The 60,948-nt window shown below is 64.6% G+C and overlaps 7 protein-coding genes across 10 annotated transcripts; 1 reads left to right on the forward strand and 6 right to left on the reverse strand.

Moving 5' to 3' along the window:
* The first annotated feature begins 2,146 nt into the window (after positions 1–2,146).
* Positions 2,147–5,812, forward strand: EDF1 (endothelial differentiation related factor 1). Of its 2 annotated transcripts, none has more exons than XM_060153719.1 (5): positions 2,147–2,335; positions 3,836–3,887; positions 4,258–4,418; positions 4,707–4,800; positions 5,362–5,812. In XM_060153719.1, exons 1-5 carry the CDS (start codon positions 2,258–2,260, stop codon positions 5,421–5,423), a joined length of 447 nt encoding a protein of 148 aa, XP_060009702.1. In that variant the 5' UTR covers positions 2,147–2,257; the 3' UTR covers positions 5,424–5,812. The 2 variants fall into 2 exon arrangements, with proteins under 2 accessions (XP_060009702.1, XP_060009703.1); XM_060153720.1 differs by having other exon boundaries at positions 2,159–2,281.
* A 1,075-nt stretch (positions 5,813–6,887) lies between these two features.
* On the reverse strand, positions 6,888–14,889 carry MAMDC4 (MAM domain containing 4). Its single transcript, XM_060153662.1, has 27 exons — positions 14,844–14,889; positions 14,070–14,177; positions 13,823–13,996; positions 13,618–13,743; positions 13,300–13,430; positions 13,132–13,216; positions 12,856–12,981; positions 12,546–12,683; positions 12,367–12,455; positions 12,108–12,281; positions 11,764–11,848; positions 11,499–11,678; positions 11,270–11,395; positions 10,978–11,109; positions 10,312–10,428; positions 10,011–10,145; positions 9,755–9,891; positions 9,465–9,684; positions 9,226–9,363; positions 9,000–9,118; positions 8,824–8,914; positions 8,524–8,670; positions 8,211–8,345; positions 7,984–8,111; positions 7,770–7,878; positions 7,057–7,247; positions 6,888–6,929 (listed from the first exon to the last, which is right to left on the reverse strand). The coding sequence occupies exons 1-27, from the start codon at positions 14,887–14,889 to the stop codon at positions 6,888–6,890; spliced, it is 3,429 nt and encodes a 1,142-aa protein (XP_060009645.1).
* Positions 14,890–16,482: 1,593 nt separating this feature from the next.
* Positions 16,483–18,033, reverse strand: PHPT1 (phosphohistidine phosphatase 1). Its single transcript, XM_060153721.1, has 3 exons — positions 17,798–18,033; positions 17,302–17,426; positions 16,483–16,750 (listed from the first exon to the last, which is right to left on the reverse strand). Exons 1-3 carry the CDS (start codon positions 17,955–17,957, stop codon positions 16,658–16,660), a joined length of 378 nt encoding a protein of 125 aa, XP_060009704.1. The 5' UTR covers positions 17,958–18,033; the 3' UTR covers positions 16,483–16,657.
* A 1,436-nt stretch (positions 18,034–19,469) lies between these two features.
* Positions 19,470–24,069, reverse strand: AJM1 (apical junction component 1 homolog). Its single transcript, XM_060153722.1, has 2 exons — positions 23,396–24,069; positions 19,470–23,320 (listed from the first exon to the last, which is right to left on the reverse strand). Exon 2 carries the CDS (start codon positions 23,266–23,268, stop codon positions 20,338–20,340), a length of 2,931 nt encoding a protein of 976 aa, XP_060009705.1. The 5' UTR covers positions 23,269–23,320; positions 23,396–24,069; the 3' UTR covers positions 19,470–20,337.
* A 2,472-nt stretch (positions 24,070–26,541) lies between these two features.
* RABL6 (RAB, member RAS oncogene family like 6) lies at positions 26,542–46,436 on the reverse strand. Of its 3 annotated transcripts, XM_060153723.1 has the most exons (15): positions 46,075–46,436; positions 39,988–40,122; positions 38,715–38,762; positions 36,392–36,444; positions 35,361–35,452; positions 35,092–35,232; positions 34,452–34,557; positions 32,877–32,980; positions 30,463–30,782; positions 30,085–30,235; positions 28,987–29,199; positions 28,683–28,905; positions 28,155–28,326; positions 27,310–27,368; positions 26,542–27,198 (listed from the first exon to the last, which is right to left on the reverse strand). In XM_060153723.1, the coding sequence occupies exons 1-15, from the start codon at positions 46,202–46,204 to the stop codon at positions 27,007–27,009; spliced, it is 2,139 nt and encodes a 712-aa protein (XP_060009706.1). In that variant the 5' UTR covers positions 46,205–46,436; the 3' UTR covers positions 26,542–27,006. The 3 variants fall into 3 exon arrangements, with proteins under 3 accessions (XP_060009706.1, XP_060009709.1, XP_060009707.1); XM_060153724.1 differs by lacking the exons at positions 26,542–27,198; positions 27,310–27,368 and adding an exon at positions 27,375–27,908; XM_060153726.1 differs by lacking the exons at positions 38,715–38,762; positions 39,988–40,122; positions 46,075–46,436 and having other exon boundaries at positions 35,361–35,553; positions 36,392–36,429.
* A 363-nt stretch (positions 46,437–46,799) lies between these two features.
* Positions 46,800–55,712, reverse strand: CCDC183 (coiled-coil domain containing 183). The gene is given in 17 exon segments (XM_060153727.1): positions 46,800–46,987; positions 47,646–47,742; positions 47,813–47,923; positions 48,009–48,088; positions 48,091–48,176; positions 48,370–48,509; positions 49,118–49,218; positions 49,725–49,791; positions 49,870–49,980; positions 49,983–50,000; positions 51,162–51,284; positions 53,770–53,874; positions 54,073–54,240; positions 54,446–54,523; positions 54,984–55,105; positions 55,645–55,682; positions 55,684–55,712. Coding segments are annotated over 17 exon segments (1,587 nt in total). The 3' UTR covers positions 46,800–46,874.
* A 552-nt stretch (positions 55,713–56,264) lies between these two features.
* On the reverse strand, positions 56,265–59,803 carry TMEM141 (transmembrane protein 141). Its single transcript, XM_060153258.1, has 5 exons — positions 59,696–59,803; positions 59,352–59,418; positions 59,064–59,147; positions 58,696–58,803; positions 56,265–58,297 (listed from the first exon to the last, which is right to left on the reverse strand). Exons 1-5 carry the CDS (start codon positions 59,747–59,749, stop codon positions 58,284–58,286), a joined length of 327 nt encoding a protein of 108 aa, XP_060009241.1. The 5' UTR covers positions 59,750–59,803; the 3' UTR covers positions 56,265–58,283.
* Between the last annotated feature and the right edge of the window lie 1,145 nt (positions 59,804–60,948).

Below are 60,948 nucleotides of genomic sequence, written 5' to 3' on the forward strand. Positions count from 1 at the left end.
GCCTGTCCTGGGGCAGGTACATCTTCTACATCTGCCAACCACTACCCGCACAGCGCCCGGAACTGGAAGTACGTGGAGCAAAGGAGAAACAAGGTTTGTCGTATGAACCAAAAGGGAGTCTATGCAAAATTGTTAGCAGAGGACTCGGCTGTCCTGACTCCTGGATAGAATGTGTGGATTTAATTACAGAAAACTCAGCCAAAGTTGGAGTCGGCTCGGGACTGGCCTGTACGGTGTGCCCTCATGCCTGCCATGCATGTCAATTACCCCAAACAGGAAGAGATCTCTGCCTACATCTTGGGCAGGAAGGTGCCTCTACTTACCGTCAGGCAGGAGGAAGGAAACTTCCCTCCACCCTCCAACAGCCCAGCCAATCAGAGACTGCAGCAGTCCAGCCAACAAGAAGCCTCCATTGGAGCCCCCAGCTCCCCAAACTCTTTGGTTATCACAGCCCGTCCCAACTCCCCCTTCTCCCTATAAAAGCAAGTTCTTCCTGTTCTCCCAATTTGCCTATGGTCTGCCACAGTTTTAATATTCTGAACTGTAATTCCTAAATATACTTGCTTTTGCTGGTAAGATAACTGGATGTTATATTATTAAAGTGTACACATTTATCAGAATTCCTGTGTTGTGGAGCATAAACCTGTAAGAATGCTACAAAGAGTGAGCACATCTGTGCGAAGCGCAAGTATTACCCAAACCGAGGTCAGCGCTAACAATCAGAGACAAATTTGATCACACAGGTTAGAAAAATGTCTGAATTGTCTTCCTGTTCTTTCCGTAAAACAATTCTGCAAAGTCATGATGTGGCATTCAATGAGGATACAGCCAAAAATGTAAGCAAAAGCATTAGAGATGCATTCATTAATTCATACAAACGTTATTTTTCTGAATTTTGTGATGTGTGGAGTTTGTCAGTTTTTTTAAATTTATAATTTATTGACTTATTTTCTCATTATACAAGATTATCATAGGGCTTCCCTGGTGGCGCAGTGGTTGAGAGTCCGCCTGCAGATGCAGGGGACGCGGGTTCGTGTCCCCATCCGGGAAGATCCCACATGCCGCGGAGCGGCTGGGCCCGTGAGCCATGGCCGCTGGGCCTGCACGTCCGGAGCCTGTGCTCCGCAACGGGAGAGGCCACAACAGTGCGAGGCCCGCGTACCGGGGAAAAAAAAAAAAAAAAAAAAAAAAAAGATTATCATAAAATAACTATAAAATATTACAAAGTTATTGTAAAATAACTTATTCACGTCATATTATGTATACATATATTACATATTGTAAAATTATGTATATATTATATTATTCAAAATATACATGTTATACAAAAACATTCTCTTTTGTAACTAATTTTTTTTATAATTTTATATATTTCCTTGGAGTCCTCCCACAAAATATATTTGCTTCAGGCCCCACCTAACCCGCACTCTGGCCCCCATCATCTTTGCATCACGTGAGCAGAACTCCAGAGAAACAGAACTTCCATTTGCGTGCCAGGTGACCAAAAAAGGCATGAAACAGAAACTAACCTCAACTACAGGAAAATCGATGAGGCTACCTTTCCCTTGCATCCAGTCTGCTCGCCCACCTTGCCCGCGAGGGGCCAGGCCAGGCCGGGGCTGCTCGATCCCCATCCCCAAAGCTGCGACCAGGAAGCCAGGTGTGGACCCCAGTCTCCCTCCCCCTACCTGCTCCTCCCCCGAGTCCCCTCTTCTCCCCTTCTCGCCCCGGCGCACAGCACCCGCTACTCGCATTTCCCCTTCCCCTCCCAGTACCCCTCTTCACGTCCTGCGCCCCGACCCCGTTCCAGAGCCACCCTGCGCCGCCTCCCCAAGCCGGGTTCCCCTTCCTCCCACCCCCTCATCCTCTCGCCTCCCCGCCCACAGCCCCTGTACCTCTCATTGCCCCACATGCCCCTCATCACCCCCCAGCGCTCCCAAGCGCCCCTCCAGCTGCCCCTGGCGCCCCCCCCCCCCGGCCACCCCCACACACAACTCCCCCCAGCGGCCGCACGCCCCGGCCGCGACTTCTCCCGCCCCACGTCACGCACCTCTGGCGTTTCCACAGACGAGCCGGGCACGGATTGGCCCCGAGCCGCGGGAAGTGCCCGCCCCCAGAGCCGCCGGCCAATGGGAGGAGGGGGCGGGCCCGAGGCGGGCGCCGGAAGCGCTCGAGCGACTAGGGGTCGTCGCGTCGCCGGGTTTCGAGCAGCTGCCGCGGAGCCGCCGGACGGACCGCCAGCGCCGCCTGCCCCGCCATGGCTGAGAGTGACTGGGACACGGTAACGGTGCTGCGCAAAAAGGGCCCCACGGCCGCCCAGGCCAAGTCCAAGCAGGTGCGGGCTCAGCGCGGGCCTCGGGGCCCAGGAGCGGCCGGGCGGGCGGGGCGGACGCGGGGCCGGGGGCGGGGAGGACGCGGGGCTGGGGGCGGGGAGTGGGGACTGGAGCAGGGACCGGGTGGGAGCGGAGCGGGGACAGGGGGCGGCGACGGGGCGGGGGCCGGGGGCAGGAGTGGGAGACAGGGGCGGGGTGGGGGTGGAAGGGTCCGGATGATCTTAGGGCAGTGACACAGGCCTGCGGGCGAGGCGCTGGACCTCTTGGTGGGGACAGGTACATAGGGACTGGAGGGGAGCGGGGCGAGGTTAGCGGGGTGGACCTCGGGGCGCAGATGGGGGATGGAGCGCAGATAGGTGGTGGGTCGAGGGAAGGGATGGGACAGGGGCACGGTTGCCTGGCACCCCCGCCCCAGGGTCTCCTTCCCGCTTCTGCGGGCTGCCGGGTGCCTGGCCAGTCCGCTGCCGCCTGTGGAGCCCACTGAAGCACATTGCCGGTCATAGGGAGTCCCTGGCCCCAGGCTGAGGTGGCCTAGGACCCTGCGTCCCCAACTTGCAAGGGTAGCCGTCATGCCCTGAGGGGTACTTGGGGCAGAAGGTTCCCTGGCTAGTCCGTCCGGGGTTCATCTGTGAGTCGATGTGAGGGAAAAGGGGAAGGGCAGTTTAGTCCCCACCCCTGCTTGATTCTGCTCTCAGGCCGCCTTGGGCCAGCCTTAGACACGCAGTGCCAGGTCTGGGCCAGGACTAGCTTTGGCACTGGTGATCAGCATTCATTGACCTGCCCAGGACTTCTCAGTTAGTCAAAACCAAACTCACCCTTTTTTTTTTTTTCCAAAGGAAACTTAATAGCCACAAGCTAGGAATCATGTGAACAGCTCTAGAAAGCATCTGTGCACCTGTCACACTGAGAATGTCGCACAGTCATGTCTCTGAGGTGTCAGAAGCTTCAAGAAATACACTACATTAATACTCGGGGACTGTAGATCAGGGGATGTCGCTGTCTTTGCTGATGTTGGGGACGGGGGCTGCAGGCTTTGTGCGACGTACTGTCTTTTATCAGGAGCCGGATTGGCTGAGGAAGGCCAGACCAGGTCCTCACTTGATGTTCCTTCCTGCTTTTGCAGGAGAGTGTACTAGAGAGGTAAATCTATTTCAAGTGTGGGTTTCCGAAAGGAATCCATTAGCACGTTGTTTTCAGCAGCCAAGACGTGAGCTCTTTCTGTTTTCCTTAGCAGGAGTTTATTGAGAGTTGCCTGGATATTTGGTTGTAGAGGGATTTGTATAACGGGCTTTGGTTTAAACCCAGCATTTGCTTGTCAGTGCTTGGAAAAGCATCAGGTACTAAGCACGTAGCACGGCGCTTAGGGGCATGAGCTCGGAGCTCACGGGCTCAAAAAGCGCCAGGCGTTAGCAGTGCACTGACTGGCTGACAGCAGCCTAAACCGGTGTTTGCCAAATACTGCAAAGCTAATTTTGACCGAAAAACACTTGCTAATTTTCCAGGCCATCTTAGCAGCTCAGAGACGAGGAGAAGATGTGGAGACTTCCAAGAAATGTAGGTACTCGTGTGTCCACTCGCAAGACCGGGGGGGGGGTGCTCTTGGGGTTCGTACCTGCAGACGCGTGAGTGCTGCCCCCGGGCTGTCGGGTGGCTGCTGGCAGCTGAAGCCGCCGCAGAGCTGGGCGACGTCAGGGATCTTGTGAGAGCAGCTGTGGTTGGCGTAGGTCAGGAGGGATTGTTCTCCTCCTTAGTTCACAGATTCTGGACTTGTCCTTTGCGTGCTCTTGTCCCCACTTTGGGTGGCCTGGCCTAGCACGTCACCCTGGGCACAGGGCGCCTCTTGGGCCTGGTTCCCGTTCTGAAACGGCTCTCCTTCGGCTTCATTGCAAACCCTCTCCTCTGCTCTTGCCTCGTGCCGGTCCAGGGGCCGCCGGCCAGAACAAACAGCATTCGATCACCAAGAACACAGCCAAGCTGGACCGGGAGACCGAGGAGCTGCACCACGACCGGGTGACCCTGGAGGTGGGCAAGGTGATCCAGCAGGGCCGGCAGGGCAAAGGACTGACGCAGAAGGACCTGGCGACGGTGAGCGCGGCGGGTCCCCTCCTCCCGGGCCGTGGTCGGGCAGGCGGGAGGCGTGGGCTCCGCTCGCCTGGTGACTTGAGGGCTTCAGTTCGCTCTTGCCCCGGGAACCCTGAGCCCTCTCGGGGGGGCCACACGAGTCAGCTGTAACTTCCTGAGCTGCTATCCGCTCAGACCCTCGGCCTGCACAGTGCCCCGGGGGTCGGTGCCTGAGGCGCCTCACCTGGATGTGTTCTAGTCTCCCAGCATCTCCTTCTGGAACTGACGTGTGCAAATACACGTTCTCTTTAGAAAATCAACGAAAAGCCACAGGTCATCGCGGACTATGAGAGTGGCCGGGCCATTCCTAACAACCAGGTTCTGGGCAAGATCGAGAGAGCCATCGGTGAGTGTCCCGCCATCCTTCAGTGGGTCTCGGCTGCCGCTGCCTGACCGCGCACGGTACGGCCGCCCCTCCTGGGTGGGCTTGGTGAGGAGGGGCGCAGGAAGGCCCCTGGGGCCCCGGAATTCTCCGGCGCCTGAAGAAAATTGCCACGAGCATGTAGTGTCTGGGCGCCTCCCCCTTTGGCATCTCCCCGAGCCCCCTGTGCTGTGGGCCTCGCTCTCCCTGCCCCGCCCCCAGCATTGGCGGCAGCGTGGCTCCCAGAGCGAGGAGGCCTAGTTTTGGGGAGGGGCGTCCTCTGTCCCCACGAAGACGGGCAGGCACGTGCTCTTCAGAGTCAGGCGTGGAAGCTAGCGTGGTGGGCGTGGTGCTCATCGGTTTCCCGCCCCTCCACACACGCGCCCACTGCCCCCCGCCTCCAGTGGAGCCTGGGAGCCGCGCTCAAGGGTCGGTGCTGGTGCCGCTGCCCCCTCCGGGGCAGTGGGTAGTGGTCCTGTGGAGCTGCCCTGTGCCTTGAAGACCCAGGGGCGAGCTGCAGTGGTCATGGGCCGGTGGCTCTTTCAGGCCTCAAGCTCCGGGGGAGAGACATTGGGAAGCCGATCGAGAAGGGGCCGAGGGCGAAATGAGCGCAAAGCCTCGAAATCAGTGCGTTCCGGCTGATCTCGTCTGGCTGGTTCCCCTTGACCACCAGCGCCAGCGCGGGTCTCCTCACCGGCCGTGCGGAACACAGGGCGGTAGCCCTGCCCGGGAACCCCCTCTACCCGTACCTGCTGTCAAACTAACAAAACCTTGCAGCGTGTTTGCTTCTCCTGATTGTTTTCCTTCCTGTCCCCGTCCCTCACGTGGGGTGCAGAGCGCTGCCTTCCTCTCCCCCGGGGTCTGCCCTGTCACGGCTGTGGCTCCAGGGAGCTCGGAGGGGGGACCGCCTCGCACACGGTGGGCAGCCACCGTCTGGGAGAGGAGCTGCGTGTCCGGCCCGGCTCGTAGAGAAGCTAATAAACGTTTGTCGCCCTTCCTGCCGGTGCTGAATCCTTGCTGTCCGGCCTCGCCTCTTGTGCCTGCAGCTCCCCCTCCCTCTGGCCCCCAGTGTGGCGAAGGGCTGTTTGCATGCAGCACTGTGGGGGAGTCTGCGGGCCAGGAGGGTCGCTCTGCAGGCTGTTGCTCGTCACCTCTGCTGGGACGGTTAGTGGGCGTCCATCAGCTTCTTGGCGCCAAACCCTGGCCCTCCCCGGCACTGAGTCCCTGGTCACATCGTTCCGTGCAGGGCCCAGTGGGCCGGGGTGGCAAGGTGGAGCCACCTGGGCTGGAGTCCAGGGTACCTGGCCATGCAGGTGTGGCCGTCACCCCCTCCCCTAGGACAGCCATGCCCGGGGGGCCTTCCAGACCTGGCGGGTGGTGTCTGAATCTCCCTCGTGGAAGACCAGAGCCTGGGACTGTCCCTAGGTCAGAAAGACTCAGCTCCATTTTATTAGATGAGGGTGGCGTGTGGGCGGGGACCTTGACCATGGGAGGGTGGACACGGTGACCTTTATTTGGGACAGGGGACACATCAGGGCATTCCTCCTACAAGTCCAGCTCCATGCCACCTTGGACCCAGTTAAGTGTCTGCTCCTAAGTCTGTCACCGGCAGCTCTGGGGATTTCTCTGTCTTAAATCAGATGCAGAATCGCCCGGTGAGGTGGGGCCCCTGATGGGCCTGGGTCGGACCACTAGGCTGGCCGGAGGCTCGCTCGGCCTGGGGCAGGGGCTTCTCAGGTCCCGCTGCGCCTCCCTCCTGGTGCCCCTAGCCCCTGGCGCCGTCTCCGGGGCTTGCCTGTTTCCAGTCTCCTGAGCCACTGAGGCACGTGGGAGGGGCCCCCGGGCACATCCTCTTGGGCAGGTCGGGTTGGGTCTGGGGAGCCCGGGGAGCCCCCGCTTCCTGCTGGCCTCAACCTTGGCTGGCCAGCGGGGGGGTCCCTTGTGGGCCGGGCCACTTATGGCTGGGGTATGTAGCTGCGGCCCCTGTGAGGGTGGGGGATGCAGGGGCTCGACGCGTCCTGGGGGGTGGGGAAGGTGTTGGTCCCTGGGCCACGGGGTCTTCTCTGCGTCATCTACTGGTCGCTGGTGACCGATGCTGGCAGGGTGACATGGCCCTAGGAGGAAGGAGGAGATCTGCGGCCACCGGGCAGCGGTGGCCCCGCGTGTGGGAGGGTCCTGTTCACCGTCCAGCCGAGTGCAGGGCTCGGGGGCTGCTGCCCGCCGCCCCCCCAGGGCTCCTACCGCGTTGAAGAGAATGTTGTCAAAGCTGGGGCCCACGGTGTCCGTCTCCCCCCAGAAGGGGCAGCCCGCCCTGTTCTGCAGCCAGCGCCGTCCCGCCAGCCCAAGCGACACCAGCAGCAGCAGCAGGAGGAGGAGGAGGAGGAGGGTGCCGCCAACCACCGCTGGCACCGACGCGGCCACTGCCGTGTCTCCTGTGGGCGCGGGGCGCGGGGCGCGGGGCCCGAGCCCTCCCTGTCAGCCCCACGCCCGGGCACGGCCGTCCCCACAGCCCTGAGGACTTCTGCGCCCCCCGCTAGAGGAGGGGCGCCGGTCGTGCCCACGCAAGGCTCCCAGCTGAGGCCGGGCCCTGGTGGGCAGGCGGCTGCCAGCTGCGGAGCTGGGGGAGTCGTGGCCCCAGGCTAGGACCCCACCCCGCCTTTGTCACAGAACACCAGCAACCGCAGGTGCTGCAGCAAGAGGCTGGCTGTGGCCTCTGGCCTGACCGGAAGTGGGGGCGCGGAGTGCAGAGGCCGGGGAGGGGCGCCCCAGTCCTGAGCGAACAGGGGCCAGGGGCGGCCCAGCCCGGCATGGGGCACAGCGGGCGAGCGAGGGGACGGTGCAGGGCCCGGCCCGGTGGCTCTCCTGGTCTCTTGAGCCAGGAGCAGGCCGCTGGCAGCCACGTGGGCCGTGAACCACCGAAGGTGGTGGAGGCCCAGACCCGGGGCAGGGCTTACCCTGGCTGGGTGTAGGCAGCTGGCAACGTTGCCCGGCCAGGTACTCAACGTCATCCAGGGCAATGGGCCCCAGGGCTGGCTGGCCGCCCAGAGTGGCTTCAAACACGATCTGACCGGGAGGGAGAAGAGGCTGGGTGGGCCCGAGGAGGAGGATGGCCCCTCCTGAGCTCCTGAGCCCCCTGAGGTCCCCCGGCTCTGGGCGGTCCGGCCTCACCTGGAACTCCTCGGCGCTGGCCACTTCCACCTGGCCTTCCAGCCACTGGTGCCGCAGGCGCCCGCCCGCGCCCCACACGGCCAGCTGACCCCGGGCGCTGCTCAGGAGCACCCTCAGCTCACCCTTGTCTGAGAGCAGGGGGCCAGGCGTCAGACCCCCGACCCGGCGGGAGGCGGGGCTGCCCCCGTGCCCGGTGCCCCCACCACCTCGCTGCCGGCCCGACTCACAGAAATGCTCAGGAAAGCCCATGTGGTACCAGAAGCGGAGGCAGGAGGCCTCGGTGGCGGGCAGTGGCTGGCTGCGCAGCCAGGCCGCTCGGCCCCCCGGGCCCAGCACGCCCGTTTCGAAGAGAGCAAAGTGGCCTGGCAACGAGAGAGGGCACGGTGCCCCGTGGACCGGATGGAGCCAGGCCCCCCTGACCTTTGGCTCTGACCCTGGCGGGAGCCTGGCTGGGCTGGCCGGTTGGCCCGGACTGGGGTGAGTGAGGTGTGTGGCCGGGGGTGTGTATGGCGCTGGGGTCCCTTCCCGACTCAGACCCACCTGCCTCTGTGCCCAGGGTGTGGTCCACAGGCGGCTGGGGGTAGCGGGAGGGCGTGGCTCCACTGCTCCAGTCCCAGCTGTACCCGCCCAGGCCAGGCCAGGGCAGATGGTTCCAGCCACACAGACCAGCCTCAAAGTCACAGGAAGCTGCAAGGGACTTGGGCAATAAGCGGTGCTGCCCCCGTCCCCGGGGCACCACCGCTGCGGGGGGTAGAGGTCAGGCCAGGCGTCTCGGGGGAGGCACGGAGCTGGTACCACCAGGAGCCAGGCAGGTCCCAGGGCCAGGCCGCGGGCTCCCACCTGGCCGAGGGCAGGGCCCGTCCTGGAGGAGCAGGTCGTCCAGCGCGATGTAGGAGCGCTCCACGCCGGCAGCCACGGCCTCAAACACCACCTGGGCGGGCACAGGGCGGGGGGGCTCGCTTCCGGTCGGCACTGGATGGCCCTTGGGGGTGAGGAAGGCCCTCCACCCCGCTCACCCTCCAGGCCCGCTCGGCCTGCAAGTCCACGCTGCCCAGGCGCCAGGCAAACCCTCCATCGGTGCCGATGCTGAGCACCTGCCTCCTCTCAGCCTCCTCCACGTGGACCCTCAGCGTGCCTGCCGCCCGAGCAGCCACAGCCCCGTCAGCGGCAGGGGCGGCTCCCGAGCGGCCTCCAGCAGGGGCCTGAGGGCACCCACGGGCCCCGCTCCCGGCAGCCCCTCACCTGGGTTGCGGAGGCTCAGGTGGTACCAGAAGGTCAGGCAGGCGGCCTGGGCCAGGGGCCTGTGCTCCTCTGAGATCAGGGAAGCCACGTGGCCACGGGGCAGGGCCTGCGGGCTCGTGTCCACCACCATGTAGTGCCCTGGGGGGTGCCAGCGTCAGCCTGCCGGCCCCCCCCGCCCCGCCCCTGCCCCCCAGCTCCCCACCCCCACCCCACGCCTCTGCCCCACCCCCTGCCGGCACCCTGAGCCGTCTCTGTGGTGTGGTCTGCAGGGGGGCCCTGGGCCGCCTGGCCCGTGGCATTGGCCTGGCGTGTCCAGAGGCCCCGGCCCCCCGTGGAGAAGCCGCAGGCCGAGTCCTCGAAGGAGCAGCGCTTGGGGGCCCAGCAGGGCCCGGGCCGCACAGTCATGTCGTCCAGCGCCATGGTGCCGTGGTACCCGTCCCGGAGGCCCTCGAACAGCAGCTGGGGGACAGCGGGGGGTCAGCTGTCTGGGGCCTTGCCCTGCCCACCTCTGCCGGGCACCGGGCCTCACTTGGTACTTGGCGCTGGAGTCCTGCGGGTGGCGGAGGGTGGCCCAGGCCTCATGCCAGCGGTTGCCGTGGGTGCCGGACCGCGACCACAGGTGCCTTCCTCCCTCCCCTTCTCGCCTCACTGCCAGGCGCAGAGTCCCTGGGGGAGGCAGCGTTTGGAGGGGACAAGACCTCCTCCTGAGAGCCCCGACGGGCCCAGAGACAGAGCTCGAGCCCCCGCGGGCCTCCCCCGCGGCCCCGCCCAGCACGGGGTCTCACCGATCTGGGGCCCATAGAGGTGGTACCAGAAGGAGAGGCACTCCTGAGCGGCCGCGGGTGACTGGGGCCAGGTGAGCAGGTGAGCACCGGGGCCCTGGGCTGGGGGTTCCGTGGGGTCTAGGAGCATGAAGTGGCCTGCAGGCGGGCCGTGGGGCTGAGCCGCAGAGACGCCAGGCTGGGGACACTCAGCCCAGAGCTCCCCTCTGCCCCCTGGGAGTCCGGTCTGGGAGGCCCCCGGGGTGGGTATGGGAGGCCGCCCCGAGTCTGAGAGCTGCCCCCAGGTCGGGGCGCCCCGCCTCACCTTGGCCTGTGGTGTGGTCGTACCCAGGGCCGCGGCTCTCGACTCGGCGCCAGTGGGCATCGGTGAGGTGGCCGGTGTACCAGCCGCAGGTGCCCCGCTCAAAGTTGCAGGAGATCTCTGGGGGTAAGGCACCGGGGGTCAGCAGCCCCCGCAGCCCTCCTGAGCCCCGAGAGGGTGGGGGAGACTTGCTCCCGGACTGGGGACTCCCGGGGGCTCCTCGAGGAGGCCTGGGTGGGAGGCCCCTGGGTGGGGACCGGGCCACGGTGGTCACCTTTCTCGGTGACCGCCGCAGGGCTGCAGTCCTTCAGGGTCACGCCGTCCACCGCGGCGCCCTGCTGGCCAGGGCCATCCAGGTCCAGCAGCCCAACGAACTCCAGCTTTACGGGGGCGCGGGGGACGGGCCGGTAAGTCAGGGCCGGCTCCGCGTGCCCCTCGCCCCCCGCCCCAGGCTGCCCGCCTCACCCGGAAGGGCCGGTGGCGAGCCCCGAGAAGGACTGTGTCCACTTTCCAGCCCCCGGAGCTGCTGCCCGCGGCCTGCCACACCAGCTCACGGCTGCTGCCTTCCACCACGACCAGCTCCAGGAAGCCTGGTAAGGGGTCACTGTGGGCTGGCCCGCCCCACCTCCGCCCCAGGGCTGGGCAGAGGGCCTGGAGGGACAGCGGTACCTTGGGGGTGACTCTGAAAATAGTAAGCCATGTGGAGTTCACAGCGGGGGCCAGAGGGGCCCAGGGTGGGTGTGAGGACGCGGGCCTGCTCTGCCAGCTGCCCCCAGGCCCTCTGCACGGACAGGAAGTGCCCTGGGGAAGAGCAGGCGTCTCAGAGCTGATTCCTGAGAATGGGGGACACCCCCCAATTCAGAGACCCTCCCCGGTGAAAAGAAGCAGAGCGGGGACCCTTGTGCGGGTGCAGTTGGAAGGCAGGCTGCAGGCTGCCCTGGGCGGGGCACTCGGGCCTCACCAGCGGCCCCGCTGGCGTCCATGCCAGGGCTCCCGCTGTCCTGGGCCGGGAGACGCACCCACTGCAGCCGCCCCACACTGGCATCCTCCCAGCCCCCGGCCGAGGGGGACTCGAAGTCCGTGGTGCCTGCAATGGCAGCCGGTGTGAACGGTCCCGCCCACCACCGCGAGCGGGGCTGGTCTGGGGGAGGGGAGGTGAGGGCTCCCCCGCACCCAGCTCCGCCTCTTACCGCATTCCTGCTCGTCCTCGCCCCCAGGGCACTGCTGCCGGAAGTCACACAGCTGCTCCGGGGGGACACACAGCTCCCCACACAAGAGATGTCCGGGCTCGCAGAAATTCCAGGGCTGCAGGCTGGACAGCTGGGACCGGGGACCTGGAGCCCAGAGCCCAGGAGGTGGGCCAGCCACCTCTGTGGGGGCAGAGCAGGGATCAGGCAGGTGGGTGGGGGCTGTGCCTCTCCTCACGGGGGGCGGGGGGGTGCCCAGCAGGCTCACCTGGGACTGGTTTGCAGTGGTCAGACAGGATGAGGTCATCCAGGCCCACGACGCCCCCCGGGCCCGTCTGCCCGGCCAGGAGGATCTGAGGGCGGAGGCGGCTCTGTCATCCCTGGGTCTGCTCCCTCGAGCCCTCTCCCCACGACCCACACCTCGTACCTGTCTATCGCTGGACGCTCCCTCCCGTCACCACCCCAGCCCTGCAGGAGGGGCCTCGGCGGGCAGCCCCTCCTCCCCTCTGGCTTGCCTTCCTGCTGAGACAGCGGAGGGGCCCAGACCGGACTCCCTGAGGGGCCCCTGGACCTCCCCACGTCCCTGCATGGTGCTGCCCTCGCCAGCCTCACCCGAAAGGGGTGCTTGCTCTGGATGTCAACGCGGTCTCGGACCCAGGCGGCCCCCAGTTCCCCGTGGCGCCTGCGCAGCAGGACAGCGGCCTGGGGGGCGCCAGCGCTCCGCGTCTGCAGGAACACCTGGAGGCAGCCGGCCTCGGACCCGTGCAGGTAGTGATAGAAGGTGAGCTGGAAGGGGAGTGAGCATGTCAGGGGAGGCTCTCCAGGGCCTGGGCGATCAGGGTGGCCACCCTGTGTCCTCCACCCGCCTCACCGAGCACTTCTCGGGGGCCGAGGCCTGGAACTCGGGGCTGGAGAGGATGGCTGGGGCGCTGGGCTCTGCCACGGCCACCAGGAAGGAGCCTGGGGAGACAGCAGGCGTGAGCCGGGCTGGCAGGGGCGCTGTGGCCGAGCGTGGCCCGGGTGGCGGCCGGGGTCCCCGGGGGGCCTCACCCTGCGCGCTGTTCCGGCTGTGGTCACGGTGCGGCCAGGCGGGGTGCTGCGGGCCGCCCGCGCTGTGGTTCCGGGCCCAGCCCTCTGAGCGGTTCCACAGGCCCAGGCCCCTCTCAAAATCGGTGGCCGTGTGGTGGTCTAGGGCGGGAAGCGGGGCTCCGGCTACCACGCGGGGCCTCCTCCCTGGGCCCCCCGCCTCCCCGGGCCTGTGCTGATGGCCCCAGCTCCAGGTGGACAGGAGCTGCCTCACCCCCAGAAGGACCGTGCCAAGGGACAACCCCCGCCCGTGGCCCCGCCAGCCCCGGCTCACTGCAGGTGGGCGTGTCTTCATCTGAACCGTCGCCGCAGTTGTCCTCCCCGTCGCACAGCTGGTGGGGCTCCACGCAGGCCTTGTTCTGGCAATGGTGATGCCCAAGGGGGCAGTGCGCCTGCGGGGCTAGGGTGGGGGAGGGTTAACCCACCCCCCCACCCCAAGGCTCCGGGTCAGGGCAGCTTGGGGAGAGGCTCAAGGCCGGAATGAGGGGACCACGGGCTCCTGCTAACCCCTCCCCCACCCAGGGGCGTGTTCACGGCCTGGGGACCTTACTGGGCAACCCACAGCTCCAGAAGGCCACGTCGTCCAAGGCCACAGCACCCCTGCGGGTGGCGTTTCGGGTGGCAGAGAAGGTCACCTGAAGAGAGCGAGGTCCCTGGGATCTCAGGCAGAGCTCAGACCCTCCTCGCTGCCCCCACCATGCGACCGTCCCCGTCTCACCCTGAAGTCACCCTGGATGCGGCCGGTGGGCACCACCAGCTCCTGCCAGCCTGGGACCCAGGGCCCCGAGCTCCGCCACAGGGTCAGTGTCTCCACACCGTGGGTCAGCTCCAGCCGCAGCTCGGCCACACCTGCAGTGGGGCGCCCCAGGCACCTCAGGCCCCGGGACCCCTCCCCCCGCCCGGGGGCTGCTGTGCCCCGCCCCAGGACCCCTGCCCGTCCCGTCCTGGGGCGCCCTCCCGTCTCTGCGGCAGCTCCCCTTCCTTTCCCGGTCCCTCCCCTCGGGACCCGCACGCGGGCGCACGGTCCGGCCCGCACCTCCAGAGGCCACGTGGTACCAGAGGCTCAGCTCACAGGAGGGGGCTGCCTCACGCAGGGCTGGGGAGCGCAGGGCTGCGGTGGCCGCCTCTCTCCCGCCGTGTGTACCAGCAGCCGCGTACCAGCCTGGCCGGGCCGAGAGGTCAGGAGGCCGCGCGGGAAGCACAGAGGGGAGGGCTAGTGTGGAGACCCGCCCAGGCCTCACCGAGGTCAGTGCCCAGAGTGTGGTCCGAGCGCGGCCCTGGACCCTCCGGCGTGGCCCCTGCCCGGTCTCGGAGCCAGCTGTAGCCCGAGGTGCTCATGTCCCGCCAGCCACAGGAGTCCTGCTCGAAGTCGCAGGCGAAGGGGGCGCCCAGGGTGGGTGAGGCGCCGTGGTAACCTGCAGGGCAGGTGGTCAGCTGGGGTGCCTGCAGGCGCCGGCCCTACCCGCTCCCCGCCCGGCCCTGGCTCACCGCACTGGGCCTCGTCGGGGCAGCCCCTGCAGTCACACACGAAGTTGCACACGGCCTCGCGGGGGGCTCTGCAGCGGCTGGGGCCCCAGGCCCAGCCCGGGGACCTTGCTGCCAGCAGAGAGACAGCCAGGTGGCCTGGGGTAGGGAGACACCACATCCCAGTTTGCCTGGGACTGTTCCATGGCCCAGAAACTGCTCAGACTCGGGCGTCCCGGGACATAGGTCACACTGCTTTGGGGTCCAGGCCAGGAAGTCATGCAGGGAGGGGGCTGGGTCTGTGTCTGGGGGCCTGGAACCCAGAGAACTGCCACCTGGGGGGTCCCTGTCAGGGCCAAGCAGAGAATGACTGGACCTGGGGAGGCTGCCTGCGTGTCAGGATGGGGGGTGCATGGGCGAGCGAGGGACCAAGGACCCCTGATGTGGGACACTCCGTGGGGAAGAGAACAGGAGCCCAGCAAGAAACCGGAGGGGCTGCCAGCAGGGGGCCCCCTCAAGGGGCTGCATCAACGGGTGGCCCAGGCCCCCCAAAGCTCTGTCCAGGTCAAGAGTGGCTGACCACCATCTGCTCTCAGGGCCCTCTCACCTGGGAGCCCAGGTGGAGATGGAGGCCAGGGAGAGCAGCTCCCTTCCCCGGCGGGGCCATCCCCAGGACCCCACGGGCTCGCCTGCGTCCCCCACTGCAGGCCGTCCAGGGCCTGAACCCCTCCTTCTCTGTAGGCCCAGCACCCGAGCCCCCGGACACTCCTGCTTCGGGAGCCAGACCCGACGACTCACCCAGGAGCAGGACCAAGACGGGCAGGAGGTGGCCGGGCAGAGACATGGTCAGGCCAGAGGGAGGGAGACCAAGGGGCAGTGTGTGCACCGGCCAGCCTGGTGGGCACTTTTCCTGGTCATCAGCCCGAGGCCCCACCGGCTGACTCTGCTCTAATCGGAGAGTGGGGCTCAGCCCCATCTGTACCTGCGGCCCCTCGCCGGGCCCCGCCCTGTGCTGACAAGGACGGGCACCCGGCTGTAAAAGCATCCAGGAGAGGGGCCCCTGGCCTAGGTGGGCTCCCACCTGCCTGGCTCCTTCAGGCCAAAGGTCAGGCTCCGACCATCATGCCCACTGCTGCCCAGCCCTGCCGGGTGGAGGCCCCACTGGAGACAGCACCGAGTGACACCGGCCTCGGCCGCTTCTCCCGGGGTCTCTGACCCCACACCTGCTGGGAATTCAGCTCAGCCTGGCCCGGGTCGCCAGTAGGAAACCAGCTTGTGCAAACCCCACACCCAGCCCCTGAGTTCCCTGCACGGGTTGGGGCAGCCCTAGCAACCCGGGACGTTGGCCTCCATAGCTCAGCCTGTGGGTTCCTCTTCGCTTGCTCTTACAAACGATGGACAGACTATTCGTCAGCAAGTGTCCTGAACGGTGTGGGCTGGACGCTGCCAGGCACAGGGTCCAGAGGAACCTAGAGACTCTGGGGCTTGTGGCACCGACCCCCCTGGAGGATTTGGAGCCAGGCTCCACCTGCAGTTTACTACCGTGCGGCCTGGGGAGCTTGTCTCACCTGAGCCTCAGTTTCCTCATCTTTGTTTTAAAATTTATTTATTTATTGGCTGCGTCAGGTCTTAGTTGCTGCACGTGGGATCTTTTGTTATGGCGCACGGGCTCAGTAGTTGCGGTGCGTGGGCTTAGCTGCCCTGCAGCACGTGGGATCTTAGCTCCCCGACCAGGGGTCGAACCCACCTTCCCTGCATTGCAAGACGGATTCTTAACCACTGGACCACCGGGGAAGCCTTTCCTCGTTTTCAAACGCGGTCACAATGGTGCCTGCCTGGACAGGCTCCCGTGAGGGCCCTGGAGGCTCACAGGAGGCTGTCACGGCAGGGTCACAGCCTCGGCAAGGGGCACCTCCGCTCCCCACAGCCCTGCGCCAAGAGAAGGGTCTTGGGAGAGGGGCTCCCGGCTCCAGGTCTGAAGCCCTGCCTGTTTACTTGGAGCAGAGCCTGTGGCTGCGGCGCAGGGCCGTGGGACCTGACCTTGGAGTCGAGGGGTCGTAGACTGCCTGACTCATGACCTCAGTTGGCGGCTGGCCAGGAGGGTGGTTGCTGGCGCCTGCCCTCCCCGCACACTGGGATGGGTCCCCGCCTCGGCAGGCGAGGGACTCAGCCCTAGCTCCTTGCGTAAGGGCTCGTCAGGCCTCCTCCCAGATGTCCTTGGGGATAGCAGGTGCGTGGAGAAGCAATCAGGCCATAAACGGGGGCAGCAGCCCAGGGGCCCCCTTATCAGGCCCCAAAGGGCTGAGTGTGCACTGCCACTCCCGGGGCCCCCAGGGGTGGAGCGGGGTGAGGGGCAGCCAGGAGTGACCCGCTGCCCCCACTCTAGTCAGGGGTACAGAGAGGTGACCTAGGAACAGAGAAGCCAAGACACACAGCATTCAGGGACCAGCAGAGGTGACGATGCTTTTAATTCTCCCCAGAGAGGTAACCCCGGGCACTGAGGCCTGGCCAGGGTGGCAAAGTGCCAGGGGGTGCAGCCCAGCCTCTTGGGAGGTGGCCTTGAGAACAGAGTTCCAAGTGGGTCGCTGGAGGTGGCTGGTCTCAGGTGGGCCTCAGTAGCCGTCGTCGGCCCAGGTGACCTCGTAGTCAGGGTACCTGGCTTTGATCTTCTCAGTGGAGACGGAGTGCTGGGCGCGACCGTAACCCTGAAGGGAGAAGGCAGCTCTCACAGCCCTGTCCTGGCTCCGGGCGCCCGGTCAGCAGGGACACCAGGGGCCAGCTCAGGAGGGGGCTGTCATCCCCTCCGACCACACCAGGGCGCTCTCCTGTGGAAGCGTGGCCACCAGGGTGAGCAGATCTTGAGGGAGGTTCCTTTAGCTGGAGGCCCAGACCCCTCTAGGTGCCCCCGTGTATCTGCTGGTAGCTTGGTGAAGGGAGGGACAGGGGCCTCTTAGTTTCACCCCAGCACTGATGGCCTCAAAGCACTAAAGGATGACGGCCAGTCAGGCTTTTGGACCAGGAACAGCACGCAGACCGTCAGAGCAGAGGGGCAGGGGGCGGCTCCCTCCCACCCCGTGTGCTTCCTGTGTCATGCCACGTGAGAAATGGGGAGCCTACAGGCCCCGGATGGGGGGGGTTCTGCCGCCGAGAAGGACCGGAAAACTGAGCACCCCAGGTCAGGCAGCTTGGAGGGCCAGGTCTCCCCAAGCCAGGACTGGGGCCCTCGGCCCACCCAGGCCCGAGGCTGTGGGCTCACCATGGAGTAGCCGTACACATGGATCTTCTTGTCCTGGCTCTGGTGGGAGATGCGCCCGCCCCCCAGGCACACGCAGTCATAGCCTTTCTTCTGCATCTCGCCTGATACCTTGTCATAGATGTCCGCTGGGATAGGAAGGGGGGCTCAGCACGCGCCCTGGCTGCCCTTGAAGGCTGAAGGGGTCTGAAGCCCCGCTCTGAGCAGCTCCCTCCCCAGGAGAGGAGACCCTCTGGGAAGGGATGAAATGGAGGAGGGGGTGCACCCGGGCAGGGGCGCTGGGACTAGGAGGGAGGAGTCGGGCCATGGCAGCCCCTCGTCTCCAGGACCATCTGGGTACTCCAGACTCTGGGTACTCCACGCTCCTCTGGGCCAGCCAGGGATGAAACCGGGTACAGGATCACCTCCCACTACGCCCCTCGGCCCCGCCCGCAGCCGTGGCTAGTCCCGCCCACAGACGCCGGAGACCCCGCCCCCTGGCCCTCCGCCCCGCCCTCACCGTGGTACTCGGCCCACTTGTAGCCGCGAACGATCTCTTTGCTCTCCCCCGCCGGGGCCCCGGAGGGCGGCACCGCGTGGACTCGAATCAGCACATACTTGAAGACGCCGTCGGAGTCGATGTCCACGTCGGGGATCTGGGAGAGGTCCGCCGCCGTCATGTTCCCGGAGCGCACTCACCCCCTGCGGCCCGCGGCCCTTCCCCCACGCGACCCGGGGCTGCGCCGACAGTGCGGGAGGCGGGGCCTGGGAGCCCATGACCAATCCTGCGGGGTCATGCTGCCCGAGCCCAGTGCCTCAGCCAACCACGCGGCAACCCGCGGCACAGACTGGCCAATCGCGATCCAGCTCCTTGCAGCCCAGACACCACGCCGGCTCCACTTAAAGAGGAACTTGGGACCGGGAGTAGGTGGTGACTCAATCCAGCCCCCGTAAAAGTTCGTTTCCAGGGAGCTTGCGGGGAGGAGGGGGGTGTGACAGGCCCCTTTGGTGGGGGTTAGGAGGCCCATGAGGCCCAAGGGACGCGCGCCGGCCCTGGCGCCGTCCCCCACGTGACCGAAGGCCTCCCTTCCCCTACACCGATCCTGCTGTCCGCTCCCGCTGTCCCTTGGCTTCCCTCCGGGTTCCCCCCACCCCGTGCCCGAGGGCCTCCCTCCCCAGTCCCCCACCGAGGCCGAGGGCCTCTCTCTCCTGCTTCCCACTCCGCGTTGCTCCATGGTGTCCCTCCCAGGTTTCCGAAGGCCCCCCCCCCCACGCCTCCGAAAGTCTCCGTCCCGCGTGCCACCCACTCCCCCGCACAAAGAATGAGGCAGCAATGGCTACATTCGAGTTTTATTTTCCTTGGTTCGAAAGCGCTCGCCCTCTGGAAATAATCCCGGCCCAGGGTCCTTCCTGGAGGGCCGGCCCTCAGGCGCGGGGCAGAAGGCGGAGGCACCCACGCCGGGGGGTGCGGCGGCCAGTTTGGGAGGCCGCGAAGGCGGGTGGGGCAAGCGGGGCGCGTGGCCGGTGCAAATGCGCGGAGCCGAGGTGGGCGCACAGGCATTTAGGGGAGGGAGATGGGCGCGGGTGCACGGTCAGGGGCGAGGGCCGGGAACAGAGGCGGGGTTTTGGGGGGGAGGTCCACAATTTAATTCAGTCGATGCCCCACCTGGCCCCAATGGGGGACTGGGGGCTACAGGAGGGCCCTTCCGGGCTCCCGGCCTTGCCCCCTCTCTAGGTTGCTCGCCATCCTTGGAGCCCGGGCCAGGGCCAGCGGGCACCCCGGGGTAGGGCGGGGAAGGACGGACACTCGAGCGTGCGCTCCCGAGGGCCGGAGCCGGGCCCCCTGGCCGCACCACAGGGCACGGCTAGAGCGAGCGTTCGGGGGCGTTTGTTTAATCGCGCCCCCACCCCTCCGGTGGACCACCGCCCTGGCGAACCTGCTCCCATCCACGCTTTCCCCGCCCTGCTCCAAACTGGGAACGCCCCTCTTCTTTGGTCCTCCCTGTGCCTAGGAATAGGGTCCCTGCTGGACGGCCTCCTCGGCAAATCCATCCTGTGCACCTGCTTCCTGCCTCCCTGTATACCTGCTTCCTGCCTCCCTGTGTGGTTAGGGCCTGCGCTGCCGTTTGCACCCCAGGTCTGCCCTGGCACACGCCTAGGGCCATCCTGTCCTAGGGCCATCCTGTCCTAGGGCCATCCTGTCGGGTGAGGGCAGGCAGCCCGACTCACGCCCAGCCAGGTCTCAGGTCTGGCCAGCGCCCCTACCCATACGTCCGCTCTGCTTCCCCCACCCAGGACTCCCTTCCCTCTGGCTGGGTGTCTTGCACCTTGGCTGAGGACCCCCGAGTACCCCTTCACTGCTGCTTGCCCAACCCCTGCAGCAGGGCGGGCAGCGCCGTCAGTTTGCCATGGTCCGGCACAGCAGGGATGGGGGCCAGCGGAGACACCACGCGCAGGTCCCCGCCGGCCCTGCCCATCAGGCCAGGACGTGCTTGGGATGCGGACACACCGAGGCCAATCAGGGTGTCCTCTAGAGGGGAAAGGCCTCTGAGCAGGACGCATCCCAGACCACAGGAGGCGGGTGGGGAGTGTGTTTAAAGGGACGGGACTAGGCTTTGGTCGACTCGGGATCCTGGACCAGGGCGAGCCGGGGTTGGAGAGGTTCCAGGGAGGCCCTGCAGACGGACAGGGGTCGGACGAACCGATTATGCGCGGTGGGATCTGCAGCAGTGACCCCTCCGCGTAAAGGCAGGGCGGGCTGGTCCTCAGACCCACCCCGCCTCCCAGCGGGGAGCACCAAGCGGCCGAGGACCGGCCCTTGGGGAGGCCCGAAGGCGAGCTGGGGTAGAGGGAGCCGGGCGGGACTGGTCTGGGGGTTGGGGGGGAAGGGGGTTCGCAGGAAGGCGGAGGGAAAGGCGGAGCCTGTGGAGAACGCGATGGGCCGGAGCTTTTGGCGAGCTGGGCGGGGCCTGAGTGGACTGGGCAGGGCTCGGGTGGACTGGATGGGGTTCAGGGTGGGCCCTGGGTGGACTGGGCGGGCCCCGGGCGCGCCCTCGCGGCTCACATAATGTCATCCAACAGGTTGGCACTGGCCACCCAGTCTAGCGCGCGTGGCTCGGAGGCGGCCATGATCATGCACATGAAGGGACGGCCTGTGCGCCGGTCCGTGGGGTAGATGGTGGTGGGTGTGAAGCGCCGGTTGGCTTCGACGAACTCGCAGAGCTGCTGGTAGACGCGCGGGAACTCGTGGCGTAGTAAGACGCCGCGGAGCCGCAGCTCTCGCTGGATGTGGATGAAGGCCACCTCGCGTGCTCGCCGGCCCGCCTCGCCGTCCTGGTCCAGGCCCGCAGTGCCGGGCGGCGGCGTCAGGATCAACGTCTCCATGTCGGGTTCGCGGCCCCGCGCCGGGGGCGGCCGTGCTGGGCTGCCGGCCGCCAGCGCCACTTTGGCGAACTTGCGCACCGTGGGTCCGGGGCTGCGCGGCGCGGGAGCTGGCCGGGCAGGGGCGCCGGGTGGCACAGCGCCGGGGCCCACGGCCACGGACACGCTGAGCAGGAAGCACTCCGCCGGCTCGTAGAGGCGGCCGGCGGCCGCCAGCTCCCGAGCATAGCTGCCCAGTGGCGCCGCGTGCATGGCCAGCTCGCGCAGCGACAGGTAGGTGGGCGACAGCAGCAGCCCCTCGAGGCCGAAGCGCAGGAAGTTGTCTGCGGAGCCGGGACTCGGGAAGCCCAGGAAGAGAACGCCGCGGCCGCGCGACAAGAAGCCGACGCGCGCGATGCGCGAGAAGGCGCGGTGCACTGGGCCGCTGTCGCGGCAGAATTGCAACACGTGGCGGCACACGCTGCCCACGCGGCCGTACACGCAGCGCGCCTTGTGCGCGTCCCAGTCCTCGCGGCGGCAGAGGCGCGAGCAGTAGTAGGTGTAGCAGCTGTGGCAGGACTTGAAGTAGAGGCAGGCGTTGAACATGGTCTCGGTGCGCCCGCAGCGCGCATTGGAGCAGGTCATCAGGTCGTCCTCGTCGGCGCTGGGCTCCGGGGACGCGTCGGCCGCCTGACCCGGGCCCGCGGGCTCCTCAGCGCTGCCGGCAGACAGGGGTGGCGAGCGCGGTGCCCGCGTCGGGACCCCGGCGCCCGAGGGTCGCGAGTCTAGCAGGCGCCGCAGCTGGCGGCCCAGGCCGTCGGACGCGGGCTCGGGCGCTTGGCCGGCTGGGGGCCGCGAGTCGATGACCAGGTCGGTGATGAGCTCGTCCAGCTGTTCGAGGCTGCGCTGGCGGCCAGGGGCGGGGCCATCGGGGACGGCGGGCGGAGGCGGCCGCGGGCGACTCCCCAGCAGCTCCCAGCTCCTGGCGCTCGGGCGCTCAGCCGCGCGCAGGTCGTTGTCGGTGATGGTGATCTCCGGCGTGACGTACCAGTTTCGGGCCAGGCCCTCGCCCATACGGCCCTTCTCCGACAGCGACGTCTCGGACAGCGACAGCGCCGCGTAGCGTCTGGGCGAGGTGGACAGGTTCACTATGACGGGCGGGCGCCGGCCTTCGGGGGATGTGCCCCGCGGCTCCCGTGCCTCGCGCCCCAGCAGGTTCTCGTAGCTGCGGCCGCGGCCCAGTGGGTCTTCGCGGCGCGGCGCGGGCGCCAGGATGTTGTCCCAGGAGCGCGAGTAGTGGCGGCTGTCGGTCGCTAGCCGGGGTGGGCTGGTGCCGGTGCCGCCGTGCCACGAGGCGAGCAACGGGCCGGGGTCCGGGGGAGGAGGCGCCACCTGCAGGGTGCGGTAAGGCCTCGGGCCCCAGTCGCCCCAGGCCGGGCTGCTGCGCGGGTGTGGGTAAGTCCGCGTCAGGGCCTCTCGATTGCGGTACCGCCCGAAGTCCTCGGTGTAAAAGGGGCGGGCGGCGGGGTGAGCCCGGGGCTCTTCGGGGGCGTAGCGGGGGCCGCAGGGCGGGCCGTAGGCTCGGGGGGCCTCCCCGTAGTAGGAACGGGAGGGTGGTTCTTGGACGGGGAAGGTGCGAACTTCCCCCGCATAGTAGATGCCCCCGTGTCTTGGACTGGGCCCGGGTGGCTCTTCGGACAGAAAGGGCCTGGGGTAGTAGCTGTCGAAGGGCGGTCCAGGGCTGGCCATGAAGCCACCGGGGTGGCCCTCGGGTTCCTCGGTGTAGAAGAATTGGGTGGGGCCCGGCGGGGTGGTGAAGGGCAGACTCCGGCGCTCCGCGTAGTCTCGGGGCCCGAGAAGGGGCCCATCGCAGTACAGCGCCCGGGGGTCGGCGCAGTATGAGTCACTGGGGGTGGGGGTGAGCGAAAGCCCCACGTGGCGAGGCCCGGGCACCGTGAGGCCGTGGAGCTGCGGGGCGGCGCGGGGCCAGGGCGCGGTCTCGGTGGGCCCGCAGGGCCTCGAGCTCCGGGCGGCATGCTGCAGCACCGCGTCGTCGGGCTTGACGTCCAGGCGGCAGCGGACGTGGGGGGCCGACCCCGCGGGTGGCTCGGCCGGCGCACAGCGGTTGGCGGCGGCGCACAGGGGCGCCATGCGGCCCGGGCCGCCCCGCTGAGGCTGCAGCTTGATGGGGTGCAGCTCGTTGGCGAGCGCGCGCAGCGCGGGGTACGCGGGCTCCCGGCGGGGCGATGCGTCGGCCGGCGCCGCCCGCTGGGCCTCCCGGCCTCGGCGCGGCGGCACAGGCGGCGAGGCGGGTGCGGGCGCCAGGCCCGGGGCCGCACGGGGTGCGCTCTTGGAGCGGGCGCGGCGCCGTGGCTCGCCGTCGTGGGATCGGGCGCGCGGCGCGGCGGGCTCCGGAGGCGGCGGCTCCGGACGGGCCTCCATGGCCTCCCGGTCCAGTGCCTCCAGGAAATCGAAACTGCGGCAGTGGCGCTTGTTGAAAGGCGCGGGCGCAGCAGGCCGGGCCATTGGGCGCTCACATGGCGGGGGCCTCGACACGGGCCCCGGGGCCGCCACCTTGATGTCCTGGTACACGGTCGACACCAGCAGGTCCGGCGGGTCCGTGCGGGTCATCTTAAAAGAGGCCTCCAGGCTGCAGCTCACTCGGCCTTTTGGGGCTTTCGCCCTGAGGGGAGACGCGGGTCAGGGCGGCCCCTCTGTAGCCCAGGCCCCGCTAACCCCCAGCGCTGGCCCGGCTTACCTGGGGCACAGTGGGCGGGGCAGCCCTGGCCACGGGCCTTGGCCGAGGCCGCAGGGACTTGCTCCATGCTGGCGTCAGAAGCACCTGCAGGAGGAAGCCAGCTGTCCGGCCACTCAGGTCCCGCCCCCTCATCCAGACCATCCTTTCTGTGCCACTTTCTGTTGGGATGAGGCGGGTCAGCCAGAACAGGGATGTCATTGCAGTGGTTCCCGAACTTCTGCGCCCACTAGTGACCACTGGGCAGGCTTGGGTAGACCCCCTTTCCTGGGACAGGCCAGCAGCGGGGTAGGAAGAGTGGGGGTGTGATCCCAGGACCACCACCGTGGTGCCCACTGCTGGAGCAACTGGGTACTCCTTTGGGGCCTTCACAGACTTCTTCACAGAGCAGGTGGCTGAAGCCCCCTCCTTAAGACCCAGTGCAGAGCGAGCCCTCCACTGCTGCAGTGTGAGGTCCCGGCCCCGGCCTTCAGCAGCTCCACTCAGTCACCTGATCGTCCCGCCCCACCTGCTGGCTAGGCTGGACAGGCAGTCCTCCCCCAGCGCTGTCAGGCCCCAGGTCCTGAAGCGGCCCCACCGGGTCCAGGCATCTCGGCTCGTGGACTTGCCGGCCCCACCCTCAACTCTCCGTGTGGCCCAGGCCAGAGTAATGCTTCCAAAGGTCACAGTGGACCCTAAAGCTCCCTTTCCTTTGCAGAAACATCCTTTGACTCTCCCTCATCTTGGGGTGGCGAAACCCACTAAGATCTTTGGGGCTGTCATGAAAAGCCCGGGAGAGCGACCCCCCATCTTTGCAGTGAGTACACTGCAGCCGGCGACCGGGCCCTGGTTGCAGGACCACGTGGGGGCTTGTGAGCCAGGAGCTCGAGGCTGCCCCTGGGTCCCTGAGCAAAGCACCAGGCCAGGAGGCTGCCAGCCGGGAAGCAGGGCGGTGGGTGGGTGAAGCCCCCGCCGCCCCCGGTTCTCAGGCAGGCCCTCCCCACAGCCGCTCGGGAAGGCGCCATGGAAACCTGAGGTTCCGTGCCCCCGCATGCAGGCTGAGCTGGGGTCCAGCCCTCCGTACCAGGCTCACGTTCAGACCTGAGCCACCGGCTTCACTGGGTACCCAGAGCCTGGACAGGCTGGGAGGAGCTCAGGCAGCGGTACAGGTCCCCACTTCCTCACACAGGCTGGGGGAGCGTGCTCCAGGGTGAGCTGGGTCCTCACCTGGTAGGACCTCTGGTCTGGTTGACCCTCTGTGTCCCGGGTGTGCCAGGGGCTTCCTGCCGGCAGGGCTGCCCTCCTGGGTCAAGGCCACCCAGGCCCAGTGCCTGCCCCCAGCTCGGCCTCAGGCGCACCCCAACTGCCCCTGGTTTGCAGGACCACCCCCTCCCACTCCCTTCCATCTTAAAGCTAGGCCGGAATTGGGGGCTGGATGACGGGGTGTGAGGCTCCGCCCCAGGGAGGTGACAGCCAGGCCTTGGTGCTGCTGTGATGAGGAGCTAGACCGGGCGACACCCCTGCCCGTGGGGATGGGACAGTCCGCCCTCGCCGGGGTCCTAGGCCTAATGAGCCCGGCGGGTGGCCTCCCCGCCAAGCAGCCCGGCCCCTGCCCCGAGCGCCCGGGTGGGGGCCGGCGTCCTCCAGGGGCGGCACCCCCATCCTTGCAGGTGCCGCACCTGCGAAAGACCCGCGGGGCAGCGGCCTCGACCCCTTACCTGGGCGGTGCTCCCCCACCTTGCCCGGTGGGCTGCGCAGGCCCGGCGAGCTCTGCCGTCCCCCGCGCTGCCGCCGCGTCCCCGGCACCAGCAGAAGCTTCCAGGCAGCGGCGCGAGGCCGCCGGGCCGCTCAGTGCTGCCCCCAATGGCGACTGGCAGGACTGCACTTAAAGGGGCCGCGCCGTGGGCCTGGGACGCGTGTGCCCCGCAGGCTCCAGGTTGGGGCTGTGGCTGGGCGCGAGGTGACGGGCTCTCTGCAGCCTCAAGGGCAGGCCTGGGGTCTAACGAGGGGACCCGGGTCCAGGGGGCACCTGGCCGGTCCTGCCAGCCCCCATCTCCAGGACACCTGCCCAAGGGCAGCTGGTGGCCTGGCAGGCCTTGGAGCTGAAGCCTGGAGAAAGCCCAAGCCCTGGCCCGCACAGCAGACAGCTCCCGGAATTCAAGCCTCGGTTCAGCCTGGGCAGGAGCAGATGGGCGGCTCCCCGCCCTGCTGGCCTCTGTGCTGCAGTGCTGGAGGTGCCAAGCCCTCCCCAGGTACCTGGGTCCAGATGGGCACCACCTGAGTGCCTGCAGCCTCCTGTCCCCAGGAGGTCCAGCTTCCCCATGCAAGCGCACGCTCTTGCGCTCCCCACCTCCAATGTCCAGAGGCTGCTGCTGCTGCTCTGGGCAGCTCTGCACACCCATGAACTGTATGGTGACAGCCTCCCTCCAGGCTCCTCCCACACACGATGCCGAGCAGGAAATATTCTAGCTTGGCAGAGGGGCAGGTCACCTGGCAGAGGAGCAGGTCACTGATGCCCTTGGCTCCGAAGGCCGGGACCTGCCACACTGTGGGTCCGTCAGATGAGGGGCCCTGGGCAGTATGGTCAGTATGGTCCCCACGTTAGCAGGTACTACAGGGACAGTCGACCTCACAAACTCTGGGCTAAAGGGAGCCCCTAAGGTATCTGGGGTCCAGCCCCCAACACCTGCCCAGTGACCGATGGCCCACGGCCTCGTGGGTGCGAAGCTCTCTAGGCACGGCAACTGGGGAGGGGGAGGCCCGGCCACCAGGCCCCGCTTCCGCCTGCACGCCCTCGGAGGGAGCAGTCCTCTGGGCACCTGTGGGGTTGGGGGCGGGGCAGGGCCCTGCTGACAGCTGGTGGGGAGCAGCCTGTGGGGTTAGGGTTGGGTGTCAGGTGGGAGCAGGGACACACAGCTGCCCTCAGAGGGCTGGACCGGGCACACAGGATGGTGGCCGTGCTGGTCCCACCTGGATAGGGCATGGCACACGGAGGGCTGGGCCTGCTTGAGGCTTCCTGCCCCCAAGGGTAGTCATCCCTCAGGGGAAAAGGGCTCCGGGGCCTGAAGGTAGGGTGCTAGGACCTTCCTGCCCACCCACGCCGACCGGGGGCTGGGGGCAGGTGGGCCCGTCCCAGCCGGGCAGGGGCCCCGCAGCAGCATACACAGATGCGCAGTAAAACAGGAGAGCTTTATGGTCCGAGCGGTGTGCAAGGACAACAAAAGAACACGAGTGTTGTGGGCCTCCCCGCTTGGCCCGCGCACGCCCGAGCTCAGGTGCGGGTGCAAAGCTGGTCGCCGTGCCTGGAAAGAGCTGCCCCCAGAGACGCGCCAGCGCCGCCTGCCCTCTGCGCACAGGTGCCCCAAGGGTCTGGGGACCAGAGGTCTGCAGAGCCGGCACAGCTGAAGCGGAGGCCGCTGCATGCAGCGGGCCTGGGTGAGTGCGTGCGGCGGGCCGAGGGCAAGCAGGGGCCGGGCGGGCGACGGGAACATTGCCCCAACCCTGCAAACAGCCTCACGGGCTTCCTCGGCCTCAGTCCCATCCCTGAGAAGCGCTGGGGGCCGGCTGCCCCTCCCCGCAGGGCAGGCCCAGCGCCCCCAGCACACGCGGAGCGCCCTGCAGTCTGCGCGCCAGGCCTAGAGCTCCTCGTAATCGCCGCCCCCGCGGAGGTGGCCGCCCGGGGCCCCGCCCCCCAGGAAGGCCTCCAGCTCGTCGACCGCAGGCCTCTCTGTGCCCCGCCGCCGCCGCCGCTCCTCCCGACCCTTGTCCTCCGCTTGGTCCCTGCTCTTCTTCCGCCGGCTCTTCTTCTTCGCGGCCTTCTCTTCCTCCTGGGGGTGGGGGGGGGGCGTGCAGCGTCACCCGGGGGCTGGGAGAGCTGGGCCCGCCCTGGGGCCCACGCTGCCCAGGGGCACCCGGGAGGGCTCAGGGAGCATGTGTACCTCTCTGGTCTTCTTCTTCTTTTTCTTCTTCTCCTTCGAGGGAGGCCTGCCCTCCTTATCTGCACGGATGAGACGCAGCCTCAGCTCCCCGTGGACCAGAGGCCAGGCCCTCCCCGGGCCTCCCGGACTGGTGTGAGCCTGGGAGTGGGCGGGTCTAGCAGAGGCCCTGAGCCGGGGTCCCAGTGTGAGCACAGCCCAGAGTGAACAGCCAGCACCTCAAGCCTCTGCCCTGGGTCTGGGTGGGGCCCTGGCTACAAAGGCAACAGGAGCCGCTCCTGTGGACGGGCCGACACTTCAGCACCAGGACAGGCCCAGGAAGGTCCTTTCCTCCCCACTTTGGGGACGAGGCAGTTCCAGGACCGGCCCAGGTGACGCTGCTGGGCTCGAGCTGCCCAGGGTGGAGGCTGGGGATGAGGCAGGGAGCGGCGGAGCTGGCCAGGGTCGTCACGGATCACATGTGGGCTCAGCAACGCAGGGCCGGACCGAGGGCTCAGAAGAGCTTGCGGCAGCACTGCCCATGCCGCCAAACGCCTCCCCCGTGGCCACTCGGTCAGCTGCCTCAGCTGCCCATCCTTCCAGCCTGGTCCTGGCCTGAAAGCCTGGGATGTCGTCAGAACACAGCCGGACCCCAAGCAGGACAGAGAAAAAAGAAGGGACTGGGCTTCCGGCCCCGCGGGATGGCCTCGCTGCTTACGCCCCTGTGCTCCTGTGCTCTGGGGCCCCCAGGTTCAAAGGCACAGGTAAGGGGGTCAGAAACATGGCCCCTGGCTGGGACACAGTACAAGTCACCAGTGCCGACGCTGTTGGATGGGGAGGGAGGGGCAGGCGTGTCACCCCGCAGCTACCTTCCTCGCTGCTCTCCTTGCGGCCTGTGTTCTCCAGCCCCAACCCGAAGAGATCCGAGTCGTTCTTCAGTCTGAAGGAGGGGGCAGGGGGTTTGGGGGGCGGGGGTGGCTGGACAGGGCCGGCTTCCTCATCCGTCACGTCCGAGAGGTCCTCTCGCACCGGGAACTCACCCTGGAGAAGGAGCGGGCAGGTGGGCCGCTGAGCCCCTCCCCAGTTCCCTGTCACGTGACTCCGTAAGGAGGCTCCTGCGCCGGCCCCGCACCACGGGCTCACCCAGAGTGACGACAGCCCAAGCGGGGCAGCCGTGACGCCGGGGCCCCCCACCACATCCTCCCCAGAACGGGGGCAGCCTGGGCCTGGCACACGCAGCCCCCTGCGGGGCAGCCCTCCCGGCTCAGCCAGGCTGCCCTGACTCACGCCCCGTGAGACCCCTGCTGCGTTCTCGTGCCTCCCGTGCCTTTCTGCCATTCCCCACCCACCACTCGCCCTGGACTCGGAGGCAGCGTGGTGCCAAGATCGGTCCTCACCGCTCTCCGTTGAGCATCTGAGTCACTCTCAAAGTCAGGGTCGTCCATGACGAAGGAGAGCATCTGGGCGGCAATAGGCCCCTCGGGGTCACTCTCCGATGACACCTGCTTGTCCCCCCCGTCCTCCAGCCCCGGAGAGGAGCCCTCAGTGCCACCTGGCCAGTGGGGCTCTGTGGCCTTGGGAGCTGCGTCCTGGTGTGGCCTCGAGGCCTTCGTGGAGGAACTGCAGGACACACAGGAGGGTCACGGAGCCTGAGGCTACCCTCCCCCGCGGGACACCCCTTCCTTCCCACCCCCAACATACCGTTTGGTCCCTGGTTCAGAGCACTTCTGGGGGGCCAGGACGGTGGCCTCGTGGCGCCCTGCCGCCACCTCTTCCTCCTCGCTCGACAGAGTGATGTGCTCCCTGGGGATGGGGCCCGTGGGGGGCAGGGGCCTACTAGGCGGCTTATCTTCAAGGTCCACGTCGTCCTGGAAACCCGCCACCATTGGGTTCCCTCCTGGGGCCTCCCCATCACTGCAAAGGACAAGCAGGGCAGTCAGAGGTCACGAGTGGGGTACGGAGCACCCACCCTGATCACCAGGCCGCTCTGTGCCAGGCAAGGGCCCTGACGGCGGGGTTGTCCACCCTTGCATGGACGCAGCAAAGGGGGATGCACTTCGAGGGTGGCCTTGGGGGCTGTCCCGTGTAGGGGACCCACCACACTGCAGCAGAGCTGTGGCAGAGGTCGACAGGAGAGCAGGCGTGAGGTGGGCTGAGAAGAGGACAGAGATGCCCCTGTGCGGCGGGAAGCCGCGGCGGGGCCCGCGGGTGGACACCTGAAGCGGGTGCCCTCCCGTGGGGCGGTGGGGTGAGGGCTGTGGGGCCCAGGGTGATGAGGGGCTCGGTGATGCCGGGGCCCTCCCTTGGCAGGGGCACAGTGCTGGCTTCGGCCTGGTATTTTGCACTTTGGGACACGCGGTGATGGTGGAGGCGGAGCAGTGGGCCTCACTCGGGCTCGGCACCGGGAAGGGAGAGTGTGCGCCGGGCCTCGAGCCTCTCCCGTGCGGCCCTGACCGGCCACCTGCTGCGGGAGAAGCTGACGGCAGCTCTTTGGCCCCAGGGTTCCTCCTTCCACCCGGCCAAGGCTCTCAAGTGGCATCAGCCCGAGGAAGTCACTGACAGGAAGATGCCGCCGACAGGCGGGTCACCGGCTCCCTGCTCCCTCCCTGCAGGTGTGAGGCTGCCCTTCCCTCAGCTCCTCAGGCCCAGCTCTGCTTCTGTCCCCAGAGCCCAGATGGGGTGCCTGTCCCCTCCGCCCGCCCAGTGCCAGGGAGGCAGCAGAGTCCACACCTGACGGGCCGAGGGCCAAGGCTGAGGACGGCAGCAGCTACCCGCCTGCCTTCCAGGCCCCGCCCTTACCTGTCACTGTCCTGCGGGACCTTGGCTCCAACTTTCTTTTCATCCTTTGGGGGGGCTACGTCCTCCAGGAAGCTGCGGTCAAGACTGTCGTCAGGAACAAAGTCCTCCACGTTCTGGACTCTTGCCGGGGCCTCTGAAGCTGGGGCCGGCTCTGTGGACGGCAGGCACCAACTCTTGCCCAGCGCCCAGCCCAGCCGGGTCCACCCCAGGCTGGGCCACAAGCAGGATGCTGTGTGGCTAGGCTGTGGGGCTGCCTGCCCAGCAGGAAGAAGGGGGACCCCATCCTGGCCGGCAAGGGCTCCCGGGGCCAGGGAGACAGGGCTGTGCCCCACTTGGGATGCCTGTGCCCACCTCCCGAGGGCTGCTTCTGGGGCCTACCTGGGGGTGAAGGGGCCACCTCGGCCGCCGGCGAGGTCCCGAACAGCCGCGAGATGATGCTGCGCCGCGGGGGTGCCGCGGGGACCAGGGGGTGCGCGGGGGCTGGCGGCGCCTCCGAGGGGCAGGGGGGCCCCGGGCAAGCCGAGGGGGCCTGGAGGGGCGGCTGCGGAGCCGGCTGGGGTGTGCTGGGGCTGGAGCTCCCCGTGGACACTGCACTCAGAGGCACCACAGGAGATGGGGAGCCCGAGGATGGACTCTGCCCGTTGGTGGCCAGCGGGGACGCGTGGCCACGGCTGCGGGCCTCCATCATCTCGAGGAAGCTGGGGGCAAACAGGGCTAGGGGTGAGAAAGCCACCTCCCCGCGCCTCCTCCTCTGAGGCTCCTCAGAGGCTGCTGCTGCTGTGCTGGTGGGGACGGGGTGTCCCCGCTCTCAGGCTCAGAGCCCCTACCTGCCTTTCCAGGTTTCCCAGCGCAGGCTGGTGGCAAACACTGCAAGCGCCCCCAGGGCGGGGAGTGACAGGTGCGAACACAAACACTGGCTGGGAGTCTCTTCCCTCAAGGGGAAGGGTGCGCGTGTGCAGACAGGCAGGCTTTGCTGTGCCCCGGCCCTATGCCCCCTGACCCTGTTTCTAGGACCCACCTACAGGGACAGGCTGCAACCCTCCCAGACAGGGAGGGGCCTAGACCCGGGCAGCCTGGGCCCAACCGTCCCACTGGCTGAGGACCCTGGTGTCACCTAGGCCTGTAGCAGGGCCCTCCTCCTGTGGGGTGGGCTTTCAAACAGAAGGTGTGGAATGGAGAGCCGGCCTGTGCTTGTGGGCCGGGGTCCCGGGGGGCTGGGGTGTCCGGGCCGGCCGGCCTCACCTCTAGGTTGGTATTTGGGTGAGGGGGTGGGGGGTGGGAGGAAGGACGGGCAAGGCACTGGGTCCTGGCGCAGGCTGGGAGCGGATCCGCCCCAGACCTCGTCCGGTCCCCCAGCTGCTCAGGGGAGGTCACAGGGACACCACAGCCAAGCCCCCCCAATGGTGCCGCCTTCTTCCAATGGCCTGGTCCCGGGGGCTGGCTGGGGACGGACGCTGTGGGGAGGCTCCAGATGCCACCTCCCCAGGGACCCTATGCTTGGTGACGCCGGGCGCCCAAGCTCTCCGTCAGAGGACACCTTGCAGGAGCTGGTCAGCCCCAGGGTGGCATCCACAGAGAGGCCAGCCTGGCAGACGGAGCAGGTGAACCCCCCCCCCAGAATAACTCCTGCTGCCCCCCCTCTCGCTGTTCCAGGACCAGCAGCTGGATCTTTCTCGGGAGACCCAAAGGCCCTTCCTCGAGTCCCTCTGGAGCAGCTGGGAGGCGCGAGGGTCCTGCCTGGGCCGCAGCCAGAGCCCGTGCTCCAGGCCGTGAGCACAGGTGGGGCAGCAGCCTGCGCCCCACCCCCCAGCCCCAACATTTGGATAATTCAACAAAACAAAGGAAGCACCTGTTTTTAGGGGTGGTTCAGGGTTAGGCCTTCCCCCACGAGCTGTGGAAGGCGGACGGGCCTGCTACCTGCTCTGGGCGCCCCAAGACCCTGCGAGGGCAGAGGAGGGCCTGCCCGGGGGCTGCTCCCCGCCCGCTCGGGCCGTCCTGCTGGAAGTGGCAGGACAACGCCCCTTCCTCCACTATCAAGGGCCAGGAGATTTCGTTCCCACCCAACACGCCTTCCCAAGGTCAAGGAGCTCTGTCCACTGGCATCAACCTCGGAAACCTGTGTCAAAACAGGGACGCGGCCTCGGCTGGAAAACGCCAGGGTGGCCGGTCTTGCTGGGGCCTGCGGTGGACACGTGGCCGGGTCAGCGGCTCCCCCTTCTGCATGCCAGGTGGCCGACAGGCGGGCCGGTCTGGACAGAGGCAGGCAGGGGCCGGGCAGCTAGAGCGCCTACAGCCGCACCGGGCCCGCACGCCGTGTTCCCTCCACCCCCGCAAGGCACGCAGCTGTCTGAGGGCAGCAGCTGCAGAAGCACCTCCGTGAACTGCCGGCCACGCTGTGTGCCTGTCACACCCGGTTAAAGCAGGCCGGGCCCGAAGTGCTCAGTGGGCGGGGGCGGCAGGGCCCTGGGGTGTCCAACCTCACATCCTCAGGGCCAGCAGGAGCCCGGTATCTGCTTCCCAAGAAGAGCCGAGGCCTGACAGCGTGGAGAGAGCCACCCTCGCCCCCTTCCCATGGGGCCTGGACCACATTCAAAGCTGAAATGACTCCATTTCTTTGAGCAACACATCTCCACGCAGACAGATCTACCCGGGTGGGTGGCACTCAGGCTGCGGGCCCGCTGAGCGCACACCAGAGCTCAGAGGGAGGCCTGGCCCACAGGGTGCACGTGCCACCTGCCCGCAGAGCCCCGCCTGCAGGGTCTAAATGCTGAGGGCAGCCGCGGCCGACATACATGTCGTAGTTCTGGTCCTCGGTCTCCTGCTGCACGGACAACTCCTCCAGCGTGGCATCGATGTCCAGCTGGTTCGTCTCCAGCTGCCGCAGCAGCGTCTCTCTCTACAGAAAGGAAGCAGACACCTGAGCCGGGACCGTCGCTGCGGTGAGCCACCCCTTCAGCCTGGCGCCCCTCTCGGCGGGCCCTTGATGGACAAAACCACCTGAAGCTGAGTGCCTGGAGCCGGGAGCCCGCACGGCCTCGCCCAGGGGGGCACGATGCCTCGGCTGCTCTGCAGGGCTCCAGGGGCAGAGGTCGTGATGCGAGCGAACCGCCCAGAGAGACAGCACCCTGTTCACACAAGGTACCCCAAAGTGTAAGAAGCCCCAACACTTGCTGAAAACCACGCGCTTCCTACCAGCCCCAGGCTCAGGACCAGCAGCGGCTTCCAGCTTCCATCCTGCCCGATGCCACCCCCCAACCCACGCTGTGGGCGTTTTCCTGCGAGTTGTGTGCACGTTTTACTTGGACAGAAAGTGAAAGGGACTCCTTCAGGCGACGAGGATCAACACCCAGGAAAGGGTGGCCAGCACGTCTGCGAGGTCTGGACACCCTGAAGACGCCCACCGCCCTGGCCTGCAGAGGCCTCATCCCTTCGAAAGAAGGCGAGAGGAAAGGAAAGAGCCGCTCGCCCGCGTAAGTTCCACATCCTTCTGGAGAAGGGCCACGGGTCAATGTCCCAGTGACAAGCCGCGGGGGTGACACGTGTCCCCGCCATGTGATGAGCAGGGCAGTCACCTCTGGGGTCTCGTGCACAAAAGCCCATCACCCATCTGAGGTCAGACAGACCCTGAGCCAGGCACGTCTGAAGCACTGTCACAGCCCAGCGCAGCCGCGGAAGAGTGACCGGCACGTGTGGGGTGGGCTGGGTGGGGCCCAGGACAGAGGGCCGGCGGGAGGTGCCGACAAAGCCTGGTTCTGTGGTCTTGATGGGAACACGTGGGAACATGAGGCTGCAATCGGGGAACTGAACCGGGGCACGGAACCCTCTGCGCCCTCTGCAAACCTACAACTGTTCCCAAATACGAAGGTCAATAGCACCAAGAGCAAAGGGCTGCACAGTAGGCAGGGGCCCGAGGCAGGGGCTTCTCGGGCCCATCCCGGCACCTGTCGCCAGAGAGGGGCCAGGTCCACAGCGGGGACACAGCGGCACGGCCACAGGGAGGATCCGAGGCGTCCTGATCTGGGTGCCGGGGCCGAGTGCACCTCCTCGGTGAGGACGGACACACGAGGGCCCCAGCAGGGGTCAGCGCAGAGGGTCGCAGCTCCCGGGAAGAACACGCAAGGACACCCATGTTCCCCCGCAGCTGGTGGGTCCATGGCTCCAGAAAGGCCCAGGTCCCAGACCACCAGGCGAGGGGAGGGGACAGGGTGGGCCATCCAGCGGCCGCCAGCGTCCGCACACGGCATCGTAACTGGCGGCCTCGCTCCAACCAAACCGCCAAGCTGCCCGCCCGCTCGGGCCCCGCCCCTGCGCCACAGCGGCCCTGCCAGATCAAGCCCCACCCCCCGCACCCCGCCGGCAGGGCTCACCTGGAGCTGCAGGAATGGGATGTTGAAGAACCTGTGCAGGTACTTGAGCCCGAAGCTGTTCTTCATGGAGGACTCGGCGTAGCGGAAGTAAGAAGACCCTGGGGGCCTGTTCATGAAAAGCACGGAGACGTGAGACACGTGGTGGCGGCGGGCAGCATGGCCTGGCCCCTCCGGGCCGGGCCACCCTTGGCGCCAGCACCCCCTTGCAGGGCTGAGTCGCCTCCTGTGGGTGACGGGCTCATGGTCCACAGGCGGAGACCTGAAGCTCAGAGGGCTCTGCTTAGCCGGGCGCCCAGCAGGGGATGCCTGGACCAGGAAGGTGCTGCCTGCCTGCCCCGGCAGGACCTCGAGGCACCATCCCCAGTGCCCGGCCCCGGCCTCAGAGAGGGAGGGAGGCCGCCCCCACCTGGCACCTGGGACTGCTCGGTGCCAGGAAGCCAGGTGCCCACCCACACCCCGCCCTCCAGGTCTGCGTCCCCATCCCGGAGGGGCAGGGAAGCCGGGGGAGCTGGCGCACCTGGGGACCCGGGGCCGTGCAGCTGGGTGGGCGGCCAGGGCTCGAGGCAGAGGAGGGCGCAAGCAGGAGCGTCCCAGGCGGACAGGCCGACGGCGGCAGCCGCGCCTGCGAGCTGTCACCCACCTGTCCAGGTTGTCGATGAAGTCTCGCGCGTCGTCGGGCAGGATGACGCGGTGCTCGCCCATGTCGCGGTAGTTCCCCAGCACGCACACAGGCACGTGCGTCGGCACTTTGGGAAGCTCCCGGAGAATGTAGTTGAAGGTCCTTGGGAGGCGCATGTGGGGAGAGACCCGCCTTAGCTTCCGCCCCGGGGAACAGCGTGGCTGAATGGCCAGCATGCACGCTGCCCACGGCCAGCCCTCAAGAAGCACTGAGTGGGCCAGCGCCCTCACCACTGCTTGGTGATGTCGAACATCATGACCACCCCGTTGCAGTTCTTGTACACGTCCAGGAACTCGGCATCCAGGGCCATCTCGGACTCCGCCTAGGGATGGGGGAATCGGGCCTCAGAGACGGTGCCCCAGGCCAGGTCCCACAGGCGAGCACCCGCCAGCTCCTGGGAAAGGCTGAACAGGACTTTTACAACTGAAAAGACAATGGCTATTTTCATTTTGGGAAAAAGAAACATAGACGCAAGGTTATCTGGGGTGGAGCCACATCGTGCCTGCCCTCAGCTGAGGGTCTCCCGCATTGGCCGTCGGCGGCGTCCTGACCTTGGGGCTCACAGACGCTCCACTCTGGGACAACTGAGCTGAGGAAATGCGTCGCAGAGCTGACGATGCATGTCCCAGAGAACCTTCCAGAGCACACACACCAGGGAGGCTGCAGTGCTGGGGGCGGTGGCAACATGCCCACAAAGACCACACAGACCTGGGCCAGGCGGTCACTGGATCTTCCTATCCTAAAAGGGAACCCTAAAGGCTGCCCGCCGTCAGGAGGCCGTCTACGGACAGGAGGACCCGGAGAGAAGGGCCCTTGGAAGCCGTCAGAAAGCTTTGCAGCTGGCCCCTGAATTCTTTGTGTCGAGGTGGCGGCCGTGGTGAGAGCCTCTCGGAGCCACACTCATGCCCACGTGTGCCTGGGGCCACACCTGAAGGTGTGCCTATGCTTTTAATGGCCGAGGCCTTTGTAACACGGATATAAAATTTGGCCACTTCACCTAAATACCTCTCAGGTCACCCCAACTCTGAGTAGGGTCTGGCGGGCATCCTTGACACAGAGCAGCAGCTCAGGTGACCCCAGCCACCCCAACGCGACCAAGGGCAGCACGGGAGTGGCCACTGAGTGCACCTGAGTCCACCAGCACAGACGGAGTCCTCAGGAGGGCCAGGCCAGGCGGGAGGCAGAGGGGTCTGAAGAACAGATGCCTGCTCACAACCCCCCACCCGAAAGAGTGGGCCACGTGGGAACAGACGCAGCTCACCTCCTGGGGTTCATTCTCCATCTTCAAGGCATCGCCTCGCTTCTTGCATTTTCCTTAAGAAAAGACACAAAGTCACGGGGTGGAAATGCTGGGCCCAAGGATGGCCTGAGGGGGTAGCAGCCCCTCCTTGTGTCCCACTGCCCCCCATGCCCCTGCCCCCGCCTCCAGTAGGTGCCTTACGGGCTGGGGTTGGAGCCGCCGGGACCCTAGGGCAGGACATGGCCAGGACCCCAGGGAGCCCACGGAGGCTCCCTGAGCCAGTGCTGAGGGTGGACGAGCTGGGCTTGGGGCCAGGAAGCCGTGGAACCACCTGAGCAGTAAGAGCTCCCATGCCCAGCCTCCCTTCCCTCCATCTCAGACATTTCTGACAGGGGAGAAAGGACCACTCGTCACCCTAGGGTCCTGGGGCCCTCAGTCTCAGAGCAGCGGGCTAGGTGAAACCAACAAACCGGGGTTCGTTTATTAGAAGGCCGCCCTCTGCCTCTTCCACAGCCTCTCCCAGAACCTCTCACCACCCTCTGGTCCCGTCTCTGGAGGTGCCCCAGCTCAACAGACGCTGGCCACCTCGCGCCCTCCCAGTGGATGCCTGGGGCCATGGGGTCGAGGCCCGAGCACCACAACTGCCGACAGGTGTGGCCAAAGCCCAGGACGTGCCACCACCACCCAGCTGCGAGCAGAGCGGAACCTGGGCCGGTGCTCCTGGGAGGAGGGCCGGGCAGCCACAGTTACGCCACGCCCACGCCCGCCATGAGGGGCACCATCTCTCAGCTGCTGCCAACCCCCTCCAACTCGATGCCCTTTGCTGCTGTGGACGAGCCTCGGACCGTGTCCAACAGGGGACGAGTCAGGGTGGTAGAGAAGGCACGTTTCCTCCCCACTCTGCAGATGACACCAGATGACGGAGCCGTGGGGATGCTGGACGCTCATACGGAATGCTGCCCCTGCCCCTGGCCGCCAGCACGCGAGCAAGCCTCCTCTCCACGCCGCCAGGAGCTCTGTGGTGAACGGCCACCCAGGGAACTGTGGCCAGCCCATCACTGCCCTTCCACGGGCGGGAAGTGGGGTGCTCGGAGGTTCCCAGAACAGGGCAGTGCCTGCCTCTGTACCATGAGGCCGTTCCCCCCACTGAAGACACGACATGCTGCTGCATGGAAGGGGTCCCGTCAGCAAAGACAGAGCCCATTCTGGACATGTGCATCCCGTCCCGAATAAGTGCAGACCCAGGGAGTCGGAGCCAGGCACGTGGGGCAGGGGTGCGGGATGTGCCGGGGCACGGAGGGCAGCCTGGCCCGAGCGACGGCTCCCCCTCACATCCGGGATGGCGGCTGGGCTGCAAGGGGCTGCTTCCTAGTGCTACCCGGCCACACGCACACAGGACGCAGTGCAAGCACGCTCTGGAGCACGAGGCCCCTCCAGGCCCTGTGGGGTTTAAGGCATCCTGGGGGCAGTAGCCCCAGCATGGCGCTCGGGCTCAGGGCAGCAGCGTCCTCACCTGGCTCGATGGGTCCTCGGGACCCAAACCCACCTCCAAAGAACGTGGTGTAGGAGAGAGTGCGTGTCCTGCACCAGAAAACACAAGCTCATAGAAGACAACGTCCCTCTGTCCCTGAAGGACGGGAGGAGCTATAGCAGGCCTGCGGGGTCCGAGGCCGGGCCTGGGGGTCGGAGGTCAAACCTGCGAGGCCAGACCACGGTGTGCACGGGGCACTGGCCCCAGGAAGGAACACGAGCATCACATAGGAGGGGCCTGTGGCCTGTGTGCGAGGAGGAGATGAATGGGATGAGACACTGGGGGCGAACGTGCCACGCCCCCACCCCGGCCCGCCTGCTGCACACAGGCACGGCCGTTTGGGGTCTGTGTGCGTGCTGGGGTCCCCGAAAGCTCAAGCCACCTCAGAAGCCAAGGACCCTTGGCCCTGGGCCCCGGGGCAGGAACAAGTGGGCTGCCACACCCATGGTGCTGCAGGAAGGGCTCCCTGAACAGCCCCACAGAGCCTCTGGGTGTGGTCCGTGTCTGCCCTCCACGGCCACGTGCTCAGCTCAAGTGAGTGGAACAGGTGTTTCAAGAGCAAAGACCATGGTGCCCCGACTGGTCAGCACCGGGCGCTCCATCCTGGACCACACACCCGGAGCCCGACGGCACGCTCAGCACAGAGCCAGGCCTCCGATGGCCCCTGTGCCCAGGAACCAGAGTCAAGGGAACGAGGCGCCAGGAGGCAGCAGAGGAGGGGCCGCCAGCGAGGGAGAGAGGACAGCTGTTCTCCTCCACAGCACAAGCAAAGCTTGAAAGAGAAAAGCACACTCATAGGAGGATCTGACTTACCTTTGTCAACCACATCCCAGACTTCAACTTTCACGATATCGTCAGTGGCTAGAATAGGGGGGAAACAGTCAGATGAGCAACCAGTGTGAACTTCCGGTTTCACAGATGGGCCGCGCGGATGTCACTGTCCCCACTCGGTGCCTCCCCAAGGGGCCCTGCTCCCGCCCAGGCTGGCAGGTGCTGTGCCCAGGACACTCCCTCCCTGGAAGGCAGGGAACAATCCGGACACCTCCTCCGCTGACACGACCCCGTATCCCGAAGGGTCCCTGGGGCAGGCTCGCCCCCAGCCTGAACCTGGCCCCCGCTGGCCCCCGGCTTCTGCGGGAAGGCCCAGTCCCCGTGATTCTGCCCTGCTCCTTGGTAGAGGCCTCGGCTCCGCTGCTTGCGGGGGGCCAGGGCAGCAGGCTCTGGGATGGGCCAGTCTGGCGTCAGGGCCTGTGCACGTGCCCGGGCCGTCAGCGGGTCCACCCACCACCCCAGGGATTCCGTGGGGAAAGGGGAGAGGCGGGGAACTGCCGGGCACCTGCCGGGCTCCTGCCACCGAGCTGCAGGGCACAAGAAGTGCGCTGTCCCCGCCAACTTCACCCAGACCGGGAAGGGGTGCCCTAGGGGGGGGGAGGCTTCCCTGTGCAGCTGGTGGGCAGGGCAGCACGAATGCACACAGCTGTCCTGCGTCGCGGCCTGGCCGTCCCCAGGAGCGAGTCGGAACGTCTACAAAGGCCCGTGTGCCCTGCTGTTGGCCCGCTGGATTTTTTTTTTTCAGCGAAAAGGAATGTTTAAAATGGCTCAAAGGGCTTTTGCTTTCTGGCTCCTGGGCACGCAGAGTGGATTCGCTCCCTCCCAGCAGGGCGCCCCGTGGCCGCTGTCCCCAGGCGCGGAGTGGAGGTGCTGCCATTCTGCCTCCGGCCGGGTGGCCGCCAGGTGTGTTCTGCCCATCAGGCAGCCTCGCCAACAAACGCCCTCCCAGGACCCCGTGGGGACGGCACCTCACAACTGCCGCCGAGAGCCGGGCTCCAAGGCCCAAGGGGCCTCTGTCTGCCGCGGCCCAGCACGCGCTGTGGCCGGGACGCTCCCTGCCCGGAGGCTCTGCCCCTGGGAGGTGGACCGAGTCTCCCACAGGACAGGGGACTTCAGGGCCACCCCAGAGCGGCTCTGATGAGCCCCGAGTTCACGCGTGTGCGGTGTTCCTGGGATGACCCCAGGCTGGGGGAGGGCGACGGGAGGAAGGCCCTACCCAGCAGGCCCCGCCCTGCCCCGCCCCCCGCCGCCTCACTTTTGTAGCTCCAGTGGATGCTGGTGACCTGGATCTCCTGCGTGGGGATGTACTCCTCCACGAACTTCTTGCCCTGCAGCCGGTGCCACAGGGCTGTCTTGCCCGTGTTCCTGTCCCCTCGGATCACGATCTTCACTGCGGGGAGAAAGCACAGATGAGGCACACAGTCAAGGCAAAAGGCAAACTTTCATCCCCCGAGCGGGTCCACGCACGGCTTCTCGTGCACAGACGTGGCCAGTGTGGCTGGCGAGCCAGGAGAGCTGGGTGAGGTGGGCTGGCCGGGAGCCCCCGCAGGGACGAGGCCGTGGGCACACGCTCGCTCCCTCGGGGCACCGGCAGCCCTGCTCTCCCCCAGGCCCCCGACGGACTTCCTCCGGGGCAGGTGGTCGACCTCGGGACTCTGCCCTCGGGAACGCAGTGCTCCAGAGCTGGGTGCCCGTGGGGCAGGTTGGGGCAGGCTGTGCTCACCTCTGCAGGCCCCACGATTCCCACGTCCGCTCTCACCCTCCTTTCCCAGAGCCCTGGCATCTTCGGGGCAGGATTCTGCAGGACGCAGGGCTCCTCAAGACCACATCTGGATGACAACAGGAAACCTGGACTCTACTCTGCTTGCTCAGCCGGTGTTTAGGAGCGTGCGCACGTGGAGGGCTGGGGGCAGCGTCTCCCCCACCGCACCGGGCACCGGGCAGGGCCGGCGTGGTCTCCGTGTCTCTCACCCGGTCGTCCTGTAGGGCGCCGCCTTCTAAGTTTTCAATGTCTGGCACAAAGTCGTCCGTGACATCTTATGTCCTAGGCTGCGTGGCTGCTGCCGCGTACTCTTCGCCCCCCTGATACTTGTTTTGTCTTTTTAATTAACCCTCCCAGGGGCTCGTCCACTTGACCGGTCACGCACACACCCTGTGCGTTTTGCTGGACGCCTCCACTGACCCTTCTTAGAAAGCACTTGCTCCTGCGTTTTTCTTTGTCGTTTACTTCCTTTCTGTCTTGAGGTTTCTCCCGTTCTCCTGGGTCTCACACCGTACTCTCGGGCCGACCAGCACAAGTGTGCGGGCTGCTCCTTGTCACTGCATTACAGATACTCCTCTGACCCATACGTTTCTGAGAAATATCTCTAGGTTTCCCCCGAACAGCTGCCCTCTTGCTACCCCCTGCAGTTGGCTCGCTGTGGCCCCAGAGTGTGGTTTTCCTGGCACACACCCTCGGGGTCTGCCCGGACGGTCGGTTTTAGGGACGCTCCCTGGTGTGAGCGGGGCTGGGCGCAGACGCCTGCTCTCGCCCGGCCAGCTGTCTGAGCTGTGCCCAGCGTGAGTCCCCACAGCTCCGGCACGAGGACCCCACGGGTGCGGCTTCCTCGCGGCTGATACTGACCCACCGCGTGGTTCCACGACCCTGCTTTCGACCTTTCTATGCCATCGTGTGTTGGACGTGTCTCTTACACATCACACAGCCAGAAAGAAATCAAACGCAGTCTCTCTTTCACTGGTGCGTCTGCCTGTTCACATTCCCTGGTTGCCAACAGCGGCGGGTAACCCCCTCCGCCACGTGCAGTCATTTCCAGTCACTGCCGGGGCTCCCTCCCCTCTTTTCTGCCTCTTTCATGTTGGACGAGGGTCTTTTTTAATTCCCCTTTTGCCTGGTATTTATTTGGAGGGTTGAGATCTATTTCCTTTCTTAAATCTTTAACACACACCTTTGCTGCAGTGAAGCCTGAAGTTAACACACGTCCTTGGCTCCCACGTAAACACACTCTGCTCAGCACCATCGTGGGTCACACGCTGATTGCTAGCGTCTGGCTCCTCCTGCGTTCCCCACGGTAGTCACGATGCTTGTTCACCCATTTCCGTGCTGACCTGTGCCTTGCAAACCTCCTCCATCTCCCGAGCTCCCTCTCCATCTGCCTGGAGTACCTCCTCCGGGACTTGTTTCAGCAGGAACCTTCGCACAGAAACTGTCCAGCTTAGACCGAGAGGGGCTTAATCGCACTCACTCACTTGGCGTAGATTTCTAGGCCGACCAGGATTTCCCCACAGGAACGTCTCCACCACCATCACTGTCGGCGTGTTGTCAGGCTCCTGGCTGTCCCTCTGCTTGCACTGGTCACTTCTACAATTCTCCTCTTTGACTTTGCTGTCCTGAAATTCCCATGATGTGTCCAACTCTGGGAGTCTGAAAGCCCTGGCCTTGGGTTTCTTGGAGTTTCACGTACTCCGGGAACTCCGGGAAGTCCTAGCCTGCATTTCTGCAGTAACTACCTCTTCTCCACCCCTGCTATTCTTTCCTTCTGAGACTCAGATCACATGTGTGTGGGCATCGCTCAGTTCTGGGCCCGCATCCCCCTGCCAGGTGCCAACTCCACCTTCAGCTATTACGCTGCTTCACCCACCTGCCGGCTTTTTGTTTGCGTGACCGTGCTCTTTCATTTCTGGAGGGTCTCTTTGGTTCTTTTTTCAAACACGGCTTGTCTGTCCAGAGTCTTGATATAATCTTAGAACTGCTTCCTTCTTTTATATCTTTACCAATTTTAACATGTATTGATATTTGTTTTCTATTCTGTTTTGAGAATGAAAAGTCTTAATTTTCTCTCTCTTCAACTGAAATCCTTTTAAAATTTGAAATTTACTCTTCAAAAAAGTTAATTAGAAGAAACCGTACAACGTCAGAAATAAATAAAATGACCTGCTTTCATCCATTAAAAAAAAGAATTGGCCTCTACTTTTAAATTAAAAAGTCCAATCAATCTCAGAACCTTGGACACTGGCTCGGATAAGGTAAATAAGTGATCCACTGAAAAACCTGTAATTAAGATTCTCCCAAGAAGCGATGAGGAGCCCTTACTTAGGAAGCACGTGGCGCTTTACGCCAGGCGTTTTACTAAACAGAATAACTCTATTTCTATTTTACGTCTTTTCTTTTATTCTAAGTAAAGCTACGACGCAGAAGACACAGGGATCTACTACAGGACCCAAGAATCTCTTCTACTCCGATTCAACAGTAATTCACTCACACTGCCACACATTTCCTGCAAGATCGGGAATCTCGTTTTTGCGTTTTCATACAACAAAAAAAAGTGCTTTATCTTGGATGCAAATGATGCAATCAATCACTCCGCAGGAGGCACAACTGAAATCCAGCGATGCCCTTTCTCCGTACCACCAGCAGGGGTCACTAGACACACGCCCAGCTGGCCACCTCCTCCTGGGCAGCCCCTCACCCCCACCGCAGCAGTGGCTCCTCTGCTCAGAGCCCTCTGAGGTGTCCCGTTCACAGAGTCCCCAGGACGGTGTGAGGGCCGCGCTTCTGCGGCTTGGCCCCCCGTGCTTCTCTCCTGATCTCGCTCCGCTGTGACCCCTCGGCCCTTCTCCACCAGGCCCGCTCTGACCTTCTACGTAAAGTCCCAACCCCAGCCCCCACCCTGCTCCATTCCTCCACCCTTCTGATGGGTGATATGGTTACCGCCTCATCATGCTTAGTGCCCACAGTCTGCCTTTCCACCCCCACTAGAATGGAAGCTCCACAAGGCAGAGACTGCCGTCTGGGTTTTCACTGATCTACGCTCAGTAAATATTTGCTAAGTAAATGAACGCTAGGGAAGGAAAACCTATAAATGAAAACGTGGCAGATCACGGGCAGCAAAGGCTCGGGAATTTGCAAATCGGCCCTGCTGGGGCAGGTCAAATAGTTTGCCAAACACAGCTGTTTATTTTTGAGAGAAAAAGCTCTCTTACCCAGAAACCAGCCTTTCAAAGGTTTCTTGGCAAGGAAGCGTTTAACTCCATTTTAAGTGCTAGCACTGAAATCCGACTGGCCAGGACTCTGGCTGTCCCAGCGTCTGGAGGCTTTCTCAGTAAGGAATGCAGCCTGGAGCAAGGGCACTCCGGACGAAACGCACAAGACCGGGCCTCCTCACTGGACCCAACACGGGTAGAAAGAGCAGACCAACACAGGTAGCATCCTTCCACTTAACACGCGAATGACTTCCAAACCATGGACAACGTCCAATGTCTCATTTGGGTTTTGATTCTAAACGGGATGTGTATGCTGGGACTCTGCATGGGTGTCACTTCTCATCGTCGCAGCAATTTAAAAGAAAACGACTTATCTGCCCCAGGAGGACAAGGTTCTGTAAGAGACAATCATCAATTCTTACCCATAAAAGTCCTGAGTCTATAACTGTCATATTGCTAGTTTGCTCTCCTAAATAAGATGTTTTGGGAAATAAATATTAGAAATGTTCTATTCTACTGACTAATAAAAAAATTTTAAAGTTTCAAAATTGCAGTATTAGCCAACTACAGGGGCAGCATCACCCTGAAATGTCCTGTGGGCACAGCACCCCGTTTCTCTCAACTGCACCACCTTTCATTCATTTTGTTCCAGATCAGAATCTGCCCCCCCCCCCGCAACTTCCTGAGGCGGGTCTCTTCTCTGGAAGGACTCCAATGTCCTTTCTACTTTTTTTTTTTTTTTTTTTTGCGGTACGCGGGCCTCTCACTGTTGTGGCCTCTCCCATTGCGGAGCACAGGCTCCGGACGCGCAGGCTCAGCGGCCATGGCTCACGGGCCCAGCCGCTCCACGGCACGTGGGATCTTCCCGGACCGGGGCACGAACCCGTGTCCTCTGCATCGGCAGGCGGACTCTCAACCACTGCGCCACCAGGGAAGCCCCATCCTTTCTACTTTTTACTCCCGCCCACCCAGGACCAGGGGGTGTGCCCACCCAGGACCAGGGGGTGTGCCCACCAGGGAGTGCTTTTCGAAAGGTGAACATTTTTCAGGTCCAGTTTCCAAAGGACTAAGATTAAGTTTTAAAAAATAATACCATAAATAGTAAAATTAAATAAGGGAACCAAAGGTGGATTGTAAAGACTTGTGTAAATGAGTATTTTGACTTACTATTATTCTCTTCTTGGAATGTGAGAGAAATACACACAAAATTGGGTAAAATACATGCAAAACGATCCCTCTTTTAAACCCAAAGTCTTTCCAATCAGTTTCTTAATATGGTACATTGTTACCAAAATCTGGGTCATCACAGAGACTGAAAGGCTCCCCTGAAAGTAGCAAAGGGAGGAATGTCCAGTATCTTGTAGCAATATATGGAAATACTTAAAGAGGAAAACAATTTAAAAGCAGAGAACAACATTAAAAAATCTTTAAATACTGCTAGCAAAAAACCAGCAAGATGGAAAAACTTAAAAGAGGTCAAGAGGACGGTCAGCCTCTAGGAGCTACACAATTTACATAATTTATAACTGAGGACTGGAAACGACCTGGGCTTTCAGGGCATCTGGCAAATAACTCCTCTTTCCCGTAGGAGAAAAGAAATCTCTACAATAACAAGTAAGAGAGTAAGAGCCTGTGCCTTCTGGAGCTTTTCTAAATATATCCCTTACAAATGCTTCTTTTTTAAAAAAAGGGGGGGGGCAAGAACGTGCGGTGTAGCTGACATTCCGTCTTCAAACGGGGTTCGAAGTCTACAAAGAAAAATCCCATAGCTCAAACTACCGAAGCCGGCGGAGTCCTCCGCTCTCTTCTCTTGCGGGTGACCCCACGGTTCATGGATGGAGAGCTCCACCACCCACTTTAAGAAGCGTCATACACCACAGACTCTCCCCACGTTATGTAAGAATCCCTCTTAGACGAGGTCACCTGGGCCAATGAGGGTACCGCAGACGCACCAGGAACCGCCTAGACCGATTTCACTCGAATGTCCCACCGTGCCAGCATTCCTCGGGAATGATCCACAGGTCAGAGGGGAGCGCCGCGGGCCGAGGAGTCCACCTTCTGGCCCTGGGGTCCTCTAGGACCTCCTCTCCGGCCCGCATCACCTCCCAACCCCAAGGGAACGCCCCTGGGGCACCCGCAACGTGCCCGGCACAGGTAAGGGCTCAGCTCACCTGCACACAGACGGCGAGGCCCTCGGAGCGCGACGGGTCCCCCAGCGCTTCCCGGGCGAGGCCCGCCCCGGTTACCACAAGTCCTGGACGGCGCGGCTGGGGCCTGCGGACCCCGCGGGACGGCGCCCGCTGCACCCGTGCCCCCACTTTCCACGTGCCCCCGCAGGAACCCCACGCCGGGCTACACTCACTGTTGTACTGCACCCCCTTGGCGAAGCGCCTCTGCAGCGCCTGGTTCATGGACTGCAGCCCAGCCGGGATGTTCTTGTCGCGGCCCGGAGCCTGCTCCGACCCCACCAGCTTCTTGAGCGCGGAAAACATCTTCCCGCTCCCACGTCCGAGCCCGGCGCGGCTCCCGAGTTCAGCGGCAGCGGCGGCGGCTGCGCGGCGCGGATCGCACCATGTCCCGGGCCCCGGCGACTGGGCGCCTGCCTCGAGGGCGGCTCGGGGGCTCAGCCGCGGAGGATCAGCTTCGTCCCCCGCGGACCCCGGCGCGGCCGCTCTGCACTCGTCAGCGCCGCCATCTCGGCGCCGGCTCGGCGGGGCGCGCAGCTACGGGGCACCGCGAGGGCCACAGGAGTGCGGCGCGCGGAGGGGTGCGCGTGCGCAGAGCGCTGCGGTCGCGGGGCGTGCGGCTACGGGGCGCCGCGAGGGCCACGGGCGGGTGGCGCGCGGAGGTGCGCTCTCGAGCCGGGCGGTGTAGGTGCGGGGCTTTGGACTCCGCAGTCCCGCCTTACGAACTGCCCCCAGGGTTTCAGCTCAGCTCAGAGCCCCGTCCGCATCCCCGCCCGGACCCCCTACTCACTCTTACCCCTGCACCCTCGGGCCCAGATCCACACCGAGCACCCCACTGCGCCGCAGACTTCCCAACGCTGTCCCCCACATCTGCGTCCCCTCAGGTGCCCCGCAATCCTGGAAAATTGTTTATTTGTGTAACCAATGACAGCATGGGGGCGGGGTGTGCTGGCGAGGCGGGTTCTTCCTCTTCCGGTCACTTCTTCTTGGCTACCTTGAGCTTCCCCTCTATCAGCCGCTGGCCCTGCCTCTTGATCTCGGCCCGCGAGGGCACGTAACTGTGGTCCACGTCGGCGAACTGGAAGGTCTCTGCAAAGGAGCGGGGGGGGGGCGGGTGGCAGCCGCGCCCGCAGCCCGTCTGCCCCGCGAGGGTCCCCAGATCCTGAATTGTCCCCTGGCGTCCGTTCACCGCAGGGCCAATTGTACCAACGACGTATATTTCTTACTTTCTGTGTCCCTGATGCTCTGGCATTTGGGGTCTCGCACAGCCGGGGAGAGAGACAGACCAGGGCTCACCCAGCCCTTCCAGAGCCCACACTCGACCACCTCTGTCTAACGCACACCCCAAGCCTGAATCACCCAGGGCCAGGTGCCAGGCAACTGGGGACAGCCCCTGTGCCCCAAACCTGCTGGAATTATTTGAACGGGCAGATCTTAAGCGGTGTGCCCCCTGCCTTGCCCTTCCCACAGAAACTCCAATAAGCGCCCTGACCAAGGCCTTCCCCCCTGCCTGCCTACCGGCACTGGTGCCTCCCTGTGTCACTAAAGGTGGTAAGTTCTTTCAATGGCATTAACTTCACCAAGTCACCTCCATAAATTAAAAATCCTGTGGGTGCAACTGACACACCCTTTCCATCCCTTTAGCCCCTGTGCCTCCAGGCCGCCCTGGTCAGATGCGGCAAGCGCCGTCCCCAGCCTCTGCCTCTGCACAGCTCAGGCCCACCGCCAGCTGCTGGGCGGCCCGTGCCTGCGACATTCTCCCCCCTCTCCTCAAAGCTGATCCTGGTGTTCTGCTTCTCCTTCAGGGCCGAGGGCTCCAGGGCATGCCTCACCTTCGTGTGGACCTGCAGGGCATGGGGACTGTCAGCTCTGAGGGCACACGGGGCGTGTGGGCACCCCCCGGGCCAGGGCTACCTCCTCTGTCCTGGGCAGCATCTGCACTCGGTCAGCCAGGTACAGCAGCTTCCCCTCGCAGTATGCCAGCTTGCTGTACACATCCAGGGTGTCGGAGGGCAGCGCTTCTTTCTGTGGCCAGGAGGAACAAGTCGACTCCCTCTGGCCCCTCCAGGGGACCCTCTGTACTGGGGGCCCCTCCACGCTTCCCTGGTACCTGGGCCGTGGGCAGGGGGACGCCCATCAGGCGGATGTGGAGGTTGTCGATGCCAGTTTGGATGGTCAGCAGCAGCTCTGGCTCTTGGCCATGTTGGCGTGGGCCAGCTGCAGCCGGGCTTCCTCCTCCTTCAGCACGTCCTTCATTTTCTTCTCAACAGACTTCAAGCTGTTGAGGATGAGGGAGGTGGGTAGCGGACTGAGGGCAAGGTCGCGGAGTCCCGAGCGGGCGCTGTGCTGATTCGGGCTCAGGAGCTCACACGCGGGCACTTGGGGCCCCTCGGCAGTGGGTGCGCTCAGCTCCGAGCCTGGTGCCAGCCACGGGGCTGTCAGTGAGGAGGAGGTCAGGGGCTCCCGGGTGCCTGATGGAGCTGGGCATCACGCCCTCCGTCGCCAGCTCCTTCGTCACGGCCTCCAGCTGTGCCCGCCTCCCCTCACCGCCCGCCACCTGCAGCGCCAGGTTCTCCTCCGTGCTCCTCTGAGCCAGGTGGCCGGCGATGTCCTGGCGGGGCCGGTGGGGCGAGGAGCAGGTGTGAGCCAGGAGGGAGCTTGTTCCTCTGACTCCCGGTGGTCAGTAACATTGACCGTGGCTGGGTGTTGAGGACCCGTGAGGCCCTCTGTGTGTGTCACCCTCGTGACAGGCAGAGGGGCCAGATGACCCCAAGGAAGAGCCAGAGAGACCACCGCCACGAGACTGCGAGGCTTTGAGTCACTCGTCCAAGGGTGGACGAGCTTACGTCAGGACCATGGACAGGAGCTCAAGGCTTACTGATGATAAATCCAGGACGGATTAAAATAAAGGGGGTGGGGCGGAGGCAGCTGCTCACACGATGCTGTTGGTTTGGGAAGGGGAAGGAGCTAAGAGGTGAAGGCCACCTCCTCGGGGTTTGAGATCCTCAAATTCCAGCGGGCTCTGTGCAGCCCCTGGAACACGGCCCGGATTTGCCATCTGCGTCCCTGGAGTGCCCGCTAGTCTGAGCTGTGGGGCCGCTGCTTTGTGTGTCCATTCGTGCAGCAGGTGTCTGCAGAGCCTGGCCCAGCTCAGCTGGGCCATGGGCTGGGGCAGGGCCCCCACCTGTCCTTCTGCCCACACCCCAGGAGTGCCAGTACCCAGAGGTGAGAGCGCCGCACAGCAGTCTAGACTTTCTCCACCAAAGCCGTCACGTCCGTCTGGTATTCGATATCAGCCTTGAAGGTCTCCCTCCTCCTCACTGGGCACAGCAGAGGGGAAGGTCAGCCGGCATGCAGGAGTGCTGTGGGAGCTCTTCGCGGAGCCGTCGGATGCCCCCGTACGTCGTCAGGGGAGGCCACCCAAGAGCTGGGTACCCGTCAGAGTCGCCTTCACCCTAACTGGCTCCCTGCTCGGCCAGCCCTCGAGGGATGCCCCAAGGCAGCGCCATCCGCAGGAGGACCCAAAGCGGCCTGGCACAGTGGGGCTTAGTGGGGCTTCTCAGAGGCGGCTCAGGGGTGCATTGTACAGCTGAGAAGCCGGGGGCTCAGCCACCCCTGGCCAAGAGCCCAGAGCCGGCAGCAGCACCTTGAAGCATGCGCTGTGACTGTTGGTGTGCTCCGGTGCAGGTCTAGCCAGGGAGGGGCCGGGGCTCGTCGGTCTCCCTCACCCCGGCCCCCGCAGGTTACCCCCACCTCACGGTGACCCACCTCTCGGGACCCTGGCTGGGGCGGCGGGAGCTGAGCGCTCACCTTTCAGTTTCGGGACCCATCAGGCTGGAGGGGAAGTGCAAGGGACCCATCAGGCTGGAGGGGAAGTGCAAGTCCCGCCGGCCCTGAGCGCGGAGTGGGAGGAGGTGAGAGGTGTCCTCTGTGGCACAGGGGCTGCTGTGCCTGGCGTGGCCCGGACGCACCCAGCGGTATTTCTCGCTGGTCTCCTTGGAGTGGATCTTGTCGGTGAGCTGCTTCTGCTGGTTGAGCCGGTCCTCCCATGCCTGGCGTTCCTCGATGAAGGTGGCCTCCCTCCCCTTTGCCTCATGTTCATCTGGGGAGACAGGAAGGGGGCGGGGGTCTGTCCCACCAAGGCCACCCGGGGTGCTGACCCAGCGTCAGCGTCAGTCCCCGCCTTCCCGATTTGGGACGCTCCACCTGCGACCATCACCCTCACCCTTGCGTTCTGCCCTCCTCTGGGACGCCCCCCTCCTGCCTGGCCTCTGAGCCTTCCCTCGCGTTACGCCCCTCCAGCTGGGGTCGCTCCGGCTACAGCCATAGGCTCAGGTACCGCCTGGGACACGGCTCACAGATTTTTCTCTCCAAGCCCGGTCCTCCGCTGCCTCTGCCAGCTCCCCTTACAACTCACCAGAGTGGATTCCACATGTCTGAACACAAACTCATCATCTTCCCCCAGACCTCCTGCCTCCCGGCACATCCTGCTCTGGTGGCTAAATCCACCGTCTGTCTGGGCCTGCTCACGTGTCCTGGATGCCACGCTCTGCCCTTGCCTGCACGTCTCACCCGCCCCGCCCCTCATCGGGGTGACCTCCTAAAGGCTTCTCGGCTCCGTCCGAGTTCGGCCACCCATCTCCACCACTGGTCTGGCCCAAGTGACCAGTGTCTTGGCCCTGGTCCTCTCCAGTCTCTGCAGCCAGAGCACACCCGTTTGGAGACACGAATCTGATCCCATCTCCCCCCATCTCCTCCCAGGGCTCCAGGTTAGGAGGGCTGCCACTGCAGCCCCGCCACCTGCTGCCCACACAGGCTCCAGCCCCCACGCCTCCTTTTGGCCCTGTTACACCCCAAGACTCTGTTGCCCAACCTCCAACCCCCAGAATCCGCCATTCACTGCCTTCCTGAGAAGGTCCGAACCCCAGGGTGGCCCCACTGCGTGAGGAGGGGGCAGGCTGGCCTGGCAGCGGCCTCGGCACAGAGTGGGTGAAGGGGTGGCACCTGCCCCGTCCAGGTCAATTCTCTGCCTTCTCTGTCTACCTCTGCCCAGGCTCACAGGTGGTAAGGCAAGCAGGCCGGCAGGGCAGCCACTGGACTCCTCCAGTGATGACGGGGGGTGTGGGCATGGGAGTGTCCCGACGGACCCTGGGCCAGACAGGTTCAAGAGATAGCCCTGCAGGGAGGGCCCCCAGCCTGGGACCTGCTCTCACCTTGACCTCATCCGTAATCATCATGGCATCTTGGGACAGGACTGTCTCACCTTGACCTCATCCGTAATCATCCTGGCATCTTGGGACATGACTGTCATGTCCGACAGTTCTGAGCAGTAGTCAACCACGAGATTCTGCAGCTTGTCCAGCTCTGTGGGGTATCCTGCCAGCTTCTGCAGCAGAAGGGCAAGGGCAGGCGGGCACAGAGCCTGACAGTCTAGGGACTGCGGGCCAACCACAGGCTCCCCTGGCCCCTCCCTCATTCTCTTCTGGCCCCCAAAGTGGACCACGTCTACTCCCCACCCCTCACCCTGGGCTGTGCAAGTCCAGGGGACAAGTATAACCTGGCCTGTGGCCCCAGCCGGGCCCAAAGCAGGTGAAAGGGCATGTTTGGGGAGGGAAGACAGCATCTTCCTGGTGGATTCTCTCACTGCCCAGGGCCAGAGTCCAGAGACACTTCCAAAGAAGTTGTGATGGGATGTCCCACCGCGTGAGCGGTGACTGTGAAACGCCGGAGGCTGGCTGCTGTAAGTGAAGAAGAGGGTCTCAAAACACTGGTGTGGGGTCAAAGACTCAGGACTCAAGGCCAAGGCTGTAGCCTGACCAGCTAGCGTGGGGCCTTAGGAAAGCCTGGGTTCTGCCATGTGTAAGGTAGGGCGGTAACGGCTCTTTCAGGAGGCCGCTATCAGGCTGGATTGAGAAGGTATAATGAAGTGTCTTTAGCACAGGCTCAGGTGCGTAAATGTCCAATATATCTTGGCTCTTAGGATTTTGTTGTTGATAACTACAACGTAGAATCTGCACTTTTTTTTTTTTTTTTTTGCGGTACGCGGGCCTCTCACTGTTGTGGCCTCTCCCGTCGCGGAGCACAGGCTCCGGACGCGTAGGCTCAGCAGCCATGGCTCACGGGCGCAGCCGCTCTGCGGCATGTGGGATCTTCCCAGACCAGGGCACGAACCCATGTCCCCTGCATCGGCAGGCGGACTCTCAACCGCCGCACCACCAGGGAAGCCCTTTTTTTTTTTTTTAATGCAAGGGAGACTTCCCTGGTGTTGCAGTGGTTAAAACTCGGCGCAGGGGGCACGGGTTCGATCCCCAGTCAGGGAACTAAGAACCCGCATGCTGTGCCATGCGGCCAAAAAAAAAAAAAAATGCAGATGACCACAGGAGTTATTTTTTTTTAGTGCATATGTTCTGAAAAGATAAGCAAGTACCACTGGGAGGACATGATGCATACAAGTGAAGGAGGGGCTGGACCCCAGGGTGCAGTCGGAGTGGGAAGGGGTGTGGGTAGGAGGAGTGGGCCCGGGAAGGACACGTGGGCAGGGCCACAAGGTGAGTCTCCAGGACCCGGGGCCTGAGGCAAGAGGGACAGGCTGGAGGACAAAGCTGCGTGCTGCTGGGCTCTGGGCACCGTGGGCAGGATTTGGGGGGCATGACCCCAGCTGCGAAGAGCTGCAATGCCCACCCATCCCACACCCTCCTCCAAACGCATTTCTACCTGTCACCCTCCCGGCCACACTCCAGGGCTTCCCCTCCCCCAGCCCCAGCATGAAGGTGGGGTCTTCCCTCTCTCTCTCGGCCCCCCCTGCCAAGCTGCTCCTCTTTGTACCCTGGCACCCAGCCTCCAGCCCTCCTCTCCAACTGTCCTCGTCCTCACCATCTTCCACCACCGGGCCTGTGGCGGGTGCCTGTGCTCTTCTGTGTGGGGGCCAAAGGGGGCCGCCAGTGAAGGGGGGGTTGCCTCACAGCAGGGCTCACGGCCCCTGGGGACTTCCCCCTGGCCTTCTCGGCAGGGAGCAGGGTGGCTGGCTTGGAAGAGGTGGGCAGCAAGCGGAGGTTACTGACCTGCTCAGAGGCAGCTTGCCCTGGATGATGTTAGGGGACTTCTGAGGGTGCAGGACCCATCTCTTGGCCTCAGAAGCCAGGGGATGAGAAACGATGGGGCAAAGAAAAAACAACACTAAACCATCAAATAAGAACCCAAACAGGACTTCCCTGGTGGTGCAGTGGTTAAGAATCCACATGCCCATGCAGGGGACACGGGTTTGAGCCCTGGTCTGGGAAGATCCCACATGCTGCGAAGCAACTCAGCCCATGCACCACAGCTACTGAGCCTGCACTCCGGAGCCTGTGAGCCACAACTACTGAGCCCGCGAGCCACGACTACTGAAGCTCGCGAGCCACGACTACTGAGGCCCGCGCACCTAGAGCCTGTGCTCCGCAACAAGAGAAGCCACTGCAGTGAGAAGCCTGCACACCGCAACGAAGAGTAGCCCTGCTCGCCACAACTAGAGAAAGCCCGCACGCAGCGACGAATACCCAAGCAGCCAAAAATAAATAAGTCAATAAATCACTAAATTTATAAAAAACCAAAAAACAAACAATTCTGATGTAGCACATGATATGCCTTTTTGGAATAGCAAATAAATTCTTGAAAGAACGTTTCCCACCTACAAGGTGCCGCTGCTCAGCTTGGTGCCCAAAGCGGGGCTCAGCCTTTCTCGGGGTCACCCGGCCTGGGGGAGAGCTGCGCGCCTGCGGGGCAGCCTAACCCGGAGGGCACGCCCCCGCCGAGATTCCCGCCCTTCCTGGCCAGCTGGGCTCCCTGGGACCGGGATGCGGTCTCGGTCTCCGGGTGTGGGTTGAGGGGCTCACTTGTTTCAGGTGGTCCAGCAGGTCCACGTACAGCAGGTGGATATTCTGGCTAGTGGTGATCTTGACCATCGTCTTTTCTATGTTGTTCTCCAGCTGACGGATGACCTGGGCGGGGAGGAAGGGCACATTGAGAGTGCGTGGGGACAGGCCACCTGGGAGTGCAGAGGCTGGCGGGGGCGGGGCTGGACTTTCTTCCGAGGGAGCCTCATTCATCTAGCCCCGCCCTCCCACAGAGTCCCGGCCCCTCCTCCTGTGGCCCCGCCCCCATCACCCTGGAGGCCCCGCCCCGCTCCCCGCCGCCACCTGCGGCATGCGCGGCTCCTCCTTGGTGGCCTTGGGCTGGTTCTTAAGGCTGGCCAGCTTCAGCTGCATGCTCTCCAGCTTCTGCTCGCGCCGCCGCACCAGGTCGATCAGCACGTTGTGCATATTCACGCGGTCGAAGACGTACTTGCGCAGCTTCTCCCGCGCCACCTGGGTCGGGGAGGGCACGGCCCGCGCGTGGGTGCTCAGGGGCCACGGAGCGCGCCTGCAGCTGGGCGGGCGGGGAGGGACCCGCGGCAACGCCACACGGACGCTGGGGCTGGGAACTCGCTCTGCTCCCCACCGGCTCCACATCGTAGTTTAGTTGGGGTGCACTGGCTGGGCGGGGCTGACGGGTCCCCCCCTGCTGCCTTACCTCCGTGGTGCAGCGGCTGTGCGCCAGGCTCATGGGCACGTCCTTTCCGCAGGCCTTGGAGGTGGTCCGCTGGTCGTACTGTGGGGCGCGGCGGCTGAGCGGGGCCTCGGCCCCTCTGCGTTCCCCCCCGCCGGCCGCCGGCCCCTCCAGGGATTCTCCCCGGGTTTCCTCTGCCCTGTGCTAGCCCAGCAGCAAGACCCCAGCTCCTGGGGCCGCAAGGGGCAGAGCACTGAAGGACTCCATCCGGGCCATCCCTGCTCCGATGTGATGGGGGTCCAGAGAGGCGGGTCCCTGGCTCCCATATATGGCTGCTGCAGAGGGTAGCCCAGGAAAGGGACCTCTGTCGGGCCTCTGGCCCTGCCCTCTGAGGTGTGGTGGGGAAACTGCCCCCCTCCACCCAGTTTCAGAATGGTTGGGGTTAGGGTGGGGAAAGGAGAGGAGATGCCAGCTGTCCACCTGTGTTGGGGGAAGGGCTGTTTCAGCACGTGCCCCGCCCCCACCCCAGCCAGCAGGTAGCAGGGAGGGTCCCGCCGTCCACCTTCTTGGCCAAAGCCCCCTCGTGGGACCCGCGGCGAATGTTGCTGCGCAGGACAGCCAGCGTGGCCTTGTTCTTGAACGTGGTCTCCTTCACCGCCTGGATCTGCAGCGCCCGACGTTGCTCTGTGTGGAGGGACAGGGCAGCCAGGATGTAGGCCAAGGGCCAAGGGCCTGGCCGGGATACCCGGGTGGGGTATGCTCCACGCCGGGCAGGACAGAGGTGGGGGCGTGAGTTTGCTGTCTCCAAGGCCACACTCCTTCCTCCCAGCCTGCACGGGGGCCAGCTTCGCTGCTCAGCAGTGCTCATCTGGACGGCTCTCAGTGGACAGCAGTGCTGGGAGGTGGGGAGGGCGGGGTGCAAGCCAGGGACGGGCAGGCCTGTGATTTCTTCCAGACCCTCTAGCCACAGAAGTGGGTGGATCCCCTCCTGTCCCCTCTGGCTTTGAGGCCACCGTGCTTACAAATCTCCTTGAAGCCCCCAGCTTCTCCTCCCCCTGGCCCCTGCATGGCAGACCCCTCCGATCCCTTCCCCCCAGCTCTGTTTGTGGGTGAGCAGTAGAGCGGCCCCCAGTCCATATGCCCTGGACCGTCCGTGTGTTAAGATCGTAAGTCCTGCCCCCAGGAGCCCCGGAGGCCCTGGGTCACCCCAGCGGCAGCTGCACCCTTGAGCCGAGTGACAGCCTTCAGCTCCTGGATCTGCCTCCACCTCCGCCTCACTATGGATCTTCATGGCGGCCCACGGCGCCCTCCGGGGCCGTCCGCACCTCCCACCCTCTCTGTGCTGAGCCTGCCCCGCAGAACCACAGTTCAGATTGCCACTGGAATCTCGGCCCATTGGGACGGGGGCGGAGGTTCTCAACGCCCAGGGAACCCGGGAATTCCTGGCCCACCCCGACGACCCCACCCTCTGCCCCCAGCCAGCCTTGGGGTTGCTCTCCTGGACACGAGTCTCGTGGCTGCTCTCCTAAAACTTCTGACCTCTCACTGCCTACAGGGTCTCCGTTCCCTTACCCCACCCCAAGTTCAAACTCCAACCCTGGTGACCTGGCTCGTAAGACCCCAGCCTCGGCCCTGACTACCCCATCTCTCCCTGGGGAAGTCCTGGGTCCAGCTTTACCTGTCACTTACTCCAGGAGGAGTCAGTCCCCTCCCTCTGCACCCCCAGCACAAGCTTCCCTTCCAGCCACGTGGCCCAAGCCTGGGATTCCAGGGGTGCACATCAGATGGGTTACTTCTTCCAACCTGCATGAGTTTGCCAACAAAGCACCACAGACCGGGCAGCTTAAACAACAGAAATTTATTGTCTCACATCCTGGAGGCTTGAAGTCTGAGATCAAGGTGTCGGCAGGGCTGGCTTCTCCTGAGGCGTCTCTCCCAGGCTTGTGGACGGCCGTGTCCTCGTGGGGTCTTTCCCCTGTACTCATCTGTGTCCTCATCACTTTCTCTTATAAGCACACCAGTCAGACTGGATGAGGGCCCATCCCCATTTTAACATAATCACCCCTTCAAAGGTCCTGTCTCCAAATGCAGAGTCATATTCTGAGGTCCTGGGGGCTGCAAACTGAGTTTGTGGGAGACACAGTTCAGCCATAACAACAGTCTTCACCCGTGCGCTGTTACAGCACCCATCTTTCTCTGTGACCTCTCAAACAGATCCTTTACTTTTCTGGTCACTCTCTTTTTAAAAAGTGAGTCCAGTCCCCTCTGAAACTCGAAGTTCACCCTCTGCCCTCCCTCTGAGCCCAGGTCTTTCCCTCAGGGGGTTGGGAGGGCCTGCCGTGGGCAGGGTCTATTCCCTTGATGCCCGTGTTCTCCCAGGGTGCGAGGCAGAGCCTGTGCCCCAATACTGGTTCTCCTTTCCTCAGATGGAGAACCCCTGAATTTTAGTGGGCACGAGGCTGCCCAGAGCAAGCTGCCCTCCTAGGTGCCTTTGCACTAGGCGTCCCACATGACTTAGTTCTAGCCAATGCAGTGTTCAGAGAAGTGAGTGAACTGCCCTCCTCCTCCCCCTTTCTCTTTCCTGTTGACAGGGATGAAGACCTGATGGCCGGAGCCAGCACAGCTGCCTGGGACCATGAGGTGGATTTGGAATGAGGGCTGTTACAGCACAGAACACGCTAAAAGAAGCCTGGGTCCCTGACTCCATACAGCCCCAGACCACCCACTTGAGCTTTTCCATGAAAGAAATTGAATACTCTAGCTTGCTCATGCCGTGGTTATCTTGGGCTGCCTGTCGTTTTGCCTTCCCACGAACAGATTCCCCGGTGCGTAGTGAGCGTGCAGTAGACGTTCTTTTGCGGGACTGGCTAGGTCAGCAGGCGCAGGGGCGGAGCTGGGGCTGGAGCAGCGCGGCCCTGTGTGCCTTCAGTGTTACCGGGAAGCCTGCTATAAAGGACGGTGGATTTGCCCAGGTGTTATATAATCTCTGCCTCTCCCTCTGTTGGGGGTGGGTGAGGTGGGCAGTCTTGCCCACCCAGGAACACTCCTCCATGTGGACAGAGCTCCGGTAAGCTGACTGTGGCCTCCTGAACCACTCACTTCCTCCTCCCCAGGGGAGAAGTGACTTAATCTGATAGGTGGGTTTGGAATGATAGGCAGGTGGGCGTGGCCACTTCCTGTCCCTTGTCTCCTGGAAGCCAGGTGCTGCCTGGCTGCACACCGTCTGCTCTGCTTCTCTGTGCCAGGCGGTACAGAAGCACCCCCGCATGGAGGGCCCATGGGGGCTGCCCAGAGTGTCTAATCCTGGGGTTCGGTGTTAGGAACAGCCCTGGCACCTCCTCCAATCAGCTGTATGGTACCGAGTGACATTTCTCTCATCTTCTTACTGCGCTGACTTGTTTCCCAACTGCTTTAGAACTCAGGCGGGAAACGGGAAACAGGAAAAGGCGTTTATTAGTCCCACAACCCCCAGCGGCAGCTGTCAGCTCTGACTGGGGTGGGCGGGGGGATGCAGGGGTCAGAAAGGGCGTATCAGCAGCAGGAAGTGCAGAAGGCCCAACCCCCCACCCCAGAGCTGCCGCCCCCAAATATGCATGAGACAGGCCTGGTCTTCTCCAGCTCTGTGTCCACCACGTTTCTCACTGCCCTGCAGGAGGCCAGCCACCCAGGGGCAGCACATCCTGGTCTGACCTTCTGGGCGTCCAGGCTGGGCAGGAGCAGTTTGCACAGGTCTGACAGAGCTGGCCATGCATGTGTGCAGGGGACATGGGTGTGGGGAGGCCAGCCTGGGGTGCAGAGGTGCTGAGGGCTGTGTTCTAGAACTCTCCGGCCCCAGGTCCCCTGTGCCCTGGCTGGAGCTCTCCTAGCTGTGCCGATCTGTAAGAGGCAAAGGGAGACAGCTAGAACCACACCCCAAAGCTGCGCCCGGTCCCTGTGCCCATTTTACCGGGGCAAAAACTGAGGCCTGTAACAGGAGGGATGCAGGCAGTGAAGGCCAGGCTTGAGATCAATCAGCTTGATGTCCACTGCGGGGCCTCTCAACCCGGCCGCTCTTCTAGGGGTGCCCACCCTCCTCGCTCTGCACTCGCCCCTCCCAGGGCCACCCAGACCCTCCTGGGTCTTCCTCCTGCACAAGGGCCTGGAAGTTCTGTCTGCCGCAGGCCCCCTCCCTCCCGCCCCCACCCCCATGCGCGTGTCAAGGGGACAGGCCTGTCCCGCCTACACCCGGGGAATGGAGCCTCGGTTCCGCGTCCTGCTGCCCCCGGGACCCTCACCTGTGTCCATGTCTTTGGGGAGCTGCCCTGTCTCCAGGAAGAGCCAGAGGTTGCTGCATTTCTGCGACTCCACTCGGGTCACCCAGTAGCTGGCCACTGAGCCTGCGACTGGGGAGAGGCAGGCAGGGGCCAGTGGGCAGGGGGGCGGGGCCTCTGCACTTGTCAGGGGAAGGGAGCAGGGTGCAGGTTTCTTCCTGGGAGCGGTGGGGTCCAGCAGGGCTCCCACTGAGAACTGGAACCCCATCCCCGGAGGCAGGGATGCCCAGAACCACAGCCCCCCACCCCTAGTGGGATCCACTTCTGCTGAAGAGCCAGCGGCAACAGGGGTGCATTTCAGGGGCGCCAGGCACCAGTCCTGGAGTACCCACCCACGGCCACCAGCACGTTCCACTGAAAGGGGTACGGAAACTTCCTCTGAACGAGCATCTGCAGGCCGACGGTCGCCCCGGTGCCTGCAAGAGCCAGGGTCCGCATCAGCCAGCCCGTCCACGGGGCTTGCCAGGGGACCACGGGGCTCTCGGCCTAAGTGCTCGCGACACCTGCCAGGCTCTGAGCACTGCGGGCTGGCGACCTGGCGCCACCTGCTGGGGAGTCAGGGTGAGACAGGAGGGTGAGGTCTCTTCACACCCCAGGACAGACACCTGGACCCAGCCTACCTGTGACAAAGGTGAAAATGCCCTTCATGAAGGCGTTCGACTGGCATGCGGCATACTCCCCGAGTCCCTGGGATGGGGGAGGGGGTTGAAGGCTCAGTTCCCCGTCCCTCCTTTGGGCACACTCCGGCCCTGGGGTAGGGGACCACTCATCGTGAGGCCCTGGGGGCCTGGACACATCCCACCTGCCCCCATGCCCACCCAGGATGCCTCGATCTCCACAGCAACACGGTCCCCCACCTCTGTCCCTCTTCTCTTCCCTGATAAGGGCACTCCCACCGAGGCCCCCGCCCCGCTCAGGTCAGCTTCTGAGGTCAGGGGCCCGCGTCCCAGGCCAGCCTTCTCACCGGGTGCTTGCTGGCCACGGCGTCGTCCACCCGGGACAGGCCCAGGTTCACCATGGCTGGCGGGGCGCGGGGAGCCGGCGGGGCAGAGCGGCGCCGGACCGGGCGGAGGGGCGGGGCCGGATGGGGCGGGGCGGGGCCTGGAGGGCCGGCGGAGGGCCGGCGGGGGGCCGGCGGGGGGCCGGCGGGGGGCCGGGAGCGGAGCGGGCCGCGCGCTCCCCAGGCCCAGCTCTGTGACGTTGGGTGGCCAGGCGGCGGCGCGAAGGCGGCCGCCGGCTAGCGCTCCTCCCCGTGGGCCCGGCCTGGGTCGTCCGCCTCGTTTCCAGGCTCTCAGAGACATAATGATTAGTTAGTATTATTTGTGGGGGTGGGGCTTTGCTTACGGCATTGCACCTACTGAAAACGACCACGGAATAGGGTATCCAAAGATGATACAGCGAGTTAATTCCAAAAATACCGTACGCGCGTACTTGGCGCCAGTTCTGTGCTAGGGGCTGGGGGTCCCACGGAGGAGTCAGAGCTCCTAGCCCTCATAGAGCAGACAGGCAAACAGACCTAGGAGGAGGTCAGGAAAACCAAATGGGTAAAGCGTATGGAGAGAGGCCAGGGCCCGTGTGTACGTGTGTGTGTGTGTGTGTGCGCGCGCGTGCGCCCGCCCTCAAGGAGAGACCTGCGTGGGAGAGTCAGGCAGACCCTCAAGCTTCAACCTTGAGCTGCTGTGTAGGACTAAGCGTGGCCTATTTGCATAAGCTTCAGGAGGCCCATGTGGCTGGATGTGAGGGCGAGAGGCAAGGGTTGGGCTGTACCTTGAAGCCTGGTGGGAACTTAAGTTCCTCTGATTGCGCACAGCCAGGCACAGCCAGGGATGTCAGCTCAGTGGACATCTTGCTGTCCCTGCACGGTGCGGGGCCAGCCTTCCAGGAGGGCAGCTGCTAAGGTTTAGAGAGTGTTTCAGCAGTGGAGCAGGCAGGGGTGCTGTCATGGTGCAGCACGCTGTCAGGATATCGGGGGCTACTGGGGTGCAAGAGTGCTGTCAGGGTGCTCTTGGGGTGTGTTTGGAGGCTGCACGAACAGGCCTTGGCATTGGGTTGGAGGTGCCAGCGAGGAAGGAAGGGGACCCAGGCTGGCCTCCAGTGCTTGCCCTGAGCACAGGTGGGCACAGCAGTGCGGGGCTGAGGGGAGCTGATGGTGTGGGGCACACTGGGAGGTGGTTTGGGCTCTGTCGGGTCTGAGATGTCTGGAGACAGGAGAGTGGG

The sequence above is a fragment of the Lagenorhynchus albirostris genome, chromosome 7 (genome assembly GCF_949774975.1).
Source record: "Lagenorhynchus albirostris chromosome 7, mLagAlb1.1, whole genome shotgun sequence".
Classification (NCBI taxonomy): Eukaryota; Metazoa; Chordata; class Mammalia; order Artiodactyla; family Delphinidae; genus Lagenorhynchus; species Lagenorhynchus albirostris.

Excerpts from the sequence above, each read along its gene's own strand:
- EDF1 (XM_060153719.1), top strand. The coding sequence starts at position 2,258 with ATGGCTGAGAGTGACTGGGACACGGTAACGGTGCTGCGCAAAAAGGGC. Across the intron at positions 4,419-4,706 it reads CGCAGAAGGACCTGGCGACG|AAAATCAACGAAAAGCCACA; the intron begins GTGAGCGCGGCG and ends CGTTCTCTTTAG. Across the intron at positions 4,801-5,361 it reads CAAGATCGAGAGAGCCATCG|GCCTCAAGCTCCGGGGGAGA; the intron begins GTGAGTGTCCCG and ends TGGCTCTTTCAG.
- MAMDC4 (XM_060153662.1), bottom strand. The coding sequence starts at position 14,889 with ATGTCTCTGCCCGGCCACCTCCTGCCCGTCTTGGTCCTGCTCCTGG. Across the intron at positions 12,282-12,366 it reads CGGCCCCCGAGAAGTGCTCG|CTCACCTTCTATCACTACCT; the intron begins GTGAGGCGGGTG and ends CTCCCCTTCCAG. Across the intron at positions 6,930-7,056 it reads ACAACATTCTCTTCAACGCG|GGCCATGTCACCCTGCCAGC; the intron begins GTAGGAGCCCTG and ends CCTTCCTCCTAG.
- PHPT1 (XM_060153721.1), bottom strand. The coding sequence starts at position 17,957 with ATGACGGCGGCGGACCTCTCCCAGATCCCCGACGTGGACATCGACTCC. Across the intron at positions 17,427-17,797 it reads CAAGTGGGCCGAGTACCACG|CGGACATCTATGACAAGGTA; the intron begins GTGAGGGCGGGG and ends TTCCTATCCCAG. Across the intron at positions 16,751-17,301 it reads ATGTGTACGGCTACTCCATG|GGTTACGGTCGCGCCCAGCA; the intron begins GTGAGCCCACAG and ends TTCTCCCTTCAG.
- AJM1 (XM_060153722.1), bottom strand. The coding sequence starts at position 23,268 with ATGACCCGCACGGACCCGCCGGACCTGCTGGTGTCGACCGTGTACCAG.
- RABL6 (XM_060153723.1), bottom strand. The coding sequence starts at position 46,204 with ATGTTTTCCGCGCTCAAGAAGCTGGTGGGGTCGGAGCAGGCTCCGGGC. Across the intron at positions 40,123-46,074 it reads CAAGGGGGTGCAGTACAACA|TGAAGATCGTGATCCGAGGG; the intron begins GTGAGTGTAGCC and ends TTCTCCCCGCAG. Across the intron at positions 34,558-35,091 it reads TTCATCGACAACCTGGACAG|GCCCCCAGGGTCTTCTTACT; the intron begins GTGGGTGACAGC and ends TTTCATGAACAG.
- TMEM141 (XM_060153258.1), bottom strand. The coding sequence starts at position 59,749 with ATGGTGAACCTGGGCCTGTCCCGGGTGGACGACGCCGTGGCCAGCAAG. Across the intron at positions 59,148-59,351 it reads CATTTTCACCTTTGTCACAG|GCACCGGGGCGACCGTCGGC; the intron begins GTAGGCTGGGTC and ends TGGCTCTTGCAG. Across the intron at positions 58,804-59,063 it reads GAACGTGCTGGTGGCCGTGG|TCGCAGGCTCAGTGGCCAGC; the intron begins GTGGGTACTCCA and ends GCCTCTCCCCAG.